Source organism: Gossypium arboreum, chromosome 3 (assembly GCF_025698485.1).
Source record: "Gossypium arboreum isolate Shixiya-1 chromosome 3, ASM2569848v2, whole genome shotgun sequence".
Lineage (NCBI taxonomy): Eukaryota > Viridiplantae > Streptophyta > Magnoliopsida > Malvales > Malvaceae > Gossypium > Gossypium arboreum.
The window spans coordinates 91,469,180-91,541,268 of record NC_069072.1 but is presented as its reverse complement, the minus strand read 5'-3'; the positions used below and the strand labels follow the sequence as shown (position 1 = coordinate 91,541,268).

The following is a 72,089-nucleotide window of genomic DNA, read 5'->3' as shown; positions in this document are numbered from 1 at the left end:
TCTTTGGTATGCCATGGAAATGGTATTTGGCCAAAGTTGTTATAGTGATAAAGCCATTGCATGCTAAGTGTGAAGCTTGATGATGATGCATGCAATGATGGATTTTCTACTCATGAGTAAGATTTTGAGTTTTCTTTGTTTTATCATGATTAAAGTTGAAAAGGAGCATGATTGTCATACTTGGCCATGATGCATTCTTGAGCATGATTCATGCTTCTTGCATGTTAGTTAAAAGTTTGTGTTTTGGATGGCTATGGACACTTTGAAAATTCGCCATGCTCATATATGCATATATATGATTGCACATTTTGTTTGGTTATGAACTAAGTGATGAATATATTGATTTAAAGAAGAAAATGTGGAAGAATGCTTGTGAAATTGCAAGCACAATTGCCTAGCACACATATAAGTGCTTGATGCTATATTATAAGTTTTGGGCCACAATGTGCAAGCATTAATTAGTAGATTGCATGCTGTTTTTGTGAGGTATTAAGTGCAAATTTTGACCTCAACATGTACATGAATATTCGCCTTGGGTAGCCCATTGAAGGCCTTAGCATTTCCTTGATGTTCAAACAAATTGTATTGAATTGCTTGATGTAGTATAAAATGTGCATGACCATTGTGTATTCAAGCTAAAGAGTGGCCATATGACCATCTAAAATCCTTGTCATATTCGCCATAAGCAAGCACAATGAGGTTTTAATAAATTGAATTTGTTTGAATTAGCTCAAGAGCCAAGAGGGCCACAATTGGACAAGGGAAGGAAAAGGTGATCGAATAGCCGAAAAAGCCGCTCGACAACATCCGAGGTAAGTCCTCAAGAAGTGACCTTACTTGAATTATGTGAGATGAAATATGGATGTGTATGATTATTGATTAGGTGTGTATGAGTATTTGAATTCCACCCGGCTAAGTCCCAAGGCGAATATGCTAATGATATTAATTGTGTTTGAGCCTTAGTAACTAAAATGAAATATGTATGTCCAATGATTATTGATGTATGTGTGCATGAGAAATTGAATGATATCCGGCTAAGCCCAAGACAATTATGCTGGAAATTATATCCGGTTAAGACCAAGGCAATTGTGCTAGTGGCTACATCCGGCTAAGACCAAGGCATTCGTGCGAAGTTATTCTATCCGGCTAAGACCAAGGCATTTGTGCACTTGATTATATCCGGTTATATTCAAGAATCTTGGGCTGGAGGTGAGTGTTGGTTGCTGAAATGAATTTAATTAGTACACTCGGACAGCCCAAAGGATAAGGTACGTTATATGTGCATTGGAAAGTCGACGTGTTTGAGCAACATTCGCTCAATCGACTAATGAATTTCAGTTATTGAATTGATTGATGCTTTGCGAACTTATATAATGATGAAGTATGAAGTAAGAATGTGTATTAATGAAATGATGCATTTGGCTATGTGAATGTATTGCTGTAAATTATAGTTCATTATATTCCTTGAGACTTACTAAGCATAAAAATGCTTACCCCGTTGCTTTGGCTCTTAGTTTTCTAGATTTCGCCGAGGCAATCGGATTTGGGATCGTTGAAGTCAAGTCATCCACACTATCAAGCCTCCATTTTGGTATAAATTTTGTTTGAACTTGAGATGGCATGTATAGGACTACCCTTGTTTGTTAAATATGTTGTAATGTACGTATGTACGGCCGTGCGAAAATGGCTCGAAAAGGGAAGTATGAACTTAGACTAATTGTGGGTTGTATGTATATATTTTGTGTCATGATGTGGCTATGGCTTGAAATGAGAATGTTGGTCATATGATCAGCCATTGGCACGTTAAAATGATCATATATGAACCTATGTATGGTAAGGCTAGTTGAATCATGGAGACCACCAAATAGGTGAGTCCTATCTTAAAACAGATGCTGCCAGCTGCAGTGGCGTGAATGTGAAAAATCACCAAAATTCATAGGAATGGAATTAGATAGTGAATAAGCTATGTAAATGAACCTTGATGAGTCTATTTTCATATGGAAGAAATGAAACGGTCATAGGAGTTACAGGTTAAGAGATATTAAAGCTATTGTGAGACAGGGCCAGAATGGTTTCTGGGTTCCCTGTCGCAACTTTAAAAATTCACTATAAATTATCCAAAAGAATTAGGAGATATATCTTATATGTACAGATTCCATTTTGAGTCTAGTTTCATTAGAAACAAACGACACCAGAATTAAAGCCCTGTACAGAGAGATATTCAAGTTATACCGCGCGAAGGTCGGAGCAGTCGATCCCTGTAACAGGGTAACTTTAACTAATAAACTGTACCAATTGGCCCGACCAAAATCCTAGAAATAAATCCATGGATGGATATATGAGTCTAAATTCAGGAAAATTTACGAAACCAGTTTCCGAGTTTTGAAACTCGAGATATGATTTTAAGGCGACAGTGACGCAGTTTTCCAGCCTGACTGGAAATGTCAAATTGGTGGGCAAAAACATGTGAACTTGGTTTGTTAACCCTCGGGTCCGACACCGGCGATGGTCTCGGGTTTTGGGGTGTTACAATTCATCCATGGAAAATTAGAAAACAGCTAAGGACTAAATTGGAAATCAAAATTTTTAAAGATGATAAATTAATTAAATAGAAATAAAAATCATTTTTATCATCTTCTTTCCCAAACCCTAGGAGAGAGAGAAGAAACTTTCATAGCCAAATTGGGTAAGTTTTCTTGTCCCGTTTTTAGTAATTTTGATATTTTTGAAATCGGGATAGCTTAATCTATCTATTAGGGGAATCAATTTGAGAAGTTATCAAAGTATGGAAATTAGGTCATGGATGAATATGCTGAAAATCTGAAATTTGTGGTAGAAAATGAAAGCTTGTTGATGGATAAACAACTTTTATAAAGCGATTTTTGATGAAAACATGATTTAGGAACTAAATTGTAAATTTCTGATAATTGAAGAAAAAATTCTAAATTTTGTAGAATATATGTTTTGTAAATTTTAAGGTGAAATTTCAGTTAGGCTTGGAATAGGGAATAAATTGCATAAATTTCATTTTTCGAGTCTAGGGACAAAATGGAAATTTATGGAAAAGTTAGGGGCAAAATGATACTTTTGCCTAGGATATAAATTGAGTCCACTTGAATATGAAATGTGATAAACTTATGTTAAATTTACTTGTTTAGATCCGGATAGACCAAATTCAGAGCTAGAACGAGGAAAAGAGGAAAATGTTGGATTAGTAGATTTTATGTACACGAACATTTGTCGAGGTAAGTTCGTATAAGTAATTTGTGCATGATTATATGTTTGAATTAAATGTTGCCTTGTGAATTGTATAAATATCATATATATATGTGTGACATTGGAATTGTATCTGACAAAGCCCGATCAATGATAATGGACGAAAAATGATAAATGATAAAAATGTTACTTTTGTGCTTGAAATGAATGTGGAATGTGTTTATTTGAATTATATGAATGTTATGGATGTATATGCTGAAAATTTGAAATTTATGGTAGAAAATGAAAGGTTGTTGATAGATAAACAACTTTTACAAAGTGATTTTTGATGAAAACATGATTTAAGGACTAAAATGTAAATTTGTGAAAATTGAAGAAACATCTAGAATTTTATAGAATATATGTGCTGTAAATTTTAAGGTGAGATTTCGGTTAGGCTTGGAATAGGGAGTAAATTGCATAAATTTTATTTTCTGAGCCTAGGGACGAAACGAGAATTTATGGAAAAGTTAGGGGCAAAATTGTAATTTTACCTAAGATGTAAATTGAGTTCACTTGAATATGAAATGTGATAAATTGATGTAAATTTTACTCGTAGAGATCCAAATAGATCAAATTCAGAGCTAGAACGAGGAAAAGAGGAAAAATATCGGATTAGTAGATTTTAAATACACAAACATTTGTCGATATAAGTTCGTGTAACTAATTTGTGTATGTTTATATGTTTGAATTAAATTTTTCGTTGTGAATTGTATAAATATAATATATATATGTGACATTGAAATTGTATCTGACAAAGCCCGATCAACGGTAATGCCCGAAAAATGATAAATGATAAAAATGTTACTTTTATGCTTGAAATGAATGTGGAATGTGTTTATTTGAATTATATGAATGTTATGGATACATGAAATAATCACATGCCCGATGATTCTTGAAAAATGTTTAAATCCCGATTGAATAAATGGAAAATCGATGGATATATGATTTCTCAAAATGAATGAGGTACTGCATTTGTCGCTGACGAGATTTAGCTCAGACGAGTAATCTTATTGACCTCATTACAGAAAGGATTTAGCCCGGACGGGTAATCCTGATATAAGTCCTCTCGAGCATATGTTATGGATTGGATTTAGCCTGGACAAGTAATCCAGATCAAGTTCTTTAGAGCATATGTCATAAAAAGGATTTAGCCTGGGCTAGTAATACTGTTGTATACATGTGTGGCTCGAGAGTGTACTCTCTGAAATAGTACTTTACGGGTACCATCGAATATGAATTGACGGATCCTGATTTGTACACCTTGAGTGTACTACCTGCATATCCATCTATATTTCAAATAAAATTCAACAGGTGACAATCCAAACATGAGAAGATATGAATAATAGAATGAGTTATTACACGTATCTGTCTGAAATATAAGAAGATGATGATACATGACAAGTGATATATGAAAGTATAAGATGATGATATTTGTATATGGAAATTATTTGATGAGAATGTTATTCCTTGATTATAGACTTGTACACCTTAAGTGTACTAGTACTCATGTGACCTTGATATTTCGAATGATATGAGTAAAGTTCTAACATGAAATAATCTGAACTCAAGATGAACTATTATGAAATTATACTTGTAATATAAAGAGATGTTTTATTCATGTTAAATGAATACATGTTGTGGATAGCATATGTGCATGGAAACTTGATTGTTGTTGAGCCTATATATGTTTTGATGTTATTATGAAATATATGACTAATAAGGGAAATGAGGATGTTTGTAGGGCTGAGGTCAAATTGATTGAATATGCCTTACATAGTTACCTCAAAATAGAATGAATGGTAAATTAAGTACCATGTTATACGAACTTACTAAGCATTTTATGCTTACTTAGTTTTATTTCCCTACTTAGTTTTATTTCCCTATTTTAGAGTAAATCGAAAGCTCGTTGGATTGGAAGCTTAGCAGAGATCACTCACACTATCCATCAGCCCATGTCGGTACAATATGGTAAAACAATTATGGTTACAACGGCATGTATAGGTTATATTGGTCATATTGGCATGTAAATGTAAATGATTATTGTAATCTAGCCGTTGGAATGGCTAGTGATGATTATGTTTTGGTACATATATATATGTATTTAAGTTTATTTTATTGAGATAACATAAGTGTTTATTATTGATTGATTGAGAAAGATTAAAATGAGTATGCTTATAAAAGGTAAGATTAAAAGCATGAGTGCATGTAACAATATATCATATCAGATGTTATAAATTGCTTGAATTCAATGATTAGATTGGTTGGTGTTTGAATGTAAGTTTGGTGCAGGAATTTGGTACGATTTTGGGTGAGAAATGAAGCTAGGAATGGCTTTATTTTGTCCACACGGTCAGACACATGAGCTTGTGTCTAGATCGTGTGTGACAAAATGCCTAGTACATAGGCGTGTGGTTAGGCCGTGTGTCCCCTGCACCTTAAATTCAAGAAAATAGAATGCTCAGAATTGAGCAGACAGGCAGAGACACAGGCATGCTACAGGCCATGTCCCAAGATCACACGGGCGTGTCCCTTGGACCACACGGGCATGTGAACCCTGCACCTAGGAAAAATTTTGAAATTTCGAGAAAAATTCTTAGAGTTTCTGATTAAGTCCAGACTCAATTCTAATGCTCGTTTTGGGCCTCGAAGGTCCATTTAAAAGACGTTATGAATAAATCTCGAGGAATGAATATTAAATATTTGAATTATCTGAAAATGTTTTGAAAGTTTTGGTAATGCTTTGTAACCCTGTTCCAGCGACGAATATGGGTTAAGGGTGTTACATTTAGTGGTATTAGAGCTACAATTTAGTCAGTTCTCGGGCTGAACGTAGCATATGTAGAGTCTAGAAATACATGCCATTATATAACTTGTGATAGTGTGATATCTCCCAACTCTAATGAAAATTGTTTCACAAATAGATAGAGATGCTTTCCAACCGAGCTAATTTCGATACTGCTAAAACTGATACTCATGTGCCTGAGTAAAAATATTACTTATGATGAAACAATACTTATAAAGGTATGAAATAAATATTTTATAATGGACATGTTAATGATACACGTTAAGTGATATATGTGTATTTATGAAAGTTAAATTTTGAGGCTTACGATCTCTACCCCCTTACCAGTATAGTTTAATACGATGAAAAATCACAAGATTTATATTGATTAAGTTCATAATTATGAGAGAAGAGTTCAAAGGCTAAATGGTTAATAATATATTCAAAATTGAGAATGGGTTAATAAGTAAAGACGGTATTAAAAGAGATATCAGATTTTTCTAAAGATTATTCTGAATATGTGATGTCATTGTTAAGGAAGAAGTTATATATGAGTAATCGACTTATCCTGTAACACCCCTAGCCCGTACCCGTCGTCGAAACAGGGTTTCAAAGCATTACACATTCAGAACATTTTTCATTAAACCACGTAATTTATCGAGATCATCCATAACGTCCCTTGATCGGGCCCTCGAGGCCCAATATGAGCATTAGAATCAAATCGGGGCTTAATTGGGACCTCTAAGAATTTTTTGTGAATTTAAAAAATTTTTCCAAGGTGCAGGGCTCACACACCGGTATGGTCCAAGGGACACGCCCTTGTGGTCCAAGAGACACGCCCTTGTGGTCCAAGGGACACGCCCGTGTTCGACCCATGTAACTCTCTGATTGCAGCACGGCTATGCCACATGCCCTGTGCTAGGCCGTGTGGTTAATTAATTCAATTCAAAAATATGTGTAGATTTTACACGGCCAAGACACACGCCTGTGTTCTAGGCCGTTTGGCACACACGGTTGAGACACACGCCCATGTCTCTGCCCGTGTGCCCAATTCTGAGCATTCTGTTTCTCAAAATTAAGGTGTAGGGGACACACGGCCTAACCACATGCCCATGTTACCAGCCGTGTGTCACACATGGTCCAGACACACGCCCGTGTGTCTGCCCGTGTGGACAAAATGAAGCCATTTCTAGCTTCATTTCTCACCCAAAATTTCATCCAAGACTTTCACTTGAAACACACAACCAATACCAACCCTTCTAAGCTTTCAAAATAGGCAATTTCATTATTTAACATAACATATCATTGCAACCACAATTATTTATAAACTTACCATGATTTAACTTAGGCAATAACAACATTTGATCACATGTACTCAACTTAACACATGTGTATATATATCATAATAGCCTACTTAGAAATATCAAAATGAACCATTACTAGCCATTCCAATGGCTAAGTTACAAAATAACATTTCAAGCCTCTATTGGCCAAGTTGTCCTATACATGCCATTATACCAAAATGATTTTACTAAGTATACCCAAAATGTTATTTGATGGTGTGACGATAATTATATATATGATCTCGCCTCGGTGAAGTGATTCGAGTCGCTTAGATGCCCGATCGTAAAATGGAGAAGTTTCATTCAATTCAAAGTTTAGTTGAATTTGGCTAAATGTAAACTTTAAACAAGAGTTTTCAAATGGTTTTTAAGTTAGGTTAAGGATGTGTTGAGAAAACTAAAGAATTAAGGTAAATTTTAAGATGGATAGTCTGGATTGAAGATAGGCTTAAGGTCAAGAAAGAACCAATACTATAGGGAGTATTGACCCGAATCTTATAGGACACTTAAGATGAACAGAAGATAGTAGAAAGGACCCTGACCCACTATCTATTAAGAGATAAGAACCAAAGGTATCAAAGGTGAACGCCACACTCGGTTTAAAAGTGATAAGTTCAAAGAAACAAGAAAGACGCCACTAGCAAGCTAGATAAGTCTACTTGAGTCTTAAACGAAATAAGAGAGTTGAATAACTCACAAATGTTATAAACATTTATAAAAGTATCAAAAGTCTGAAATACAACTCAATTAGTTCATATTTATAGCTATATTCCTAGGCTAGCCGAATAGGCATTAAAGTAACTAAATAGACATTTGAGTTCAGCTTAAATGAGCTGAAACTTCTTGGAAATTTTTTAGCAGCTTCCTTGAAGCTTCCTTCAACTTTGGAAACGCCAATGGACAACCTTTTGATGTCTTCAATGAGCTTGATTTAAATAATGTGGATGGTGAGCTGAAATGGCTGGATAAATTCGGCCAATGTGTTTTAATAGGCTTTAATTGAGCTTCTTTGATCAGCTGAATGGTTTTGAGTCCAATAAATTTAGGTTGGGGGTTTTCAACGGTTTTTAGAAGTGAAAACTTGGAGTTGAATAGCTCTTGTGTGTGAAAGTACAAAATCGAATAGCCTTGAAGTGTGAATGGAATATTCAGTTTCAAGGCTGCTTGAAGAGCTAAATGATCAGCTTGGAAAGAAGAAACAGTAGCTCATCATTTGGCCACTGGTGTCCACGAAATGATACTTAGAAGAAATAAACCATCAGCTCCTTGCATTCATGCCGTTCCATGTATGTAGCTGCACCATTAATTCAACAAATTAATTAAGTTTAAGACATGTTAAATTCGGCAGCATTAGGACACATTTAAAACATGTAGTAGCTAAGACATTTTAATACCTGTAAATTAAATTCAGCTAAAGCTAGAACATATTAAAAATATGTAATAGACTAAGACAAATTAATAACAGGTACTAACTATGACATATTAAAAACATGCATTAAATATAAAACACATTTAACACAAAATTAATAAGTTCAAATTAAGACATATTTATGAGCTGAAACTAAATTAAATAACTTAATTAAACAACTAAGTTTATTCCAGAAAGGTAAATCGCATGAACTAAAAAAATAGATATGAGCTCAATTAAGCTAAATCAAACTCATGGAGCTAAGTTTGAGCTTAGTTCAGCTTGCAAAAGATTGCAAGGTGAACTCGTAGGGCTGGTCCAAGCTCTCTCGATGCGTCCAGCCAAGGTCTCAGCCCACACTTGATCTACTAAGCCCGAGATAGCCTCTTTGAAGTGCTTGGCTCGTGCTCGGGTGATAGGACCTTAAGGTAGCTCCAAAGGGTCTTTTCTTGAGCTAGGTGTGACTCGGGGCGTGGCTGTATCATGATGCTCTAATGATCTTCCAACCTTCACGAGCTTTCGAGCACTATAAAACGGAGGAAAATAAAATGGGGTAAGCTTTACGTGCTTAGTAAGTTCGTATAACGGAATCTAAACTTACCAATCTTGCTTATTAAATCTAGGCATACAATGTTATGTTCCCATCCATTTGGCTAAATTGCCTAATCACATACACTCAATCAAACATGTTAGTCACAAACTTTCCATACACATCAAGTAAAAATAGATGAGCTCATCAAGCAATATTCTTTCAAGTCATAATATATCATCTCAAGATTTTCATTCCATGTCAAGAGTTTTATATTAGTTGAATCATTGAAATTCTGATAAAGGCTCAAATAGTACACTCGAAGTGTACGATTCATTAATCCGTCAATTCTTATCGAAGTTACCCCTTAGGTACTTAACCAAGGAACACACTTTTGAGCCACTTGTCATATAACAGGATTACTAGTGTTTGATAGCTTAATCTCCTAAGGTTTCCATAAAATTTTAGGTTGAATATATGTATTGACACTGTATTATTGTGGTTGATATTGGATCCACCCTTGGTTTTCCTCTTTTATTTGAAAAATATTATTAAGGTTGAGGTATTATTTCATTTATATTGTGGAAACGTCAGATCTATTATAGTATTATGGATATAACCTATTTGATGATTTTGACCTCGGAATAATTTAAAGCTTCGATATCCTTTTTAATTTTTGTGAAAGTTTTTTCTATGATAGCTACATCAATTATATGAATATTACAGAAAGATGTAATATTTGAATGGACTGACAAATGTTAGTAAAGTTTTGATCAATTGGAAGCCCTAATGACCTAAGCATCAATTTTGGTTCAATCTGAATCGGGTAAGGAATTTATTATCATAGTGATACATCATTGAATGGATTAGACTGTATTTTGATGAAGAAAGGTAAAGTAATTGTCTATGCTTCCAGCCAGATAAAGCTAGAGGAACACAGATTATTGAAACTGTATTATTGTGGTTGATATTGTAACACCCCGAACCCGAGACCATCGCCGGTGTCGGACACGAGGGGTTAACAAGCCAAGTTCACTTGTTTTGCCCATCCATTTGACATTTCCAGTCAGGCTGGAAAACTACGTCACTGTCGCCTTAAAAATCATATCTCGAGTTTCAAAACTCGGAAACTGGTTTTGTAAATTTTCCCTGAATTTAGACTCATATATCCATCCATGGATTTATTTCTAGAATTTTTGGTCGGGCCAATTGGTACAGTTTATTAGTTAAAGTCACCCATGTTACAGGGATCGACTGCTCTGACCTTTGCGCGGTATAACTTGAATATCTCTCTGTAAAGGGCTTTAATGCTGGTGCCGTTTGTTTCTAATGAAACTAGACTCAAAATGGAATCTGTAAATATAAGGTATGTCTCCTAATTCTTTTTGGATAATTTATAGTAAATTTTTAAATTTGCAACAGGGAACCCAGAAACCGTTCTGGCCCTGTCTCACAATAGCTTTAATATCTCTTAACATGTAACTCCTATGACCATTTCGTTTCTTCCATATGAAAATAGACTCATCAAAGTTCATTTACATAGCTTATTCACTATTTAATTCCATTCCTACGAATGTTGGTGATTTTTCACATTCACGTCACTGCAGCTGGCAGCATCTGTTTTTAAGGTAGGTCTTACCTATTTGGTAGTCTCCATGAACCAACTAGTCTTGCCATACATAGGTTCATATATGATCATTTTAACCATGCCAATGGCTGATCATATGACCAACATTCCCATTTCCAAGCCATAGCCACATCATGACACCAAATATATACATACAAACCACAATTAGTCTAAGTCGATACTTCACTTTTACGAGCCATTTTCGCATGGCCGTACATATATACATCACAACATATTCAACCAACAAGGGGTAGTCCTATACATGCCATTTCAAAGTTCAACCAAAATTTATACCAAAATAGAGGTGTGGATAGTGTGGATGACTTGACTTTATTGATCCCGAATCCGATTGCTATCGAGAAATCTATAAAACAGAGAGCCAAAGTAACGGGTAAGCATTTTTTTGTGCTTAGTAAGTCTCAAGGAATATAATCAACTCTAATTACAGCAATACATTCACATAGCCAAATGCATCATTTCATTAATACACATTCTTACTTCACACTTCATCATTATATACTTTCACAAAGTATCAATCAATTCAATAACTGAAATTCATTAGTCGATTGAGCGAATGTTGCTCAAACATGTCGACTTTCAATGCACATATAACGTACCTTATCCTTTGGGCTTTTCGAGTGTACTAATTGAATTCATTACAGCAACCAACACTCACCTCCAGCCCAAGATTCTTGAATATAACCGGATATAATCACGTGCACAAATGCCTTGGTCTTAGCCCGGATAGAATAACTCGCATACGAATGCCTTGGGTCTTAGCCGGACATAGCCACTAGCACAATTGCCTTGGTCTTAACCCGGATATAATTTCCAGCATAATTGTCTTCGGGCTTAGCCGGATATCATTCAATTTCTCATGTACACATACATCAATAATCATTGGACATACATATTTCATTTTCACATTAAAGGCTCAAACGCACATATATTCACAAGCATATTCGCCTTGGGACTTAGCCCGGTATCATTCAATTTCTCATACACACATAAATCAATAATCATACACATCCATACTTCATCTCACATAATTCAAGTAAGGTCACTTCTTGAGGACTTACCTCGGATGTTGTCGAATGGCTTTTTCGGCTATTCGATCACCTTTTCCTTCCCTTGTCCAATTGTGGCCCTCTTAGCTCTTGAGCTAATTCAAACAAATTCAATTTATTAAAACCTCATTGTGCTTGCTTATGGCGAATATGACAAGGAGTTTAAATGGTCATATGGCCACTCTTTAGCTTGAATACACAATGGTCATGCACATTTTATACTACATCAAGCAATTCAATACAATTTATTTGAGCATCAAGGAAAAGCTAAGGCCTTCAATAGGCTACCCAAGGCCGAATATTCATGTACATGTTGAGGCCAATTTTGCATAATACCTCACAAAAACAGCATGCATTTTACTAGTTAATGCTTTGCACATTGTATTAAAACTTATAATATAGCATCAAGCACTTATATGTGTGCTAGGCGAATTGTGCTTGCAATTTCACAAGCATTCTTCCACATCTTCTTCTTTAAACCAATATATTCATCACTTACTTCATAGCCAAAACATCATGTGCAAACATATATATACAATATGAGCATGGCGAATTTCAAGGTGTCCATAGCCATCCAAAATACAAATTTTAACTAACATGCAAGAAGCATGAACCATGCTCATGAATGCATCATGGCGAATATGACAATCATGCTCCATTCAACTTCAATCATGGTTAAACACAAAAGAAAACTCAAAATCTTACTCAAGAGTAGACAATCCATCATTGCATGCATCATCATCAAGCTTCACACTTAGCATGCAATGGCTTTATCACCATAACAACTTTGGCCAAATACCATTTCCATGGCATAACAAGGATTTGAGCCATGGCTAACATGCACATCAAATTAGCAACCAAACCATGCATGAAACTCCCAACACAACCTCATACATACCTTAATCTTGATGCAAACTTAGCCAAATCTCCTTCTAGGTCTCTTCTAACCCAAGCATGAAGCAAAAATCCTCCCCCTTTTCCCTTAGTATTTTCGGCCAAGAAGATGAGAAAGGATGAACAAATTTTCTTTTCTTTCTTTAGGACATTCGGCCAAAGTGTTTAGAATGGATGAACAATTTTTTTTCTTTAATGCTAGTCTTTATTTTATGACTTCCTACATACACCACTAGCAAAACATGTTGGAAACATGTTCCCTGCCCATAACCTTGTCATGGCCGGCCACTCCTCCTTAGGAAGGGGATTATTTGACATGCAACTCCACCTTTTTGTTAACATGTACTAACAAGCCATTTAAAATTAGCCTATCATATTTCACCATGTTTCACTTTGATCCCTATTTAATACTTTCTCATACAAATGGGTAAAATTAGAGAATGAAATTTCCACATATGCATGCACACACATAGTAAGCATAGAATATAACAATTAATTATTTTTATGACTCGGTTTAGTGGTCCCGAAACCACATTCGGCTAGGGTCTATTTTGGGCTGTCACAACTCTCCCCACTTAAGAAATTTTAGTCCCGAAAATCTTACCGGTAAATAGGTTTGGATATCGCTCTTTCATAGAGTTCTCGGTCTCCCAAGTAGCTTCTTCTATCCGTGCTTGAGCCATAACACTTTCACTAGCGAAACCCGCTTATTTCGCAACTCTTTCACTTCTCGTGATAGGATACTGAATCGGTTCTTCCTCATAACTCATATTAGCTTGAATTTCAATTTCGATGGACTAATCACGTGCGATGGATCGGATCTATAGCGTCGAAGCATCGAAACGTGAAAGACATCGTGAACCTTTTTGAGTTCAGGGGGCAAAATCAAGCGATATGCCACTGGACCGACTCGCTCTGATATCTCATATGGCCCAATGAACCTCGGGCTCAACTTGCCCTTACGGTAGAACACGAGTATCTTTTTCCAAGGCGATACCTTGAGAAACACTTTATCACCCACGATACCGATATCCTTACGCTTGATCCACGTCACGACTTGACGATCGGAGGCTATCTTTAGACTTTCACAGATTACTTTCACTTTCTGTTCAGCATCCCTAATCAAATCCACCCCGAAAATCTTGCTTTCACCGAGCTCAGTCCAAAACAATGGTGTACGGCATTTATGACCGTACAAGGCCTCGTAAGGTGCCATCTTAATACTTGATTGAAAATTTGTTGTTGTGGCGAATTCAATCAACGGCAAATACCGTTCCCATGAACCACTAAACTCGAGGACGTAACATCTTTACATATCCTCAAGTATCTGAATTATCCGCTCGGATTGACCATCGGTTTGGGGCTGAAAGGTGGTGCTGAAATGCAACTTGGTACCCAAAGCTTCTTGCAACTTTTTCCAAAATCGCGAGGTAAATCTGGATCTCTATCCGACACGATGGAAATAGGCACCCGTGTAATCTCACAACGAGAAACGTACAATTCGGCTAATTTGTCCATTGAAAAATCCGTACGTACGGGGACAAAGTGGGCCGACTTAGTCAATCGATCTACCACGACCCAAACCGCATCCTTCTTACTTGCTGACAATGGCAGTCCGGATACAAAGTCCATTGTGACTCGATCCCATTTCCACTCGGGTATCGTGATTGGTGAAGTAATCTGAAGGCACTGATGTTCCGCTTTCACTTGTTGACATATTAAACATCTCGAAACAAAGTCGGAGATGTCTCGCTTCATACCATGCCACCAAAGCCGACGTTTCAAATCATTGTACATCTTCGTACTCCCCGGGTGGATTGCCATTCGGCTACAATGGGCTTCATTCAAATTATCGAAATGAGTTCAATTCTTTGGAACACACAGACGACTTTTGAACCTCAAACAATCGTCATCATCGATTTGAAACTCTGAATCCTTATTCGGAACACACTCAGCCCGTTTTGCAGCCAACTCGTCGTCGACTTTCCGAGCTTCTCGAATTTGATGTGTCAATAATGGTTTGGCTTTCAATTCAGCCACTAACACACTGTCGGATCGAACAGACAAGTGAACATTCATCGCTCGTAAAGTGAATAATGATTTACGACTCAAGGCATCCGCAACCACATTCGCCTTTCCCGGGTGATAGTCAATGACCAGCTCATAATCCTTTAACAGCTCGAGCCAACATCTTTGTCGCAGATTTAAGTCTCTTTGGGTCATCAAATATTTGAGACTTTTGTGATCCGAGTACATGGCACCTTTCACCAAATAAGTAATGTCGCCAAATCTTTAAGGCGAATCGATGGCGACCAATTCGAGATCATGGGTGGGATAATTTTTCTCATGTGGCTTTAATTGCCTCGGCGCGCAGGCCACAACTCGACCTTCTTGCATCAATACACAACCTAACCAAGTAGGGAGGCGTCGCTATAGATGACAAACTCTTTGCGGACTCGGGTTGCACTAGAATTGGGGCTTCACCAAATAAGTTTTCAGTTGATCGAAACTTTTTGACATTTCTCCGTCCATTCGAACTTAACATCCTTTTGGAGTAGCCGTCATCGGCGTGGCTATCGTTGAGAAACCTTTACAAATCATCGGTAATAACCTAAGCCCCAAAAGCTCAGAACCTCGATAATATTTCTGGAGGCTTCCAATTAAGTATGGCTGAAATTTTATTGAATCGACTCGAATACCGATCTGAATACCACATGACCCAAGCTAACCTCTCTTAACCGAACTCACACTTGCTTGAACTTAGCATATAATTGCTTATCCGTAAAATTTGCAAGACTAACCGCAGTGTTCACATGTTCGGTCTCATTTCTTGAATAGACCAAGATGTCATCAATGAACACGACTACGAATCGATCCAAATATGGTCGAAGATCCGATTCATTAAATCCATAAATACTGCAGGGCATTAGTGAGCCCAAACGGCATCACTAGGAACTCATAGTGACCATATCTCGCTCAAGGCGGTCTTGGAGTACGTCCAATCTCGGATTCGCAATTGATAATAGCCCGATCTCAAATCTATTTTCGAGAACACCGAGGCTCCTTCAGTTGATCGAACAAGTCATCGATACGTGGTAACGGATATTTGTTCTTTATCGTCGCTTTATTAAGTCGACGATAGTCGATCTGCAACCGCATGGTTCCATCCTTCTTTTCACGAACAATCTTGGCGCACCCAAGGCGAGAAACTCGGGCGAGCAAAACCTCTATCCACCAATTCTTGCAACTGAGCTTTCAACTCCTTTAATTCCGTTGGTGCCATACGATACGGAGCTATCGAAATTGGAGTGGTACGGTACTAATTCGATGCCAAATTCTATTTCTCGAGCAGTGGTAAACCCGCAATTCTTGAGGAAAACATCCGGGTATTCACAAACCACGCACGCATTCGGTTTCTTTTACGATTCCTTGTCATCGAGCACGTACACAAGGTACGCTTCGCACCTTTTCTTACATATTTACGGGCCAACATCACCGATATTACGGTGGCAACCCTTTAAGTCCGTAGACTCAACCCGAATTATCTTGTTATTCGCGCTCCTCAAATCGATAGTCTTGCTCTTGCAATTTACAACCGCATCGTGCATGGTCAACCAATCCAAACCAAGAATAACGTCGAACTCATCGAGCGGCAAAAGCATCAAGTCCGCGGAAAACAAGAACCTCGGAACACTAGGGGACTTTTCTTGCACTTTGTTGACAAGCACGTAATGACCCAAGGGTTTGACACGAATTACAAACTCGATGAGACTCGATAGGCAAAGTCTTCTTGGATGCTAAGGTTTCACATATATATGAATGAGTAGAACCGGGGTCAATCAAAGCAATCACATTTGTATTAAAAAGAGTGAAAGTACCGGTAATGACATCCGGAGAGGCAGCATCCTCGGCGTGCGGCGTATGGCATAAGTCCTAGCAGAGACACGAGCCTCGATCCGATGGTAGCATCTCTAGATCCTCTCGACCGCCAACGACATTGCCCATATTTCTAGGTGGCCTACCTCGGCGATGGTAGCACCGGGTTTCCACTCGACTTACATTCTGTTCATGCATCCTCGGGCAATCCTTCATAAAGTGGTCGGCCGATCCACACTTATAGCAGGGCGATCACGAAACCAACAGCTCCCGAATGCCATTTGCCACAATGTAGACACTCGCCCTCTCTCGGCGATCATTTCCACCAGGCGATCGAAGTGACTCGTGTGGTCACGGGGTCGATCGCGTCCTCGTCTAGAAAAGCCCGAACGCCTCTAGACCGGCTCACATCATCTCGAAATCTCTCGATGCTGTTGAAGAGACTTTCCGAGGACCTCTTCGAATTCTCCGGTTCCCACATCAACTTTTGTTTCTCCTTTCTAAGCTCTTGACTTTACAAGCTCGCTCAACAAGTACTCTGAACTCTCGTATTTCGAGAATGCCAACGAACATCCTTATATCATCATTTAGCCCATCCTCGAGCGTTTACACATAATAGCTTCGACGAAATGCATTCTCGGCGTGTCGGCTAAGCCTCACAAATTTTCGTTCGTGATCGATGGCGACATAGAACCTTGCTTAAATCAAGAAATTCCCTTCGCTTTTGGTCGATGAATCTCTGACTGATATATTTTTTTCGGAACTCGGTTTGAAAGAATTCCCAAGTCACTTGCTCTCTAGGTACCACAGAAGTCAGAGTACTCCACCAATAGTAGGCGGACTCACGTAGCAAGGAGATGGTACACTTTAAGCACTCATCGATTGTACAGGATAGCTCATCGAGCACCGGATAGTGTTATCCAACCAAAATTCAGCTCGCTTCGCATCATCATCATCCGTAGCCTTAAATTCAGTGGCCCCATGTTTTGAATCCTATCATTTGGGGCTTACTTGACCTTATTTGGTCGATCACGGAGGTATTGTAGGTCTTGGGGTTGCATTTGTCGGGAATGGGGTTGTGGAACAGTAGTGTTAGTTCGAATGTATTGATTAAACCATTCGTTCATCACACTATAAAGGCTTGCCTAGCCTCATCATTCGGATTGCTGGCCATAGGTTGAGAGTCCGCGGTGCTGTCCCTTCTTGCGGAGCAGGCGCCACACTCTCCACATCATCAGCTATCGCTCGGTTGGGATCGGGATCCATTGCTATAAACAAACACAAAGTCAAATTGTCAGAAATCACCACACTATCGATTCATCATTTAATGGCATGTATAGCTAGACCCCAAACACATCACGGTAGTCCTAGAATCGACTAAACCGTGGCTCTGATACCAATAAAATTGTAACACCCCGAACCCGAGACCATCGCCGGTGTCGGACACGAGGGGTTAACAAGCCAAGTTCACATGTTTTGCCACCAATTTGACATTTCCAGTCAGGCTGGAAAACTGCGTCACCGTCGCCTTAAAAATCATATCTCGAGTTTCAAAACTCAGAAACTGGTTTCATAAATTTTCCCTGAATTTAGACTCATATATCCATCCATGGATTTATTTCTAGAATTTTTGGTTGGGCCAATTGGTACAGTTTATTAGTTAAAGTCGCCCATGTTACAGGGATTGACTGCTCTGACCTTCATGTGCTATAACTTGAATATCTCTCTGTACAGGGATTTAATACTGGTTTCGTTTGTTTCTAATGAAACTAGACTCAAAATGGAATCTGTACATATAAGGCATGACTCCTAATTCTTTCTGGATAATTTATAGTAAATTTTTAAAGTTGCAACAGGGGACCCAGAAACCGTTCTGGCCCTGTCTCACAATAGCTTTCATATCTCATAACCTGTAACTCCTATGACCATTTCGTTTCTTCCATATGAAAATAGACTCATCAAGGTTCATTTACATAGCTTATTCACTATTTAATACCATTCCTACAAATTTTGGTGATTTTTCACATTCACGTCACTGCAGCTGGCAGCTTCTGTTTTTAAGGTAGGTCTTACCTATTTTGTAGTCTCCATGAACCAACTAGTCTTGCCATACATAGGTTCATATATGATCATTTTAACCATACAGATGGCTGATCATGTGACCAACATTCCCATTTCAATCCATAATCACATCATGACACCATATATATACATACAAACCAAAAATAGTCTAAGTTCATGCTTCCTTTTACGAGCCATTTTCGCATGGCCGTATACATATACATCACCACATTTTTAAACCAACAAGGGGTAGTCCTATACATGCCATTTCAAAGTTCAACCAAAAATTTATACCAAAATAGAGCGTTGATAGTGTGGATGACTTCGACTTTATTGATCCCGAATCCGATTGCTATCGAGCGAAATCTATAAAACAGAGCCAAAGTAATGGGGGTAAGCATTTTTATGCTTAGTAAGTCTCAAGGAATATAATCAACTCTAATTACAGCAATACATTCACATAGCCAAATGCATCATTTCATTAATACACATTCTTACTTCACACTTCATCATTATATACTTTCACAAAGTATCAATCAATTCAATAACTGAAATTCATTAGTCGATTGAGCAAATGTTGCTCCAACATATCGACTTTCCAATGCACATATAAACGTACCTTATGCTTTGGGCTTTTCGAGTGTACTAATTGAATTTATTACAGCAACCAACACTCACCTCCAGCCCAAGATTCTTGAATATAACGGATATAACCATGTGCACAAATGCCTTGGTCTTAGCCCGATAGAATGACTTCGCACGAATGCCTTGGTCTTAGCCGGATGTAGCCACTAGCACAATTGCCTTGGGTCTTAACCGGATATAATTTCAACATAATTGTCTTTGGGGCTTAGCCGGATATCATTCAATTTCTCATGCACACATACATCAATAATCATTGGACATACATATTTCATTTTCGTTACTAAGGCTCAAACACAATTATAATCACTAGCATAATTGCCTTCGGGACTTAGCCCGGGTGTCATTCGAATACTCATACACACATAAATCAATAATCAATACATCCGGGACTAGTTCCGGGCTAAGTCTCGAAGGCATTTGTGCGAGTTATTACATCCAGGCTAAGTCCCGAAGGCATTTGTGCGAGTTATTACATCCGGGCTAAGTCCCGAAGGCATTTGTGCGAGCTACTATATCCGGGCTAAGTCCCGAAGGCATTGGTGCGAGTTACTATATCCGAGCTATGTCCCGAAGGCATTGAGCGAGTAGCTATATCCGGTTAAATCCCGAAGGTACTTGGCTTGGGAATGAGCGACCTTGCTGTAATAGTTTCAATTAATATGCTCGTAAAATCCCAGCAATGAGGTATGTCTCGTATATGCATTGATTTAGTTGATCCCTTACAAATAGTATCCGCTCAGTCGATAAATGAGCTACCGGCCTTTGGCTAAGTTGATCTTTTGTGTATGAATATAAGGGTTGGTAATGTGAAGTAAGTATGATATTGAGAATTTGTTCATATGAAATTATCCGTTTAGCCATATGAGTGTTACACTTTAGTTGTGTCAAATTTTATGGCTCAAAACTTACTAAGCATTAAATGCTTACTCCGTTTCTTTGAATCTCTTTTATAGATTTTGGTTCGTCACTATCGGACTCGGGATTGTCAAGTCGAAGTCGTCCACACTATCAAACCCCTTTGGTACACTTTTGGTTGAACTTTGAAATGGCATGTATAGGACTACCCTTTTGTTGTGGGTCATGTACCCTTCGGTTTTGTATAAATTTGGATAGCCATGCGAAAATGGCTTATATATATTTTTGAGCATAATGTTATAATCATTTTGTATGTATATGGTTATTGAGAGGTGTGGATATGCTTGCCAATGATTGGCCATTGGAATGGTTAATCACGATCATACTTTGTGCTATATATGCTAAAGGGTTAGTTGAATCATGGAAACTGTGTAATAGGTAAAGTCTACCCTAAAGGCAGATGCTGACAGCAGCAGTGGTGTGAATTTGAAAGATCACTAAAAATAGTAGGAATGGATTTAAATAGTGAATAAATTATGTAATCGAACCTTGATGAATCTACTTTCATATGGAAGAAACGAAACGGTCATATGAGTCAGATTTTAAGAGATATTTAAGTTTTCGTGGAACAGGGCCAGAGCAATTTCTGGATCCCCTTATCTGACTTTGGAAATTCATTATAAATTAACCAGAGATAATTAGAAGTGATTCCATATATGTATAGATTCCTTTTCGAGTCTAGTTTCTATAGAAACAAACGGAATCAGTATTGAAGCCCTGTACAGGGAGATATCCAAGTCGTAATGCATGAAGGTCAGAATAGTCGAACCACAAACAGGAGACTTTAACTAATAAACTGTACTAATTAGCTTGACCAAAAATTCTAGAAAAAAATTTGTGGATGTATATATGAGTCTAGTTTTAGGGAAAATTACGAAACTGATTTTCGAGTTTTGGAACTCAAGATATGATTTTTAAGGTGACAGTGACGCAGTTAGTCACCGTCTGGAAATTTTAAAATGGATTTGTGAAAATAAGTGAATTTAGTCTGTGAACCCCTCGTGTCCGACTCGTGAACGGTCTCGGAGTGCGGGTGTTACAATTAAATTGGTATCAGAGCTACGGTTTAGTCGATTCTAGGACTACTGTAATATGTTTGGGTCTAGCTATACATGCCATTATGTGATTATTTGATAGTGTGGTGATTTCTAACATTTGCAAATGTGTTTACTTATAGTAATGGATCCCGATCTCGACCTAGCGGTAGTGATGATCTTGAGAGGGTAGCGCTGCTCACACAAGGGAAGGCCATGACTCTCAACCTATTGCTAGTAATCCGAATGATGAAGCTAGACAAGCTTTTTATAGCGTGATGAATGATTTGTTCAACCAATACATTCAAACTAATACTACTGTTCCACAACCTCCATTCCCGACAAACACAACCCCAAGACTCACGATACCTCCGTGAGTGACCAAATAAGGTCAAATAAGCCCCAGCTGATGTAATCCAAAAGCAAGGGCTACTGAATTTAAAGCTACGGACAGTGATGATGCCGAGCAAGCTGAATTTTGGTTGGACAACACTATTCGGGTACTCGACGAGCTATCTTGCACACCCGATGAGTGCCTAAAGTGTACTATCTCCTTGCTACGTGATTCTGCCTACTATTGGTGGAATACGTTGACTTCTGTTGTGCCCAGAGAGCAAGTAACTTGGGAGTTTTTCCAAACCGAGTTTCGAAAGAAGTATATTAGTCAGAGATTCATTGACCAAAAACGGAAGGAATTTCTTGAACTCAAACAAGGTTCCATGTCGGTTACCGACTATGAACGAAAATTTGTGAGGCTTAGCCGACACTGTGAGAATGCATTTCTTGAAGTGATGTGTAAGCGTTTCAAGATGGATGAATGATGATATAAAGTCAGTATGTTGGCATTTTAGAAATCCGAGAATTTGTGGTACTTGTCGAGCGAGCTTGCAAAGCCGAGGAGCTCGATGAGGAGAAAAGGAAAGCCAATGTGGGAGCAAAGGAGTTTCAGAAGAGATCTTCAGAAAGCCCTTTCAACAGTCATCGAAGAAATTTAGAGATGACTTAGGCCGGTCTAGGGACACTTGGATTTTCTAGACGAGACCGTGATCGACCCCCTGTGAGTGCACGAGTCACTTCGGTCGCCAGTGTTGGGAATGACCGTCGAGACAGAACAGAGTGTCAGTATTGTGGTAAATGGCACTCGGGGAGTTGTAGATTCCATGACCGCTCCTGTTACAAGTGCGGATCAGTTGACCACTTCATTAAAGATTGCCCGAGGTTGTCTGAACAGAATGTAAATCGAGTGGGAAGCCGGGTGCTACCACTGCTCGAGGTAGACCGTCTAGAAATACAGGAAATGCTAGTGGTGGTCGAGAGGATCTAGAGATGCTACGACCAGATCTGAGGCTTGTGCTCTGCTAGGGCTTATGCTATCTGGCACGCGAGGATGCTTCCTCGCCGATGTTATTACCGGTACTTTTACTCTCTTTGATACTAATGTGATTGCTTTGATTGACCCCGGTTCTACTCATTCTTATATATGTGAAACCTTAGCATCCAAGAAGACTTTACCTATTGAGTCTCTTGAGTTCGTAATTCGGTGTCAAATCCTTGGGTCATTACGTGCTTGTCGACAAAGTGTGTAAGAAATGTCCCCTAGTAATTGAGGTTCTGCTTTTCCGACGGACTTGATGCTTTTGCCGCTTGATGAATTTGATGTTATCCTCGGTTTAGATTGGTTGACCGTGCATGATGCGGTTGTGAATTGCAAAAGCAAGACTATTGATTTGAGGTGCGCAAACAACGAGATAATCCGAGTTGAGTCTACGGACTTAAAGGGTTGCCACCGTAATATCATCAATGTTGGCCCGAAATATGTAAGAAAGGGTGCGAAGCATACCTTGCGTATGTACTTGATGACAAAGAGTTAGAAAAGAAACCCGAATCATGTTGGGTGGTTCGTGAATACCGGATGTTTTCCCGAGGAATTACCGGTTTACCACTGTTCGGAGGTAGAGTTTGGTATTGAACTTGTACATGGGACTATGCCAATTTCGATAGCTCCGTATCGTATGGCACCAACCGAGTTAAAAGAGTTGAAAGCTCAGTTGCAAGAATTGACGGATAGAGGTTTCGCTCGACCAAGTTTCTCACCTTGGGGTGCACCAATATTGTTTGTGAAAAAGAAGGACGGAACCATGAGGTTGTGCATCGACTATCGTCAGCTTAATAAGGTGACAATAAAGAATAAATATCCGATGCCACGTATTGACGATTTGTTTGATCAACTAAAGGGAGCCTCAGTGTTTTCAAAGATAGATTTGAGATCGGGTTATTACCGATTCTAATTCGAGATTCGGATATACCCAAAACTGCTTTCAGAACGAGATACGGTCACCATGAGTTCTTAGTGATGCCGTTTGGGCTCGCTAATGCCCCGCGGTATTTATGGATTTGATGAATCGGATCTTCAGACCGTATTTGGATCAGTTTGTAGTCGTGTTTATCGATGATATTTTGGTTTATTCGAGAAATGAAACCGATCATCTTTGAACACACGGGATTAGTGTTGCAAATTTTACGGATAAGCGGTTATATGCTAAGTTCGATGAAGTGTGAGTTCGGTTAAGAGAGGTTAGCTTCTTGGGTCATGTGGTATCCGCATCGTATTCGAGTTGACCCGAGCAAAATTTCAGCCATACTTAACTGGAAGCCTCAGAAATATTAATGAGGTACGGAGCTTTTAGGACTTGCTTACTTACCGACGGTTTGTGAAAGGTTTCTCGATGATAGCCACACCAATGACGAAACTACTTCAGAAGGATGTTAAGTTTGAATGGACAGAAAAGTGTCAGAAAAGTTTCGAACAATTGAAAACTCACTTGACGGAAGCTCTAGTACTAGTGCAGCCCGAATCAAGCAAAGAGTTCGTCATTTATAGTGATGCATCCCTACTTGGGTTGGGTTGCGTATTGATGCAAGAAGGTCGAGTTGTGGCCTATGCGTCGAGACAATTAAAGCCACATGAGAAAAATTATCCGACCCATGATCTCGAACTAGCTGCCATCGTATTCGCTTTGAAAATATGGCGACACTACTTATTTGGTGAGAAGTGCCATGTATATTCGGATCACAAAAATCTCAAATATTTGATGACTCAAAGAGACTTGAATCTGCGACAAAGACGTTGGCTCGAGTTGTTAAAAGATTATGAGCTTGTCATTGACTATCACCCGGAAAGGCTAATGTGGTTGCGGATGCCTTAAGTCGTAAATCACCGCTTTTGCTTTATGACGATGAATGTACACTTGTGCATTCTATCCGACAATGTGTTAGTGGCGTAATTAAAGGCCAAACCATTATTGATTCATCAAATTCGTGAAGCCCGAAAGTCGATGATGAATTGGTCGCAAAACGGCGGAATGTGTTCGGAATATGGAATCAGAGTTTCAAATTGATGATGACGATTGTTTGAGGTTCAGAAGTCGGTTGTGTGTTCCAAGAAATTTAGGACTCATTTCGATGATTCTGAACGAAGCTCATTGTAGCCGAATGTCAATTCACCCGGGGAGTACGAAAATGTACAACGATCTGAGACGTCAGTTTTGGTGGCATGGTATGAAATGAGACATTTCCGATTTTGTTTCGAAGTGTTTAATATGTCAGCAAGTGAAGGTGGAACATCAAGTGCCTACGGGTTTACTTCAGCCGATCATGATACCTGAATGGAAATGGGATCGAGTCACGATGGATTTTGTATCTGGGTTGCCATTGTCAGCAAGTAAGAAAGATGCGATTTGGGTTGTTGTTGATAGACTGACTAAGTCGGCTCACTTTATCCCCGTACGCACGGATTTTTCAATGGATAAACTAGCTGAATTGTATGTTTCTCAGATTGTGAGATTACACGGGGTACCTACTTCTATTGTGTCGGATAGAGATCCGAGATTCACCTCATGATTTTGGAAGAAATTGCGGAAGCTTTGGGTACCAAGTTGCATTTTATCACCGCTTTTCACCCCAAACCGATGGTCAATCCGGCGGATAATTGAGATCTCGAGGATATGTTGAGATGTTGCATCCTCGAGTTTAGTGGTTCATGGGGCGGTATTTACCTTTGATTGAATTCGCTTACAACAACAGTTTTCAATCAAGTATTAAGATGGCACCTTACGAGGCTTTGTGCGATCGTAAATGCCGTACACCATTGTTTTGGACCGAGCTCGATGAAAGTAAAATTTTCGAGTTGATTTGATTAAAGATGCTAAATGAAAGTAAAAGTAATCCGTGAAAGTCTCAAGGCGACCACAGATCGTCGAAAATCGTATGCGGATTTGAAACGAAAAGACATTGAATATCGGTGGGAGATAAAGTGTTTCTTAAAGTTTCGCCTTGGAAAAAGATACTCGATTTGGTCAGAAGGGCAAGTTGAGTCCGAGATTCATTGGGCGTCTGAAATCTCCGAACAAGTTGGTCGATTTATGTATAGATTGATTTTGCCCTCGAACTTGAAAAGATTCACGACGTCTTTCATGTTTCGATGCTTGACGTTATAGATCCGATCCATCACACGTAATTAATCCATCAGAGGTTGAAATTCAATCCAACATGAGTTATGAAGAAGAGCCGATTCGTATCCTAGCTCGTGAAGTGAAAGAGTTACGAAACAAAAAGGTTCCTTTAGTAAAAGTGTTATGGCTCAAACACGGGATAGAAGAAGCTACTTGGGAACCCGAAAACTCTATGAAAGAGCGATACCCAAACCTATTTACCGGTAAGATTTTCGGGGACGAAAATTTCTTAAGTGGGGGAGAGTTGTGACAGCCCTAAAGTGACCCTAGTCGGAAAGCGGTTTCGAGATCGCTAAACCGAGTCACCAAATTATTTGAATATGATATTTATTGTCTAAAATATGTGGTTATGAATGTGTGAAAGTTTTAAGCTTCGATTTAGTAAATTGCATGTGAATTTAGTCAATAGGACTTATGTGTGACACTTTTGAAATGTGATAGGTTAATCTATAAGGATCTATTAGTGCATGTAATCAAAGGGGTGGACTTGCATGTCAATTTCCCCCATTTAATTACTAGTGGCCGGCCATGACAAAGGGTGATGGGCAAAACATGTCATAAACATGTTATGTTAGTGATTTATGTTAGGAAAAATAAAATAAGGAGTATGGGTAATAAAATAATAATGAAAAGGGAGGAGTGATGAAAAAAAAATTGTCTCATCCATGTTTCCCCCCCCCCATTGCCGTAAATTGAAGAAAGAAAACAAAAAAAAAAGTGTTCATTCTTGAACATCTTTGACCGAATAGAGGAAAGAAAGGAAGGGAAAGAGCTTGGAGAAAATCGACTATGGTGGTTTGCTAGACTAAGGTATGTTTGATGTTGTCCATGAGATTCATGCATGTTTTTAGTTGTTAGTTTGAGTTTTACCTAGCCCATGGTTTAAATCTTTGCTATAAGATGGAGATGATATTCGGCCATGGGTGTTGTCTTCTTGGTTGATGTTTGATGTTGTGGTGACAAGGCATGAAGATGAGTTAAGTTTCGGCTAAGGTGGATTTGTGTTGATGTCATTTGCATGCTAAGTGTGAAGCTTTGTAATGATACATGTGATGGCGATTGATGACTCTTGGATTTTCTTTTTGGCATTTTTGAGTTAGACATTAAGTTCTTTGTGTAACCCATGACCAAAATTGAATGGTATGGTGTCTTGATGCATTCGCCATGGTAGAAAGTAGATGTGAAATGGTAGTAAGGTGAAGTGCAAAATGTTAGTATTTGATTACTAGTGTATATATGCGTATTCACGAGTTTTGAACTTGAAATAAGATGATATATAATCAATACAAGTAACCATACTTGTAGGAAGTATTAAGCATATAATCGGCCTCAACATAGACATGCATATTCGGCCATAGGAAGAAGATTAGTGTTGCATGTATTCGGTTAGAGGCAAGCATATTGATGCTTTTATCTTGGCTTAGACAATCGGCTAAAAGGAAGTGTGGGTTAATATGTTGAGTTGATTCATGATTTCATATGTATGTGACTTTAATGTCTAATGTATATATATATGGGCTAAGTACCTTGAGTTCCTCTTTTCGATGCTCAAATGATTAAATCAATTTATTTGTTAAATTAAGCTCAAGAGCAAAGGGGAACAAAATCCGATAAAGGGAAGGAAAAAGTGGTCGAATAGCCATCGAAATCGTTCGACAACATCCGAGGTAAGTTTTCGAGCAATGAGACTTAGTTTATGATTTGATTAAGTCATGATGTATGAGCATAACAAATATACGGTGATATGATGATTCTACTTGAATTATATGATGAGTTAATTAGTCTATACGTATGATGGGTAGCCGTATGTGCATAGAGATCGTGTCATAAAGCAAACTAAACTATGCTGTTTGTATGTGGCTAGTGAGCCGAAAATGGGAGTGCTTAATACGTGACTTGTGTTTGAACTCTAATTATGAAAATGAGATATAAACGTGTCATGATTTATTGATATGTGCATGAATATTCGGATGATAACCGGGCTAAGTCCCGAAGGCATTTGCGCTGGTGACTAGTTCCGGGCTAAGTCCCGAAGGCATTTGTGTGAGTTATTACATCCGGGCTAAGTCCCGAAGGCATTTGTGCGAGTTATTACATCTGGGCTAAGTCCCGAAGGCATTTGTGCGAGCTACTATATCCGAGCTAAGTCCCGAAGGCATTGGTGCGAGTTACTATATCCGGGCTATGTCCCGAAGGCATTGAGCGAGTAGCTATATCCGGTTAAATCCCGAAGGTACTTGGCTTGGGAATGAGTGACCTTGCTGTAATAGTTTCAATTAATATGCTCATAAAATCCCAGCAATGAGGTATGTCTCGTATATGCATTGATTTAGTTGATACCTTACAAATAGTATTCGCTCAGTCGATAAATGAGCTACCGGCCTTTGGCTAAGTTGATCTTTTGTGTATGAATATAAGGGTTGGTAATGTGAAGTAAGTATGATATTGAGAATTTGTGCATATGAAATTATCCGTTTAGCCATATGAATGTTACACTTTAGTTGTGTCAAATTTTATGGCTCAAAACTTACTAAGCATTAAATGCTTACTCCGTTCTTTGAATCTCTGTTTATAGATTTTGGTTCGTCACCATCGGACTCAGGATTGTCGAAGTCGAAGTCGTCCACACTATCAAACCCCCTTTTGGTACACTTTTGGTTGAACTTTGAAATGGCATGTATAGGACTACCCTTTTTGTTGTGGGTTATGTACCCTTCGGTTTTGTATAAATTTGGATAGCCATGCGAAAATAGCTTATATATATTTTTGAGCATAATGTTATAATCATTTTGTATGTATATGGTTATTGAGAGGTGTGGATATGCTTGGCAATGATTGGCCATTGGAATGGTTAATCACGATCATACTTTGTGCTATATATGCTAAAGGGTTAGTTGAATCATGGAAACTGTGTAATAGGTAAAGTCTACCCTAAAGGCAGATGCTGACAGCAGCAGTGGTGTGAATTTGAAAGATCACTAAAAATAGTAGGAATGGATTTAAATAGTGAATAAATTATGTAATCGAACCTTGATGAATCTACTTTCATATGGAAGAAACGAAACGGTCATATGAGTCGGATTTTAAGAGATATTTAAGTTTTCGTGGAACAGGGCCAGAGCGATTTCTGGATCTCCTGATCTGAATTTGAAAATTCATTATAAATTAACCAGAGATAATTAGAAGTTATTCCATATATGTATAGATTCCTTTTCGAGTCTAGTTTCTATAGAAACAAACGGCATCAGTATTGAAGCTCTGTACAGGGAGATATCCAAGTCATAATGCATGAAGGTCAGAATAGTCAAACCCTGTAATATGGGAGACTTTAACTAATAAACTGTACTAATTGGCTTGACCAAAAATTCTAGAAAAAATTTTTTGGACGGATATATTAGTCTAGTTTCAGGGAAAAATTTCGAAACTGATTTTTGAGTTTTGGAACTCAAGATATGATTTTTAAGGTGACAGTGACGCAGTTAGTTAGCTGTCTGGAAATTTTTAAAATGGACTGTGAAAATAAGTGAATTTAGTCTGTGAACCCCTCGTGTCCGACTCCGGTAACGGTCTCGGGTACGGGGTGTTACAGTGTATGTTTATATGTTTGAACAAAATCTTGCATTGTGAATTGTATAAATATCATATTTATATATATATATATATATATGTGATATTGAAATTCTATCTGACAATGCCCGATCAACGACAATGCTTGAAAAATGATAAATGATAAAAATGTTACTTTTATTCTTGAAATGAATTTGGAATGTGTTTGTTTGAATTATATGAATGTTATGGATGTATGAAATAATCACATGCCCGATAATGCTTGAAAAATGTTTAAATCCCAATTGAATAAATGGAAAATCGATAGACATGTGATTTTTCGAAATGAAGGAGGTCCTGCATTTGTTGCTGACGAGATTTAGCTCGGACAAGTAATCCTATTGACCTCATTACAGAAAGGATTTACCCCGGATGGGTAATCCTAATATAAATCCTCTCGAGCATATGATATGGATTGGATTTAGCACGGACGGGTAATCCATATCAAGTTCCTTAGAGCATATGTCATAAAAAGGATTTAGCCTGGACTGGTAATCCTACTGTATACATGTGTGGCTCGAAAGTGTACTCTCTGAAATAGTACATTATGGGTACCATCGAATATGAATTGACAGATCCTGATTTTTACACCTTGAGTGTTCCACCTGTGTATCAATCAATATTTCAAATAAAATTCAATGAGTGACAATCCAGACATGAGGAGATATGAATAATAAAATGAGTTATTACACATATTCATCTAAAATACAAGAAAATGATGATACATGACAAGTGATATTTGAAAGTATGAGATGATGATATTTGTATATGGAAATTATTTGATGAGAATGTTCATCCTTGATTATAGACTTGTACACCTTCAGTGTACCTGTAACACCACTTACCCGTATTCGACACCGGGATAGTGTCCGAGGCGTTACCAGATTCAAACACAAACAAACGTACAAAACCGGGCCATAAAATTTAGCCTAAATTAAAACCATTCATAAACATACATATCGTCCCTTATATGGGCCCACAAGGCCTAAAACTTACATTAGGTGTGGTTCGAGACTAAACCGAAAACTTTCGGAACTTTTATGACACTTAGAAAAAAATATGTTTTGGAGGGTCATACGCCTGTGTGGGTAGGTCCTGTGGTCACACACTCCCGTGTGGTTTGGGACACGCCCGTGTCCTCAACCCGTTTAACTCTTTATTTATGACATCATCAACTAAATAGGGTCACACGGCCAAGTCACACGCCTGTGTGCTTAGGCCGTGTGGTGAATTTAATTCCAAAAATCAGGTGTAGACTTCACACTGCCTAAGCACACACCTATGTCCTGAGGCCGTGTCCTACACACGGTTGAGACACACAGCTGTGTCTCTAACCATGTGTTTACTACAGGGCATTATGTTTTACCTAACTAGGGTGCAGGGGACATACGGCCGGATAACACGTTCGTGGGGCAAACCGTGTGTGACACACGCCCATGTGCCTACCCATGTGGACAAGTTTGAGGCTATTTCCCAAGCCTTTTGTCACTCTCAATAACACATGCTCACTTACACATCTCAATGACATCCTACATGGCATAAATGAGCACTTATACATTCATAAACATGGCTCATGCATATCAACTTCTTATCAATTTATACTTGCTTAAGACTTCATATTTTATTCAGACCAAGCTTACCAAAATCACATGCAATATGAAACATCAATTTACTTCCATTTCGTACATTCGTGCCTTAGTGTTATTATGTCATTTACTCACATTTCTATCATCAAACATCCATGCCAAATGAATTTAACCACATCATGAGTGCATGCATATATGAATACGATTACATCCCCATAATTAATATGGGCAATATCTCATGGCCATAAACAAAATGAATCATCAAATTATTATAAGCCAACACATTTGGCTAAACCAATATGACATATAACAAAAAGATTAAGTCCCTATACATGCCATACTCAAAATACTTGAATTCACTATACCCAAAAGATTAGTTTGATAGTGTGAATCGAGCTCCGACGTCCTTCGATCCCTAAGCTAGCTTGGAAATACTATAAGAAAGTTGAAAAGAAAGGGAAGTAAGCATAAAACTTAGTAACTTTGCATGTAAATAATTAACAACATTAACCATGCATTATTATACACATAACACAATCATATTTATCACAATGTGATCAAGTATCATAGGTACATTTTAAGTCATGCCATTTACATAATGTACAATAAAACTCATGATCATAATTCATTCTTTCACTTCTTCCAAAGTCTTATCGATTCATAATCTCAATGTTTAGGAGCTTTGTGTATGTACCTGTACCCTTTTAACATGATCATACCTTGTCATCTCTTTGATATAATCGTTGTATTACCCGTTGAACCACTTGGAATACTAAAGGATACTCGAGAACTCTCATGCACATGGTAGGATGCCAATGCCATATCCCGAATATGGTCTTACATGGGATCACATATCGATGCCAATGCCATGTCCTAGACATGGTCTTACATGGGATCTAGATCGATGCCAATGCCATGTCCCAGACATGATCTTACATAGGATCATAGATCGTTTCCAATAGCCCAACTATGGTCTTATACAAAATTACATATTGATGCCAAAGCCATGTCCCAGGCATGGTCTTACATGGGATCGCACATAACCCTAATGTCATCACATTTGTATTCTAACTATTCCTAAGGTTCAACGGGGTTTTGAGTTATCAAACTTCATCGAATCATCATCGAGTCATCATTAATTAAATCCACAAAAACAATTATACAAATCATGCAATATTAAAGCATTAAATAAATAACAATGTAACATTGCATTATTTAAAAACACACGAACTTACCTCGGTACCAAAATATGGCTAACTATTCGATTTAGTCCATAACCTTGTTCTTTCCTCAATTTAGGTCCGAACTCCATTTTCTTGATATATAATGGCAAATTTCACTTATTTAATTATCGCATTGTTCAAATCAGACCATAAATCATACTTTGGAAATATTACAATTTTACCCCCAAACTTTCACATATTTACAAATTAGCCCTTAGGCTCGTAAAATGAAATGTGTTCATTTTCTTTGTTACCCAAGCCTAGCCGAGCTTATAACATGCTCATAGCAACCCACATTTCTCATTAAAACATACATCTTGCTACTCATTTTGCATCTTTTACAAATAGGTCCTTTTCATGTATTTCCATCAAAAATCACTTAGTAAAAAAAGTTAAGCACATATCAAACTTTTATATTCCTCCATTAAACATCAAAATACATGCATGAAACACATGGGTAAGTTTTTGAACATGAACCCTGGCTCAAAATAATGGTAGAAATAGCTAGATCGGCTGATGACAACTTCAAAAATGTAAAGAACATTAAAAACGGGGCTAGGATTGACTTACAATCAAGCTTGGAAAGTGAAGAAACCCTAGCCATAGAGAGCTTCAAAGGTTCAGCCCTAGCTTGATGAAGATGACCAAATTTTGCTTCAATTTTCCCTTTTTATTCTTTTATTAACCAAATGACCAAAATGCCCTTTAATGCCTTTTAAATTTTCTTAACTATGTCCATTTTTGTCCATAAAAATAGAAATTGGGAAATTTGCTATTTAAGGACCTCTAATTAATTATCCATGGCAATTTCATGCTCAAAGCCTCTAGAACTCACATTTTGCAACTTTTGCAATCTAGTCTTAAATGTCAAATTGGACACTTTATCAATAGAATTTCTTCATGAAATTTTCACACAAGCATGCAATCATATCATAGACCTCATAAGAATCATAAAATAATTGTTTCTACTTCGAATTTGTGGTCTCGAAACCACTGTTCCTATTAGGTCCTAATTCGGGATGTTACAACTCTCCCCCCTTAGGGATTTTTTTCCCTAAAAATCTTACCGGTGAAAAGGTTCGGGTATTGGTTTCTCATGTTTTCCTCGGTCTCCCATGTAGCCATGTCTTTGCCATAATACTTTCACAAAGCCAATACTTTTGTTCCTCAATTGTTTAACTTCCCAAGCCAAAATCTTAACCGGCTTTTCGCCATAAGTCATATCCGATCGAATCTTAACCTCTGTTGGTGAAATCACATGTGAAGGATCAGATCGGTATCATCGTAACACAGACACATGGAATACATCATGAATTCTTTCCAACTCAGATGGCAAAGCCAACCGATACGCTGCCGATATTCTTTCAATAATCTCGTACGGTCCAATAAAGCATGGACTTAATTTTCCTTTTTGGCCAAACCTCAAAACTTTCTTACACAGAGATACTTTCAAGAATACCTTATCACCGACTTGAAACTCAATCTCTTTCCGTTTCAAATCTGCATAGGATTTCTGTCTATCCGAAGCAGCTTTCAAACAGTCACGTATTATCTTTACTTTTTCTTCGGTTTATCTGATTCTCTCTAAGTTCGGCCTAATACAAGGGTGTTAGACACTTACGCCCATATAATGCCTCATACAGTGCCATTTTCAAACTCGTCTGAAAACTATTGTTGTAAGCAAATTCTACCAATGGTAAGTACTTTTCCCAACTACCTTGGAACTCAAGAACACAGCACCATAACATATCTTCAAGAATCTGAATTACCCTTTCAGATTCACCGTCAGTTTACAGATGGAAAGCGGTATTGAAATTCAACTTTGTACCTAATGTCTCTTGCAACTTTTTCCAAAACCGCTAAGTGAACCTCAGATCTCTATTCGATATAATCGACAAAGGTACTCCGTTCAATCTCACTATTTCAGAAATATACAACTTGGCTAACTTATCAAGTGAATGGTCGGTACAAACCAATATAAAGTGATCCGACTTTGTCAATCGATCTACAACAACCCATATAGCATCCTTCTTTCTCGGTGTCAAAGGCAAACCCATCACAAAATCCATAGTAATACAGTCCCACTTCCACTCAAGAACTATCACAAGCTGAAGTAAGCTTGAAGGTACTTGGTGTTCGGCTTTTACTTGCTGACAAATTAGACATCTCGAAACAAACTTGAAAATATCTCTTTTCATACTCGGCCATCAATACAATTTCTTCAAGTTATTGTACATTTTTGTACTACCTGGATGTATAGACAAACAACCACTATGGGCCCCATGCAAAATCTTCTGAAGCAACTCGGTATTCTTAGGAATACAAATCCCATCTCAGAACATTAAGCAACCATCAAAACTAATCTAAAAATCTAATTCCATACCCAATTCACATTGGACTCTTTTGGCTTTCAAATCACCGTCATTTTTTTTAGCTTCATAAATCTCTTAAAGAAATATTAGTCTAGCTCTTTACTCAGCTAGAATCAAACCATCATCTAATAAGGCCAACTGAGTGTTCATAGCCCTAAGGCCAACTGAGTGTTCATAGCCCTCAAAGCAAATAAAGACTTCCTACTCAAAGCATCGGTGACTATGTTCGCCTTTCTCGGGTGGTAGTCAATCACTAACTCGTAATCTTTTAACAACCCCAACCATCTCCTTTGTTGTAGGTTCAAATCTTTTTGAGTCATCATGTACTTTAGACTTTTATGGTCAGTGAATACTCGACATTTCTCACCATACAAATGGTGTCTCCAAATCTTCAACGCAAACACAATGGCGACTAGCTCTAAATCATGGGTTGGATAGTTTTTCTCATGCGGTTTAAATTGCCTGCAGGCATAACCTATCACCTTGCCTTCTTGCATAAGTATAGAACACAATCCATTCAAGTATGCGTCACTATAAACTAAAAACACTTTTCCCAGTTTAGGTTGTACTAAAATCAGCGTCTCAGTCAACAATGCCTTTAGTTTCTCAAAACTCTGTTGGCATTTTTCCGTCCATTCGAACTTGACATCTTTCTGTAAAAATTTTGTCATCAGGGTAGCAATCATGGAAAATCCTTTAACAAATTGTTTGTAATAATCAGCTTAGCCTAGAAAGATTCTAACCTCTAAAACATTCCTTGGTGGTTTTCATTCAACAATAGCCGATATCCTACTCGAGTCAACTCTAATACCATCACCCGAAACAATGTGCCCTAAAAATCTGAATTCTCGAAGCCAAATTTTACTTTTCCTAAACTTAGTATAATACTGCTTGTCTCTCAAAGTTTGCAAAACCATTCTCAAGTGCTCGGCATGCTCAGTCTCATCATGAGAATAAATTAGTATATCGTCAATTAAAACAACCACAAATTTATCTAGGTATGGTAGGAAAATACAGTTCATTAAGTCCATAAATACTGCGAGAGCATTCCTTAAACCAAATGGCATAACCAGAAATTCATAGTGACCATACCTCGTCCGAAAAGTAGTTTTCGGCACATCCGAGTCTTTAACTCTCAAATAGTAGTAACCGGACCTCAAGTTTATCTTTGAAAATACTATGACTCCCTTCAATTGGTCAAACAAGTCATCGTTTCTTGGCAAGGGATACTTATTCTTTATAGTTACCTTATTGAGCTATCGGTAGTCAATGCACAATCTCATTGAACTATCTTTCTTTTTCACAAATAGCACCGGTGCGCCCTACGGAGAATAAGTAGGTCTCGCAAAACCTTTATCCATTAATTCTTGTAAGTGAACTTTCAAATCCTTTAATTCTGTCGGAGCCATCCTATACGGAGCAATCGAAATAGGTGCAGTACAGGGAATTAACTCAATACCAAACTCAACTTCCCTAATCGGAGGCAATCTGGGCAACTCTTCCGGAAACACATCCAGATACTCACATACTACTGGCACTAATTCAATTTTCAACTAAGACTCTTTTGTATTCAGCACAAAGGTAAGATAAGCTTCATAAACCCAGGAGTATTTAGCCTTGCAAGGTGGTCCTTGCTGATTCACACCGGATTCCACGTGTCCCATACGGATCAGTCGACCAGGTCTACGAATCTATTCTAACTATCAACAAATTCCTAGGATTTTAGGCGGGATGGGGATTGTAATTCTTTCTACTTCTTGGGGTATAATGACAGACCGGGAGGCTTGACTAGAAGGAATCGGTGGAGAAATTTTATGTTATATATGGTATGAACCAGAATAGAAGGGCTTGCCCCACCCATGAGTAAATATTTCGTAGTAGCCTCATTAGACCGTACATCTTTCTTGGTATATCTAGATAATAGGTAGGAGCATAAACTGAAACATTCTGGAGCTACAAAGATATCATGCGAAAGTTGACCAACTTCTCGTGGGCCTTCTACCTTCATGCGGCATTGCTCCGTCAGGCTTTCGCCCATTACGGAAAATTCCCAACTGTTGCCTCCCGTAGGAGTCTGGGCCGTGTCTCAGTCCTAGTGTGGCTGATCATCCTCTCAGACCAGCTACTGATCATCGCCCGGGACTCAAACCCGGAACTAGTCGGATGGAGTAGATAATTTCCTTGTTTCAATTAAATAAATTGAAATTAAAAGAAAAAAATCCCTCCCCAAACCGTGCTTGCATTTTTCATTGTACACGGCTTTCTCTATGTATCCATCTAAGGGGGGTACGAAATAACCATAACGGATGCCTTGGATAGACATCAAGTGGTTGATATTATCCCCCTAGGACCAGAACTTCTTGTTTCAGAGGGTGAATCTATCAAACTCGATCAACCATTAACAATTAATCCTAATGTGGGTGGATTTGGTCAGGGGGATGCAGAAATAGTGCGGGATAAATGGCCGATACTACTGGAAGGATTCCTCTTTGGATAATAGGTACGGTAACTGGTATTCCTGTGATCGGTTTAATAGGTATTTTCTTTTATGGTTCATATTCTAGATTGGGTTCATCCTTGTAATATGGAATAATGGATAATGGGATGAACTAAGTTATAGGCATGAAAGTGTAAGAACTCAACGGGGCCCGCCTCGTGAAACATAATCAACTTGAACTCGGGACAGCTATTCGAAATTATAGATTCAGAATAGGACCCGTATGCTTATGGATCACCATTCCAAGTAAATAAGAGGGAAGAGAGTTTTTATCATTACAACATGGATAAACAAAATTTTTTTGATACACTGAGGGATATCCCCATCCATAATTATCTAGGAAAAGGCGATATCCTAGATGCTATGGGGAATTTTTCACACAGAAAGTTTTTTAATTGGAGAATTCTTGATTTTTGTCTTAGAAATAAGGTCGATATTGAGTCCTGGGTCGATACCAGTACCAAGAGTAAGAAAAATAGTAAGATAAGCTTCATAATCTTTTCTTATACATTTCTGAGCAGTCATAGAAGAAATCACTACAAGTAAGTTATCCGATTCATCTGGCTCAACCCAAAGAATATCACCACTTTAATTCAATGACTTTCCTTCCACAGTTTACCACTACATCATGCATGGTTAACCAATCCATACCAAGTATTATACCAAATTCAACAAACGGAAAAAGCATAAAATTAGCCGAGAAACAATAACCTTTAATCATTAAAGGGCAATTCCTACATACTTTGTCAACTAACACATGCTTGCCCAGAGGGTTTGACACTTTTATCACAAATTCTGTAGACTCAACAGGCATATTCATGCTAGACACCAATTTCACACAAATAAACGAATAGGTAGATCCCAGATCAATCAAAGCAACAACATGAGTATCATAGAGAGAAAAAAGTACCTGTAATCACATCAGGAGATGAAGCCTCTACGTGACCGCGAATGCCATATTTCCTCACAACTGCTCTACCCTTGGGTCTCACAACTGGATCTCTAGGTGCACTCTTACGACTCGCTCCATTTCTCATATTTCTCTGTGGTCTCCCTCTAGAAATAGCATTACTCGATCTTGCACTCTGGAATCTCTCTTTATCAACCATTTCAGGGCATTCTCTATTGAAATGATCTTGGGAACCACACTTAAAACAAGTTCCATCATTAGCTCGACACTCGCCAAGGTGACATCTACCACAATGTGAGCACTCTGGTCTATTCGGTTAGGCATTACCAACACTAGCAATTGAAGTAGTTTGAGCTTTTGAAACTGAGTACTTTTTACCCTTATTTCTATTTGGGTACCCAACTAAAGCACTTGATCGAGAATTAAAGTCCCTTGGTTTCTTAGATGAGGACTGCAGTGACTTACTCATCTGTCTCTTCTTCAAATCTCGAGACTCAAACTCAGCCTTTCGTTTCTGTTTGGCCAATTCTTTGGCCTTGCAAGCGTTCTCAACTAGTTGAATAAACTCATTTAATTCTAGGATGCCAGCCAGCAATAAGATGTCTCATTTAATCCATCCTCAAACATCTTATACACGATGGCCTCAGTCGATACACACTTCCGGGCATCCTTATTGAGTCTTACGAACTCACGCCCATACTTTGTTTCAAACATTCGGCCCTATTTTAACTAAAGAAACTCCTTCACTTCTGATCGATAAACCTCTGACTAATGTACTTCTTATGAAACTCTTCTTGGAAAAATTTCCAATTAACTCTCTCCCTTGGTGCAATCGGCACAAGGGTGTTCCACCACTAATAAGCTGAGTCTCTTGGGAGTGATACAACACACTTCATGCATTCCTCAAGTGTGCATGATAATTCATCAAATACCCTGATGGTATTCTCGAGCCAAAACTCTGCCTTTTCAGGACCATCATCTATACTAGCTTGAAACAATTCGGCTCCTTGCTTTCAAATTTTATCCACTAGAGGTCTATTCAGTCTCATAAAATCCATACCTGGGGGTGCTACAGGAATAGACTGAGGAATAGCTGAGGGTGAAGGGAGTTGAGCGTTCGGGTTCGTTCGAACAAACTTCGTATACCAGGCATTCATTATATGAAGAAAGGATTCCATAGCCTCTTCTCCTCCTCCCTGACTCATGGTCACGGGTCTACTCTCAACTGGCGCTGCCCCTTGAGCGGGAAATGGCACATTACTTTCTACATCATCAGCTTCAGCTCGGTTGGGATCCATTACTATATGATAACACAATTTAAAAAGTCAGGAATCGTCACACTATCTTAATTCATTTATGACATGTATAGCTAGACTCATGCACACGCTACGTTAGTCTAAGAATTGACTAAACCATGGCTCTAATACCACTAAATGTAACACCCCTTACCCATATTCGACACCGGGACAGGGTTTGAGGTGTTACCAGACTCAAACATAAACAAACATACAAAACTGAGCCATAAAATTTTGCCCAAATTAAAACCATTCATAAACATACATATCGTCCCTTATATGGACCCACGAGGCCCAAAACATACATTGGGTGTAGTTTGGGGACTAAACCAAGAACTTTCAAAACTTTTCCATCATTTAGAAAAATTTCTTGTTTTGGAGGGTCACACGCCTGTGTGGCTTGGGAAATGCCCGTGTCCTCAGCCTGTTTAACTCTCTATTTATGACATCATCAACTAAATAGGGTCACACGGCCAAGTCACATGCTCGTGTGCTTAGGCCGTGCAACGAATTTAATTCCAAAAATCAAGTGCAGACTTTACACGGCCTAGGCACACGCCCATGTCTTGAGGCTGTGTCCTTCACACGGCTGAGACATACGGCCGTGTCTCTGCTCGTGTGTTTACTACTGGGCATTATGTTTTACCTAATTAGGGTGCAACAGACACACGACTGGATCACAAGTCCGTAGGGCAGACCGTGTGTCATACACAGTCTAGACACACGCCCGTGTGCCTACCCGTGTGGACAACTTTGAGGCTATTTTCCAAGCCTTTTTTCACCCTCAATAACACATGCTCACTTACACATCTCAATGACATCCTATATGGCATAAATTAGCACTTATACATTCATAAACATGACTCATGCATATCAACTTCTTATCAGTTTATACTTGCTTAAGACTTCATATTTTATTTAGACCAAGCTTACCAAATCACATGCAATATGAAACATCAATTTACTTCCATTTTATACATTCATGCATTAGTGTTATTATGCCATTTACTTACATTTCCATTACCAAACATCCATGCCAAATGAATTTAACCACATCATGAGTGACCTTAGCACATGCATGCATATATGAATAGGATTACATCCCCATAATTAATATGGGCCATATCTCATGGCCATATACAAAATGAATCATCAAATCATTATAAGCCAACACATTTGGCTAAACCAATATGACATATAATAAAAAGACTAAGTCCCTATACATGCCATACTCAAAATACTTGAATTCACTATACCCAAAAGACTAGTTTGATAGTGTGAATTGAGCTCCGACGTCCTTCGATCCCCGAGCTAGCTTGGCGATACTATAAGAAAATGGAAAAGAAAGGGAAGTAAGCATAAAGCTTAGTAACTTTGCATGTAAATAATTAACAACATTAACCATGCATTATTATACACATAACACAATAATATTTACCATAATGTGATCAAGTATCATAGGTACATTTTAAGTCATACCATTTACATAATGTACAATAAAACTCATGATCATAATTCATTCCTTCACTTCTTCCAAAGTCTCATCGATTCATAATCTCAATGTTTAGGAGCTTTGTATACGTACCTGTACCCTTTTAACATGATCATACCTTATCATCTCTTTGAAATAATCGTTGGATTACCCGTTGAACCACTTGGAATACTAAAGGATACTCAGGAACTCTTATACACATGGATGGAAGCCAATGCCATATCCTGAATATGGTCTTACATGGGATCACATATTGATACCAATGCCATGTCCCAGACATGGTCTTACATGGGATCGTAGATCGATGCCAATAACTCAACTATGGTCTTATACGAAATTACATATCGATGCCAAAGCCATGTCCCAGATATGGTCTTACATGGGATCGTACATAACCTTAATGTCATGACATTTGTATCCTAACTATTTCTAAGGTTCAACCAGGGTTTTGAGTTATCAAACTTCGTCAAATCGTCATCGAGTCATCATTAATTAAATCCACAAAAACAATTATACAATTCATGCAATATTAAAGCATTAAATACATAATAATGTAACGTTGCATTATTTACACACGAACTTACCTCGGTACCAAAATATGGCTAACTATTCGATTTAGTCCACAACCTTGTTCTTTCTTCAGTTTAGTTCCGGACTCTGTTTTCCTTGATCTATAATGGAAAATTTCACTTATTTAATTATTACATTGTTCAAATCAGTTGATAAATCATTACATTGTTCAAATCAGTCCATAAATCATACTTTGGTAAAATTATAATTTTGCCCCCAAACTTTTATATATTTATAAATTAGCCCCTAGGCTCGTAAAATGAAATGTGTTCATTTTCTTTGTTACCCAAGCCTAGCCAAGCTTATAACATGCTCATAGCAGCCCATTTCTCATTAAAACATACATCTTACTACTCATTTTGTATCTTTTACAAATAGGTCCTTTTCATGCATTTCCATCAAAAATCACTTAGTAAAATATGTTAAACGCACATCAAACTTTTATATTCCTCCATTAAACATCAAAATACATGCATGATACACGTGGGAAAGTTTTTAAACATTAACCCTAGCTCAAAATAATGGTAGAAATAGCTAGATCGGTTAGTGACAACTTCAAAAATGTAAAGAACATTAAAAACGGGGATAAGATTGACTTACAATCAAGTTTGGAAAGTGAAGAAACCCTAGCTACAGAGAGCTTCAAATTTTTGGCCCTAGTTTGAAGAAGATGAGAAAATTTTGCTTCATTTTTCCCTTTTTATTCTTTTTTTAACCAAATGACCAAAATGCCCTTTAATGCGTTTCTTTTAAATTTTCCTATGTCTATTTTTGTCCATAAAAATAGAAATTGGGAAATTTACTATTTAAGGTCCTCTAATTAATAATCCATGGCAATGCCATGCTCAAGGCCTCTAGAACTCACATTTTGCAACTTTTGCAATTTAGTCCTAAATGTCAAATTGGACACTTTATCAATAGAATTTCTTCATGAAATTTTCACACAAGCATGCAATCATATCATAGACCTCATAAGAATCATAAAATAATTATTTCTACTTCAGATTTATCGTCTCGAAACCACTGTTCCGTCTAGGCCCTAATTCAAGATGTTGTAGTACTACTACTCGTGTGACCTTGATATTTCAAATGATATGAGTAAAGTTCGGACATGAAATAATCTAAACTTGAGATGACCTATTTTGAAATTATACTTGTAATATAAAGAGATGATTTATACATGTTAAATGAATACATGTTGTGGAAAGCATATGTGCATGGAAACTTGATTGCTGTTGAACCTATATATGTTTTGATGTTATTATGGAATATATGAATAACAAGGGCAATGATGATGTGTGTAGGGCTTGAGGTCAAATTGATTGAATATGCCTTACATAGTTACCTTAAAATAGAATGAATGGTAAGTTAAGTACCATGTTATACGAACTTACTAAGCATTTTATTCTTACTTAGTCCCTGTTTTAGAGTAAATTAGAAGCTCATTGGATTGGAAGCTTAGCGGAGATCACTCTCACTATCCATCGGCCTAAGTCGGTACAATATGGTAAAAAAATTATGGTTACAATGGCATGTATAGGTTATATTGCCCATATTGGCATGTAAATGTAAATGATTATTGTAATCTAGCCGTTGGAATAGGTAGTGATAATTATGTTTTGGTACATATATATATATATATATGTATTTAAGTTTATTTTATGGAGATAACATAAGTTTTTATTATTTAGTGATTGAGAAAGGTTAAAATGATTATGCTTATAAAAGGTAAGATTAAAAGCATGAGTGCATGTAACAATATATCATATTAGATGTTATAAATTGCTTGAATTCAATGCTTGGATTTGTTGTTTGTATGTAAGTTTGGTGCAGGAAATTGGTATGATTTTGGTACAGAAATGAAGCTAGGAATGGCTTTATTTTATCCACAGGGGTAGACACACGGGCGTGTGTCTAGACCATGTGTGACACACGGCCTGGTAAATGGGTGGGTGGTTAGGCCATGTGTCCCATTGTAACACCCTGAACCCGAGACCATCGCCGGTGTCGGACACGAGGGGTTAACAAGCCAAGTTCACATGTTTTGCCACCAATTTGACATTTCCAGTCAGGCTGGAAAACTGCATCACCGTCGCCTTAAAAATCATATCTCGAGTTTCAAAACTTGGAAACTGGTTTCGTAAATTTTTCCTGAATTTAGACTCATATATCCATCCATGGATTTATTTCTAGAATTTTTGGTTGGGCCAATTGGTACAGTTTATTAGTTAAAGTCGCCCATGTTACAGGGATTGACTGCTCTGACCTTCGCGCGCTATAACTTGAATATCTCTCTGTACAGGGCTTTAATACTGGTTTCGTTTGTTTCTAATGAAACTAGACTCAAAATGGAATCTGTACATATAAGGCATTACTCCTAATTCTTTCTGGATAATTTATAGTAAATTTTTAAAGTTGCGACAGGGGACCCAGAAACCGTTCTGGCCCTGTCTCACAATAGCTTTCATATCTCTTAACCTGTAACTCCTATGACCATTTCGTTTCTTCCATATGAAAATAGACTCATCAAGGTTCATTTACATAGCTTATTCACTATTTAATACCATTCCTACAAATTTTGGTGATTTTTCACATTCACGTCACTGCAGCTGGCAGCTTCTGTTTTAAGGTAGGTCTTACCTATTTTGTAGTCTCCATGAACCAACTAGTCTTGCCATACATAGGTTCATATATGATCATTTTAACCATACAGATGGCTGATCATGTGACCAACATTCCCATTTCCAATCCATAATCACATCATGACACCATATATATACATACAAACCAAAAATAGTCTAAGTTCATGCTTCCTTTTACGAGCCATTTTCGCATGGCCGTATACATATACATCACCACATTTTTAAACCAACAAGGGTAGTCCTATACATGCCATTTCAAAGTTCAACCAAAATTTATACCAAAATAGAGGCGTTGATAGTGTGGATGACTTGACTTTATTGATCCCGAATCCGATTGCTATCGAGCGAAATCTATAAAACAGAGCCAAAGTAACGGGGTAAGCATTTTTATGCTTAGTAAGTCTCAAGGAATATAATCAACTCTAATTACAGCAATACATTCACATAGCCAAATGCATCATTTCATTAATACACATTCTTACTTCACACTTCATCATTATATACTTTCACAAAGTATCAATCAATTCAATAACTGAAATTCATTAGTCGATTGAGCGAATGTTGCTCCAACATATCGACTTTCCAATGCACATATAAACGTACCTTATTCTTTGGGCTTTTCGAGTGTACTAATTGAATTTATTACAGCAACCAACACTCACCTCCAGCCCAAGATTCTTCGGAATATAACCGGATATAACCATGTGCACAAATGCCTTGGTCTTAGCCGGATAGAATGACTTCATACGAATGCCTTGGTCTTAGCCGGATGTAGCCACTAGCACAATTGCCTTCGGGTCTTAACCCGGATATAATTTCCAGCATAATTGTCTTCGGGGCTTAGCCCGGATATCATTCAATTTCTCATGCACACATACATCAATAATCATTGGACATACATATTTCATTTTCGTTACTAAGGCTCAAACACAATTATAATCACTAGCATAATCGCCTTCGGGACTTAGCCCGGGTGTCATTCGAATACTCATACACACATAAATCAATAATCAATACATCCATATTTCATTCCACATAATTCAAGTAAGGTCACTTCTTGAGGACTTACCTCGGATGTTGTCGAACGGCTTTTACGGCTATTCGATCACTTTCTCCTTCCCCTTGTCCAATTGTGGCCCTCTAAGCTCTTGAGCTAATTCAAACAAATTCAATTTATTAAAACCTCATTGTGCTAGCTTATGGCCGAATATGACAAGGAGTTTAAATGGTCATATGGCCACCCTTTAGCTTGAATACACAATGGTCATGCACATTTTATACTACATCAAGCAATTCAATACAATTTATTCGAGCATCAAGGAAAAGCTAAGGCCTTCAATAGGCTACCCAAGGCCGAATATTCATGTACATGTTGAGGCCAATTATGCACTTAATACCTCACAAAAACAGCATGCATTTTACTAGTTAATGCTTTGCATATTGTAGCTCAAAACTTATAATATAGCATCAAGCACTCATATGTGTGCTAGGCCGAATGTGCTTGCAATTTCACAATTATTCTTCAACATCTTCTTCTTTAAACAAACATATTCATCACTTCCTTCATAACCAAAACATCATGTGGAAACATATATATACATATATGAGCATGGCAATTTCAAGGTGTCCATAGCCATCCAAAACACAAATTTTAACTAACATGCAAGAAGCATGAATCATGCTCATGAATGCATCATGGCCGAATATGACAATCATGCCCCTTTTCAACTTCAATCATGGTTAAACAAAAGAAAACTCAAAATCTTACTCAAGAGTAGACAATCCATCATTGCATGCATCATCATCAAGCTTCACACTTAGCATGCAATGGCTTTATCACCATAACAACTTTGGCCAAATACCATTTCCATGGCATAACAAGGATTTGAGCCATGGCTAACATGCACATCAAGTTAGCAACCAAAACATGCATGAAACTCCTAACACAACCTCATACATACCTTAATCTTGATGCAAATTTAGCCAAATCTCCTTCTAGATCTCTTCTAAACCAAGCATGAAGCAAAAATCCTCCCCCTTTTTCCTTAGTATTTTCGGCCAAGAAGTGAAAATAGATGAACAAATTTTTTTCTTTTCTTTCTTTAGGATATTCGGCCAAGGGCTATGGAGAAAGATGAACACTTTTTTTTTTTTCCATACTCTTATTTTATTATTTCTAACATCCACCACTAGCAAAACATGTTTAAGACATGTTTTCTTTTGCCCATATTCATCACCATGGTCGGCCACTTCCTCTCTTTGGGTAAATTGACATGCAAAACCATTCTTTTGCATGCATGTACTATTAGACCTTTGAAGATTGGCCTATCACCTTTCAACAATGTTTCATATAAGTCCATCTAAATAAATTCACATGGAAATGATCAAATTAATGCATGCAACTTTCACACATGCATTTGCTAACATCATAAACATAGAATATAACTTCTAATTACTTATAAGACTCGGTTTAACGGTCCCGACACCACTTCCCGACTAGGGTCAAATTAGGGACGTCACACCCATGCACCTTAAATTTGAGAAAATAGAATGCTCAGAATTAAGCACATGGGCAAAGAAACAGGCATGTGTTTCAACTGTGTGTGCTACACGGCCTAGTACACGGTCGTGTGGCATGACCGTGTGCACAAGTCAAAGAGTTACACCGGGTCAAACACAGCCTGTAGCACGGACTTGTCCCAGGGTCACACGGGCATGTCATTTGGACCACATGGGCGTGTGAGCCCCGCACCTTGGAAATATTTTGAAATTTCATGAAAAATTCTTAGAGTTTTCGATTAAGTCCCTACTTGATTCTAATGCTCGTTTTGGGCCTCGAGGTTCCATTTAAGGGATGTTATGAATAAATCTCAAGGAATGAATATTAAATGTTTGAATTATCTAAAAATGTTTTGAAAGTTTCGGTAATTCTCTGTAACCCTATTATGGTGACGGATACGAGTTAGTGGTGTTACATAGTCGAGAAAAAGGGAAAGTTGCTAAATAGTCCTTGAATTTTTACTGTTTCTGCAATTTAGCCCCAGTAAGTTCGTATGGTTTAGTTTAGTATAATTTGAAATATTATATTGATTGTGAATTGTGGTTGTTGAATATTTTAAGTATGGTTGAATTGTTATAAACTATTGTGAGTTGAGAAAATAATTACCTTGAACATTGTTAACATGCTGATATTTTTTTAACCCTGATGAACATAGGACAGGGTACAATTGGCATGTCAATAGGTTATATTGCGCGCTGTACGAGATTGACTTGTGATGAGATGATGATTCCTGACTTGTTATTATCCACTAAATATATTAGAGTTCAACATTTGTTACGGGCTATCATGTTATATTTACAGTGATTCTAGTGTGTTATCGGGGGCAGATGTAAAACCTATGGGCTTGGCACTTGGTGCCTAGGCATGTTTTCAGAGGGATATTAGCCTACGGGATGGGCACTTGGTGCGCCAGTGTGTTTTCAGTTGGTTTGGGTCGTTTCAGCTTTTTGGCATGTTTTGGGTGGATAACTGCATATCCATATCCGTTTATATCCTTCATTGAGCAAATTGTAAAAGGAATGTCATTCTAATGAAGTATATGATGTTTACTTGAATTTCCAATGTTAAATCATGACTTAAAGTTGAATTACCTTATATAGTTGAATATAGCATGTAAAACTTGTATATAAACTCGTTGAATGGTTGTGGTTGACAGGGTAAATATTTAGTATCAATGTTTAATGTTATGTTCTGTTTGTACGGTAAGTTTTATTGTTTCAACCGATGAAATTACTAAGCTTTATTGAAACTTACTTGTGTTATTGTTTTTCCTGTTTCTTTATAGATAGCGTTTTATGGAATCGGGCAATCGAATCAACTTAAAGATCATACTATTTAGATATCTTTCGGTAGATTTTGACATGTTTACTTTTGGGTTCTATGGCATGTAATAGGTGTGTTCTGTTTATGTCAGGAATACTTACTACTAGTAATAAACCTATGCTAGGATGATGTTGTTTAGACTTAATTTTTGCTTACTTGTATATATGTCTTTGGTTTTGGCTTGTAAAAGTCCATATATATATGTTTTGTCATTTTGTTTATGCTACTTGTGAGTAAATAGGTTATGATAGAATTGAATCGTGAATGGAATGGTTGAATTGGTAAGTTTGGCATATATTTAAAGTAAGTACTTTTGAACTTTGAATATGAATTGGTTGATGTATGAAATATGGTGTCATTGAGAGCATATTGGTTAGGTACTTAGGTTGCATATTTTTGTATATTTTAAGCTTATTTTGATGTGTTTTAAAGGCATGTTAATGTTTGATTTTGGTTTGGCTTAGAGCCTAAGAAATTGTTGTTTGTTTGCCTTGTTTTTGAATCTAATTTAGGTGCACACAGTCGTATGCCACCATGGTCACACCACATGACCATATGGACTATTTAATTTTGGTGCAGGTTTATCACACACGATCACAGGTTTTGATGTGTTTTAAAGGCCTGTTAATGGTTGATTTTGGTTTGGCTTAGAGCCTAAGAAATTGGTGTTGGTTTGCCTTATTTTGGAAGCTAATTTAGGTGCACATAGTCGTGTGCACCCACGATCACACCACATGGCCATATGGACTATTTAATTTTGGTGCAGGTTTATCACACACAGTCACAAGTTGTTACACGGTCTATAGTCACGACCGTGTGACCTTATTACAAATCTTATACTGTCTAGCACACGGTGTACGACATGACCATGTGACCTTATTTCGATTTACACGCGGGTTGTAACACAACCATGTGACCCAAATTTTGAATTGTACAGGGTTTGGCCACACAGTCTTGTAACCCCCTGTTTCCAAAAATTTCAAAAATTTCTATGTTTTTCTATTTTTTTTTCAAAAAAGCCTTAGATTGTTTCTAAACTATTTTTAAGTCCCATAAGCTCGATTTAGAGCTTATAAGTATATATATGCTATGCTTAAAATATGGAGTGAATATTAGCATTTAAGCGATTTTGTGATGTCATTTGATTGAATGTGTGCTGTAATACTTGTAACCTTAATCCGATAACGAAGATGGGTTACTAGTGTTACACTGTATGTTGCCTTTATGGTGTAGTTTGCTTGCCCCTAATGACGTACTCTGGTAAGTCTATGCTAAGGATATGATCTGTCTGAATTTTTAGTGTGAAAAGTTTTGTGATACAATTGAATAAGTCTTAAAGTAAGTTTCTTGAAAATAAGTATGATTTAGTACGTTTAAAGAGGGTATCTATCGTGGTTATCTGTAAGATTATTATAATGGCATATTCGACGTAAGGCTTCGTCAGTTTGAATTATTTGTGCTATTAAGGTGGAAATCTGAGTTATCTAGCATTTATTATATGTGATTAGTATCATGTCTGGTTACGAGACATGTAACAAAGATGTCTGGAAATTCTTTTGAATAATTTGAAGTGTCTCTCATCAGTATGAGTATATATTGGGTTGGGTTAGAGAATAGTTCAACTTAAGGTTTGATTTAACAATATCAAATGGGAATCTGCCAAAAGTATGAACAATAAGTAGTATCCACCAAGAATGATAACTGCGAATAACTATTTAAAATTTATTTGAAGAGAAAAGAAAAAGGCAATATCATCAGTTAAGCAGTTGGACGAATGATGATAAATTAAGAATTATAAGTGGTGTATAAGTATGTGATTATATAATTGACAATGTGAAGGTATCCACCAAAGACATAAACGAGGAAATTCAAATATACAATACCAAGAATTCAACATAATAAGTTTAAAAGGTATGCTGTGTCACATCTCACTAAGTTCCTCTGACTTAAGAAATGTTATGTTTATATTTCAAGTGTTACTATTTAAGTATGTTTGCTGGGAGGGACAAGCCAGGAGTATGCCAAAGAAGTGATAAATAGGGAAGCTATGCATAAAGAGGACCTGACAAATGGCGTATTGTAGGATTATGTCATATGAGTATATTTTATTAAACTTATGTAATGTAATAAATTATTATAGATATGATGTATTATGTTTAAATACATATCCTTGTTTCTTTAATGATAAAATTTTGTTAAGAATTATGTATTAACACCCAATATTTGGACCTAGAGAATCGATTCAAGTTAAGGGCGTTACAAGTTGGTATCAGAGCCTGATTCAGTTGGTCCTCAAGTAGTTAAATTTAGGAAGGAGCCTTATATGCATAGTACACCAAACTTGGCTTAGTTTTTCAAGTATGTTAAACTTTTGTTTGTGTGAAACATGTTCTATTATGATTAAAACATTCTGATAAGAATGATAATAGAGGAACAAAAAGATACATTTATTAATAAACTAGGGAATATATTACACAAAAGATAGAAAAAGAATTACAAGGTAAAACAAAAGAAATTCTTAATTCCTTCCTTCGGCGGGTTGGTCTATTGGCTAAATTGGGATATCTTCTGTTGGAGGATGACCTTTAGGATTTTGCTCTACACCTGCTAAGTCCTCTCCATTATCTTCAACTTCAGGCAAGGTAGGAATGAAAAACCCAACTCACTGTTTCCACTCTCTCTGAAAGGTTTCCTAGTCTTCGCCCTTAGGGTGGTAAACATTAAAGTTTAGTGACTCAGCAGAGATGTCACTAAGATAATTAAATTCTACTCAACTAAAATCAAGAGGACTTGTAGCCACTTGGGCGTGTAGAATCAAATTGGACCTCTATTCTGGCAAAGCGTCATTAAAGTTCTTTATGGTGTCCTCCTAGAATCTTCTAAAAGTTTCATCGCTGGAATGGCATAGACCTTCCTACTCTGATTTGTGACGAACTTCCTAAGATTTGAGCTTCTCCTTTAAAGAATATTATTTACACTTCAGCTGACTGATCTCCTCTTTTAACTGTTCACACTCTGTTTGTGCTTTTTTGTGTTTTCCCTTTAAAGCCATAACTCGAGAATCAAGTCTACCAATCAAGTTGTTTGATTCTTGATGAACTCGGCATAATTCAGCCATAGAGTCCTCACCGGTTTTCACAACCTTTTCCAAGCTTGTAATTTTAGTATTGTACTGATCATTAGTGTCTTGGAAGGCCTGACTCTAAAGCCAATGCTCTACAGATAAGGCTTGTGAAGTCTTTTCTATGAGAGATACAGAAGATTAATCATGATTGGAAGAAACATAAGAGGTAAAAGCCCCCTTCAACTATTGAGGCACTAATTTTTTTTTGTTATTGGAAAATTCAACTCAGTGAGACTATAACACTCCTTACCTGGCCCGGTCGCCAGACCCGAGTAAAAAGATGCTACAGAAACATTCAACAATCGATAACCACTTTACTAAACACTACATACTTATTGATATTTGATATTTTATGCAATCAAACATATTAATTTTTTAAAAACTCTAAAAGTACCTAATTGTAAAATCCAAGCTTGAAATAGGATTTATTTAAAATAAATCTAAAGATTAAAGTTTAAATTCAAAATCCGTATTTGGTATCCATACCAAATCGATACCTTTTTGAAAAACGATACCAAAATTGAATATTGTTTTCTTTACAAAACAATGTTATCGATACTTATTTTAAGGTATCGACATTTTATGAAAAAAGTATCGATACTCAAATAAAAATTGATACCATTTTGGCATTTTGTTTGTTTTAAAACTGTTCATATGGTCAAGTCTTGATACCAAATGCCAAAGTATCAATACCTAAATTCAAAATGGTAAAATCACATCTTTGAAAGTTCATTCCATACCAATTTTTTTTAATCACACAAGAGACATTATTGTTATCTATTCAAACACATAAAAATCTAACCAATGGGCCCTCGTTGACACCACAATTTAATATTCAAATCAAAATCAAATTCACACCAAACTAAATACTTTCAAGTTCCCAATTACCTATAAGATCTAATGCCAAGTCTATCATTTTCATTCAATCCACTTGCATCCAAAAATATCATACCACGACTATTTCATTCAGACTCATGCGAAATAACCAAATCAAGTTCATAAGAGACATATACTTACCAAAACCAAACGCACACATACAAGAAATTTTAAACAACTTTACATCTAGTTAAAATATAACATATAAGGTAAGTATCCAAACATATACCAACACAACCATTACATGCCATATAATCCAAAAGTAAACATCCAAAAACTACCAAAAGATATTTGGATAGTATAACTTCTTTAAGTTGATTCGATCGCCCGATTTTCCACAAAACTTAATCTAAAAAGAAATAGAAGAAATAACACGAGTAAGCTTTACTAAAGCTTAGTAAGTTTAATTATTAAAACGATAAAATTTTCGTATAAACACATAAATCAAAAGAAATAGTTAATTAACTATAATCCTGTCAAACAAAACATTCAATAGGTGAGTCTTTACAGCTATACACACAATAAATAAACTTTATAACTAAACTGGATTATTCAGTATCAATTCAATTTAAAATCTACCCGATGAACAAAAAAATGAATTCGGATACGCGGTTAACCATCCAGAATACACCAGAATGTTTGAATGAGCTTAACCAACCAAGAACACACCTGTGCACCAAATGCCTAGCTCGAATGTTAAAATCCCTCTGAAACACACCTAGGCATAAAGCGTCATGCCCGAAGGTTTTACATACGCCTCTGGTAACACACCAAAATGACTATAAATATAACTCGATAGTCTACAAAAAAATGTTGCACTTCGGTATATTTAGTGAACAATAACAAAATAGTAACCATCATCTCAGAACAATCAAACCCGTATCGCGCTCATTAAAAACCTAATGGCATGCCAATTGTATCCTCTCCTACATTAATTGATTCAATATAATATCAAGTAACATTATATAAATCAATTATTTTCCAAACTTATATCAACTTACTTCAATTCAATTATGCCTAAATATTCAACATCTCAGTTCATAAATAATAAAATATTTAATTTAATACGAAACTACACCGTACGAACTTACTTGGACTAAACTGCAAAGACAGCGAAGGTTCAGGGACTACTTAGCAACTTTTTCTTTTCCTCAGTTATCTACTTGTTTTTTATCTATAAAATAGTTTATTTCAATTATTAGCTTCAATTTCACATATTATTCAATTTAGTGCAAATGCTTTCCTATTTTTAAATTTTCACATTTGCCCCAAACTTTTACACTTAATTCAATTTAGTATTCAATATTAAAATGAGTCTATTTTCACAATCAGACCCTAAAATCATATGCCGAAACCATTTACATTGTAACACCCTTTACCCACGTTCGTCGCCGGAATATGGTACGAGGCGTCACCGGACTCAAACACATGCATACAAACATTTCCAGGTCATAAAATTTTGTTCAAATTTAAAACTTTTCAATTTCTATCTTAAAGTTCCTTATATGGGCCTACGAAGCCCAAAACATACATTGGAGGTGGTTAGGGACTAAACCGAGAACTTTTGAAACTTTTGAGACACTAAGAAAATTTTCATATTTTGGAGAGTCACGCGCTCATGTGGGCAGGCCGTGTGGTCACACACGCCCATGTGGCTCAGGACACGCCCATGTCCCCCACCAGTGTAACTCTCAATTTATGACGTCATCACCCATTTAGGGTCACACGACCATGTCACACGTCATGTGCTTGGCCGTGCGGCCATCCGTATGGATGATAGATAGGCTATTTACCAAGCCTTTTTCCATCCAAAACACTTGCACATCCATACTAAGTTTATCAACACACAACATGGCATTTTTAGGCATCCCAATAACCATACCATGGCATTCACACATGATAAATGCCAAATTATACATATTTTTACCCCAAATAGTTAGCATATTTATGGATGTTTATTACTAGATTTGTGGATTTTGGTGCTCTTAATCCGGTTATTTCATGTTTTGTACTCAGGAGAGCACCAAGAGTCAAAAGGAGCCAAAAACGAGAAAAAAAAAGACAAAACAGGCCAAATCGAGAAGATGACACGGCCTAAGCCTTGCCACACGGGCAGCTCACATGCCCGTGTCTTTCGAGGGTGTCGACCAAGGCTGTCACGATTCACACGGCCTAGCCATTGACCCACATGGCCGTGTGCAATTTAACGGATCGAACACGGCCTGGCAATCACGTCACACGGCCATGGCACACGGGCGTGTCCCTTTTTCAAGAAGTTGTATTTTACACGGAAAAGGATACTTAGGGAGGAAGAAAACCAATCCAAAGCCTATATAAACACACTAAGTATGACTTAGAAAAGGGCCTCCCTCTAGAATTTTTCTGGAGTACAAAACCACACGCTGAGAATTACTTGAAGGAAGCCAGACGATCCATCCCAAAAGCCGGAGCTAATCCAAGACTGAAGATCTCTCTCAGAATTCCTTCAGTGGTTTTAGAGTTTTCTTTATGTTTTGTTATTTTCATACTTTTGAGATGTACTCTTATTTTATTATGAACTAAACCCCTTAGATACCTAAGGGGGTTGAAACCTATGATAGATCTTGTTATTATTATCTAAACTATATGATAAATACTTGATTTGTTCTTAATTATGTGTTTTTAATGCTTGAGTTAATATTCTGGGTATTGATTCATGATTTGATGTGCTTATGCAGAGGAGCAAAAGTCCCTGTCTAAAAGTAGATTTGGCATAATTAATCAGAGTTGATCGAACGCCTAGAAATAAGGTTACGAGATTTTGCCGGATTAGGGTGAAACCTAATATAGGAGTCCATAGATTGATTTACTACTTCCCTAGGGGTTTTAATTAAGAAAGAGATTTCAATTAATTCAACTGAGGGTTAGACGTTATTAGTATCGAAAGAGATAATAATATAGGTTAGGGAGTCTCACGGATCAAGTCAAGTGAATAAATCGTCTGGTTCAGAGTCAGATAACAAGTGAAATCTAGATGGATTCCTCCTTGGGTGTCGTCTTTATCAATTAATTTTCTTCAAGTCTTTTTCCAAATTTTCTCTTTGCTTTAGTTTAATTAGTTAATTAGTTTAGTTAATTAGTTTAATAAACAACCCCTCTTTATTTCTAGGTTAAATAATAAAAAGATAGTTATTACTAGTACTTTTCGTTCCCTTGGGTACGATATCTCGATCTTGCCATTACTATACTATTGTTTGATAGGTGCGCTTGCCTTTTTGTCGTGATAATAGCTAGTTTAGGTTTGATCTTCATTATAAATATTTATTACTTGTTACGAATCACGCGATCAAGTTTTTTACGCCGTTGCCGAGGAACTAAAATATTAGGAACACTCAATTTTTATTACTTTAGCCATTTATTTTTCTTGAAATTTAATTTAATTTTTTATTATTTATTAATTTACTCTTTCTTTCTCTTGGTAGGTTTTCATAGTTTATGACTAGAAGAAACCCGTCGGGACCATTACTTTTTGATGAAGAAATCGATCGCACAGTTTGCAAAAACCAAAGAGAAATAAGGCACAGCTTAAGATACACGGAAAACGAGCAAGAAGACGATACTCAACCCCCAATCGAAGAAATGGCTAAAAACCAAGGCAATCAGCTACCTCCTACAATTGCGGCCAATCAAAATCCTGCTCCACGTAATATGTATGACTATGCTAAACCTTCTTTAACAGGAACTGAATCTAGTATAGTTAGACCTGCTATTGCTGCAAATAATTTCAAACTGAAACCTAACACCATTTAGATGGTACAGCAGTTTGTTCAGTTTGATGGTTTGCAGGATGAGGATCCCAACACTCACTTGGCGAATTTTCTGGAGTTTTGCGACACTTTCAAAATTAATGGTGTTTTTGATGATGCCATTCGCCTTCTGTTGTTCCCTTTTTCACTAAGAAACAAAGCTAAACAGTGGTTGAACTCGTTACCACGAGGGTCAATCACTACTTGGGAACAAATGACCGAAAAATTTCTACTAAAATATTTTCTGCCGGCTAAAATGACTAAGTTACGTAATGATATTTCTTCTTTTGTGCAGATGGGCTTACAAACACTTTACGATGCATGGGAGAGATACAAGGATCTATTGCGAAGGTGCCCTCACCATGGGTTACCTCTATGGCTGCAAGTTCAAACATTTTACAATGGTGTGAATCCCTCAACAAGACAGATGATTGACGCAGCTGCTGGAGGAACCATCAACAACAAAACACCTGAAGAGGCTTATGAATTCATTGAAGAAATGTCACTAAATAATTATTAGTGGCAAGTCATGAGGACTAAGCCAACAAAAACAGCCAGCGTTTATAACGTCGACTCAGTTACTATGCTATCAAATTAGGTAGAACTTCTCAATAAAAAGATTGATGGTTTATTTGGTTCTCCGCAAGTACATCCAGTAATGAGATGTGACTCAAGTAGAGGAGCTGTGCATACAGAATATCAATCCTTCAATCCTACAACCGAAGAGGAATAAGTCAACTATATGGGTAACAATAACTTTAGATCTCAAAATAACCCATACAGTAATACTTATAATGCAGGTTGGAGGAACCACCCAAATTTCTCCTGGGGCGGTCCAGGAAATCAAAAGCCACAAAATCCTCAGGGTTTTCAACAACCACCGTATCAACAAGAGAAGAAACCGAACCTTGAAGATATGCTCTCTAAATTCATCTTGGTATCAGAAACCCGTTTCAAAAATACCGAGATAGCACTTAAGAATCAAAAAACATCGATCTAAGGTCTCGAAACTCAGATAGGCCAGCTATCCAAACTAATCTCCGAACGACCACTAGGAGCTTACCAAGTAATACTGAACCTAATCCAAGGGAACACCTCAACGCAATTTGTACTCAAGATAAGGAAGGATTCATTGCGCCTGAGTCAGAATTGATGCAAGAAACTGAGGTGAGCAAAGGTAAAAGTGAGGTAAGTCATAACAAAATGGTGAATGAAGAATATAAACCTTGTGTCCCATATCCTAATGTGACAAGGAAAGACCGGTCAGACGAACAAATCGGTAAATTCCTTAAACTTTTGAAAAAATTACATATTAACTTACTGTTTATTGAAGCTCTGTCGTAGATGCCGAATGCAATAAATTTTTTAAAAGAGCTTTTAGTAAATAAGCGGAAGTTGGACGAAGCGTCGCATGTGGAGCTAAACGCAGTCTGGTCATCTATTCTACAAAATAAGCTACCCCACAAATTGAGAGATCCAGGGAGTTTTACAATTCCTTGCTTAATTGGTAGTTTAGATATAAGTCATGCATTAGCTGATTTAGGGGCTAGTATTAACGTCATGCCTTACAAAATGTTTAAGCAACTAGGTCTTGGGAAACCTAAACAAACTAGGATGAGCATTCAATTGGCAGATAAAACTATAAGATTTCCTAGGGGTATTATTGAAGATGTACTAGTGAAAGTAGATAAGTTCATATTCCCCGTTGATTTCGTTGTTCTAGACATAGAGGAGGATAATAACACCCCTTTGATTTTAGGGAGGCCCTTTTTAGCAACTAATAAAACAATTATTGATGTTGGCACAGGTGAGCTCACGCTTCGCATAGGAGACGAAACACTCACCCTTCAAGCTCGCAATTTTGACAACACATTGGAAATTGAAGGTGATCGTCTAAACCATTCTATTTAAACTGACCACATGACACAACCCACTTTGCAGGAAATAAGTCTGAAGGAAATACATGATCCACTCTCAAAAAATAGTAAAGGATCTATTCATAAAGAACGAAGGCTGCAAATAGAGGAGCTAGATGAATGGCGAGTACATAAACCAAGAACACACGATAAACCGAAATTACGCCAGAAGGAGTTTGATACCTCTCCGAATCAAGTTAAGGTTGGTGATGAGGTCTTATTAGATGCTGCAGATCCCCATATTGTCACTACCACACCGAATGAGGAGATCCCTCTTATTATACTCAGTATTTTTCCATTCGGTACAGTAGAAGTAAGTCATCCCAAGTTTGTCTCTTTTAAGGTAAACAACACCCGATTAAAACCTTATTTTGTCAAGACTGATAACAGGAATGAGGAGTACGAACTCCTTGAACCACCATGATTTTTCAACCGGAGAGGTAAGTTGAGCTCAGACTATAAATAAGCACTTTTCGGGAGGCAACCCGAGCACTAACATATTTTGATTTCTTTATTTTTAATTTCTAACACTTTGAATCATTAACTTTATCTTTGAATTGCAAAGTTTTTCAGCACACACGGCCAGGCACACGAGCGTGCCTAAAGCTGTAGACAAGCAAGGGAAGACACACGGCCGTGCGATACGACCGTGTGGAAGTAGGACATGATTTCCCTAAAACACGGGATGCGATAAATCCCCATAGGAATGCAACATGGTTGTGGGTGAACTTGATATGTGAACACGGGCGTGGGAATGGAAAAACACGGGCCTGCCAAGGGCAAGGCTCAATTCTGTTTCTTCGACACGGGCGTGAAACACGCCCGTGCCGTTAAGCCATGGACAACAATACACGGGCGTGGTACCCTAACACATAGGCGTGGGAAAAGCGAACAAAGCTAGGCACGACCGAGCGACATGGCCGTCTGCCACACACGCCCAAGACACACGGGCGTGGGATAGTAGCCGGGCACGACCTAAATCATAAAATTCAAAAAACACGGGCTCACCTTCAGAGTACACGGGCGTGGCCCTAGGCCGTGTGGCCCTCCCCTATATAAGCAAACCACTGTTCATCTTCTTCCCCCTTTCAAAACCCTAGCCGAAATGTCCTCTTCTCCACTCCCTAATACCTATTCTGGCCACCATTCCCCAGATTCTCACTTCCCCAACCCCCAAACCATCCTAAAATCCACCCCCTGCATTAATCCTCACTTTCCCCTCTCTTTTCGCTCTATTTTTCCTCCACACGGCTGTACCCCCATGCCACACACCCGTGCTCGCCACCAACACGCCCGTGCGCCAGCCTACAGTAGCTTTTGGTTCACTTTCTCACCCTTGTTTTTCCAATCTGTGTTGCTACATTGGTATTCTTTATGCCTGACATAGATATTGTTACTGTTACCAATTTGTTCTGAATAATTTAGGAATTTGCTTTAGTATTTTCTATATTTGAACTGTTAAAGCTACTAAATAGCATATACTAGTTTTAAGATTCTTGCTTAACTGCTGATGCATCTTTGATTCCAGTAAATGTTTCTGAATAGTCATATAAATTTTTCACCTCTCGTTTGATATCGTTAAATGTTAACACATCTTGGAACTACTGTCATAAGATTATATCAATGCTCATACATTTTTAGATACATTATGTCATCATCGAGAGGCAAGAAGGTCGCGGTCCCATCCTCAAAAAGACGTAGCGGACCGGGTTCTTCCTCGGTACGTGCTACAGCTAAACTTCGACACCCGTTCATTGAGTTTCAGCAAGCTTCGTAGGAGGAGCTATTTTAGATACTACGCATGCGACCCCTCACTACAGAACATTGCATCAATTGGGCTACCGTGGAGCAAGTCCAGCTAGCTGATGCCATTCGTGCCCTCTTGTCCACAGACCCATGGGAACGGTTCTTTGCTATTACTAAACCCACTTATTTAGAGCTAACTTTAGAATTATGCTCTACTTTTCATCTACAGGTGGTGATGACAAACAACGATGACCCCGGCACCATTCAATTCTAATTAGGCGGTCTAGTTCATGCAATGAGTGTCCCAGAGTTTGGAGTCGCTCTGGGACTTTACACCGATGAGTTTATAGAGGGGGAGGACATGAATGCACTATCACGCAACATCCACATTTCTCCCTCCTTGTGCTTGAAGGCTTTGGCACCACTCTCTTCCACCTACGACCCCAGCCGCTCGAAGGCCTCAGCTCTCGCCCTTTCCCTACGCTATCTCCATGCCATATTGGCACACACCTTGACCAGAAGGAGAGAGAGCACCGGTGTCGTCAACACCCACGACGCCTACTATTTATGGTGCATAGTGAATGCACACGTGACTGACTTGGCATACTTCATGACTTTCGCCATTCGCCATTAGACCGAGTGACATCAAAACGAAGTAATCTCAATCGGCCCCTACATGACGCGCCTCGCTAGACACTTCAGCCTCCTCGACACCGTGGCCCAGTCATCAGCGCTTACACTGATAGGTCAGATGTCCCCACAGGGCATCCAACTATGTTACACATGAGGATGATCGAGCGCCAATGTGGGAACGATCCTCCTTAGTACCGTCTCACTCATGCCATTGATGAGGAGGATCTTGAGGACATTCCTGATGATGTCCCCCCACAGCACGAGGAGCCTTCTACCACGCCACCTAGGGAGCGACCAGTTCATGCGGCTGCTTCATTGGCACACCTATCCGTCCTACTCGCTCACTTCGAGCAGTATTGCACCACACAGTTCGAGATGATTCACGAGCGAGATCGGCGACATGATAGACAGATGGAAGACATGCAGGCCATGATGCAGCAGCTGTGCCAGCACTTTCACATTGCCGCTCCAGCGCCACCACATGAGGGCCCCACTGATGAGGATCATTGAATCCTCCTATCTTTTTATTTTTATTTTTATTTTTTATTTTCATTTCAATTTTATTATTTTCTTTTGAAAGACATATCTATATTAGTAAATTTTACTTTCTTCATTTTTTTGGTATTTCTAACAAGTAATCCCACTACGCTCTCTTCCACACCACTCTTAATAAGCTCTTCATGATTCTACAGACTTCCAAGCAAAACTACTAGAAATATCTTACGGAATGAGGAAACAAATAGGGAACAATACCTCACGAGTGCCATGTTCAATGACCCAATTTTTTCATCTAGCAACAAACAGTGGCATCTACCACTTTCCCCAAACACTCCAGCCTCAGAATCAAGCTCCGCATCCAGAAATCAGGGAGTTTCACCTCTTTCCCTCTTATGATTTTCTTTATTTTAAATATTCTATCTTTGTATATTGAGGAAAATGTACATCTTAAGTGTGGGGGGTGAACATGAACATGCTGCCTAACTTTTTGCATTATTCTCAAATCCCTGAATTTGGACTTGTGCTTAAATGATTTTCTCATAATATTAATCGAATGAATTTTGATTGATCTATAATTATTATTGATATGTTATGAATTAGACCATGGGAATTATGTATGATTATTTGATTATAGGACATTAGAGAATCGAGCATGATAAGTTGATATTTTGAGAACTAAAATTTTTTGATTATTTTCCTAAATTGAGGTATTATCTTGAAATCTTAAGTATACAGGAATGACATCAAAAACCCAAATTTTTGGTGAGATTTTTTAGCCTTTTGAGCATATAGCTTTCTTTCTTGCGCACTTCTTTTGTAGTTTGAGTATGTCAACATTGAACTGTTATTCTAGAACATGCTTCAATTATACATGTCGAGATCACACGTATGATTTGATATACTGAGATGATAAAGGCACTTAGGATTTAACCCAATTACTCCATAAAAGGCCGTCCCACATAATTAAACCCTTAGTGAACCCCCTTGAGCCTACTAACCATTTTTATTGAGTAACCCTCATCATTAACCCATTAACCCATTATTGTTGAAATCCTCTTACTTAATTTACTTTTTTTATCGAGATTAAATTTAATATTGTTACCTCACTATGTTCACCATTTTTTGTTACTGAATCATAAAGTATGATTTCTATATTGTATAAACTTGATTTGTTCCTAAAAAAAAAAACTCGGTATTATTATTGTAATCCTCAGCAAGCTAAAGTTGTCATGAAAAAAAAAAGAGCTCATGTAATATAGTTCTAGATATTTGTTTGTGATTCAGTAATTAAGTTTTTGATAGTGGGGTAATATATTGAAATTATCTCGATTCTAACCTTTTTCTTTTCAGCTTGTATCCATACTCGTAAACTAAACCCCGTTACAACCATGCAAAAACCTTTTGATTTGCGTATCTGTAACACCCCAAACCCGAGACCATCGCCGGTGTCAGACCCGAGGGTTAACAAACCAAGTTCACATGTTTTTGCCCACCAATTTGGCATTTCCAGTCAGGCTGGAAAACTGCGTCACTGTCGCCTTAAAAATCATATCTCGAGTTTCAAAACTCGGAAACTGGTTTCGTAAATTTTCCCTGAATTTAGACTCATATATACATCCATGGATTTATTTCTAGGATTTTGGTCGGGCCAATTGGTACAGTTTATTAGTTAAAGTTACCCAAGTTACAGGGATCGACTGCTCTGACCTTCGCGCGGTATAACTTGAATATCTCTCTGCACAGGGCTTTAATGCTGGTGTCGTTTGTTTCTAATGAAACTAGACTCAAAATGGAATCTGTACATATAAGGTATATCTCCTAATTCTTTTTGGATAATTTATAGTGAATTTTAAAGTTGCGACAGGGAACCCAGAAACCATTCTGGCCCTGTCTCACAATAGCTTTAATATCTCTTAACCTGTAACTCCTATGACCGTTTCGTTTCTTCCATATGAAAATAGACTCATCAAGGTTCATTTACATAGCTTATTCACTATTTGATTCCATTCCTATGAATTATGGTGATTTTTCACATTCACGCCACTGCAGCTGGCAGCATCTGTTTTAAGGTAGGACTTACCTATTTGGTAGTCTCCATGATTCAACTAATCTTGCCATACATAGGTTCATATATGATCATTTTAACCATGCCAATGGCTGATCATATGACCAACATTCCCATTTCCAAACCATAGCCACATCATGACCCCAAATATATATACATACAACCCACAATAAGTCTAAGTTCATGCTCCCTTTTGAGCCATTTTCGCATGGCCATACATACTTACATTACAACGTATTTAACAAACAAGAGGTAGTCCTATACATGCCATCTCAAGTTCAACCAAAATTTATACCAAAATGGAGGCTTGATAGTGTGGATGACTTCGACTTCAACGATCCCAAATCCGATTGCCTCGGCGAAATCTAGAAAACTAAGAGCCAAAGCAACGGGTAAGCATTTTTATGCTTAGTAAGTCTCAAGGAATATAATGAACTATAATTTACAGCAATACATTCACATAGCCAAATGCATCATTTCATTAATACACATTCTTACTTCATACTTCATCATTGTATAAGTTCGCAAAGCATCAATCAATTCAATAACTGAAATTCATTAGTCGATTGAGCGAATGTTGCTCAAACACGTCGACTTTCCAATGCACATATAACGTACCTTATCCTTTGGGCTGTCCGAGTGTACTAATTAAATTCATTTCAGCAACCAACACTCACCTCCAGCCCAAGATTCTTCGAATATAACCGGATATAATCACGTGCACAAATGCCTTGGTCTTAGCCGGATAGAATAACTTCATACGAATGCCTTGGGCCTTAGCCGGATATAACCACTAGCACAATTGCCTTGGGTCTTAACCCGGATATAATTTCCAGCATAATTGTCTTGGGCTTAGCCCGATATCATTCAATTTCTCATGCACACATACATCAATAATCATTGGACATACATATTTCATTTTCGTTACTAAGGCTCAAACACAATTAATATCATTAGCATATTCGCCTTGGGACTTAGCCCGGTGGAATTCAAATACTCATACACACATAATAAATAATCATACACATCCATATTTCATCTCACATAATTCAAGTAAGGTCACTTCTTGAGGACTTACCTCGGATGTTGTCGAACGGCTTTTTCGGCTATTCGATCACCTTTTCCTTCCCTTGTCCAATTGTGGCCCTCTTAGCTCTTGAGCTAATTCAAACAAATTCAATTTATTAAAACCTCATTGTGCTTGCTTATGGCGAATATGACAAGGATTTTAAATGGTCATATGGCCACTCTTTAGCTTGAATACACAATGGTCATGCACATTTTATACTACATCAAGCAATTCAATACAATTTATTTGAGCATCAAGGAAATGCTAAGGCCTTCAATAGGCTACCCAAGGCCGAATATTCATGTACATGTTGAGGTCAATTTTGCACTTAATACCTCACAAAAACAGCATGCAATCTACTAATTTATGCTTTGCACATTGTGGCCCAAAACTTATAATATAGCATCAAGCACTTATATGTGTGCTAGGCAATTGTGCTTGCAATTTCACAAGCATTCTTCCACATTTTCTTCTTTAAATCAATATATTCATCACTTAGTTCATAACCAAACATAATGTGCAATCATATATATGCATATATGAGCATGGCGAATTTTCAAGGTGTCCATAGCCATCCAAAACACAAACTTTTAACTAACATGCAAGAAGCATGAATCAAGCTCAAGAATGCATCATGGCCAAGTATGACAATCATGCTCCTTTTCAACTTTAATCATGATAAAACAAAGAGAAACTCAAAATCTTACTCATGAGTAGAAAATCCATCATTGCATGCATCATCATCAAGCTTCACACTTAGCATGCAATGGCTTTATCACTATAACAACTTTGGCCAAATACCATTTCCATGGCATACCAAAGATTTGAGCCATGGCTAACATGCACATCAAGTTAGCAACCAAAACATGCATGAAACTCCCAACACAACCTCATACATACCTTAATCTTGATGCAAATTTAGCCAAATCACCTTCTAGATCTCTTCTAAACAAAGGAAATGAAGCAAAATCCCTTCTTCCTCTTAGTATTTTCGGCCAAAAAGGAGAGAGCAAGCATGAACAAATTTTTTTTTTGTTTCTCTCTTCTTGGTTGCACTGACAATGGGGTATGCCACTCTCTCACACACATTTTTTTTCATTCTTTTCTTACCCATGCTTATTTGTTTACTATTTCTCCCTAATGCCCAACAAAACATGTTTCATGACATGTTTGACCCATATTTCTTTGTCATGGCGGCCATTACTTGTAGAAAGGGGAATTTGACATGCAAGTCCATTATTTTGCATGCATGCTTTAATTAGTCATCACCTATTTCCCTATCGTACTTTCAAAGTTCACTACTAAGTCCTTTCTTATAAATTAGCACCTAATTAATAAAAATCGAGACACGAAATATTTACGCATACCAATTCCACATACAATAAGTACGGAATATAACACTTAATTATTCTTGTGACTCGGTTTCGTGGTCCCGAAACCACTCTCCGACTAGGGTCACATTCGGGGTGTCACAACTCTCCCCCACTCAAGAGATTTTCGTCCCCGAAAAGCTTACCGGTAAATAGGTTCGGATATCGCTCTCTCATAGAGTTCTCGGTCTCCCAAGTAGCTTCTTCTATCCCGTGCTTGAGCCATAACACTTTCACTAGCGGAACCCGCTTGTTTCGCAACTCTTTCACTTCTCGTGATAGGATACGAATTGGTTCTTCCTCATAACTCATATTAGCTTGAATTTCAATTTTTGATGGACTAATCACGTGCGATGGATCGGATCTATAACGTCGAAGCATCGAAACGTGGAAGACATCGTGAACCTTTTTGAGTTCAGGGGGCAAAATCAAACGATATGCCACTGGACCGACTCGCTCTAATATCTCATATGGCCCAATGAACCTCAGCTCAACTTGCCCTTACGGTAGAACACGAGTATTTTTTCCAAGGCGATACCTTGAGGAACACTTTATCACCCACGATACTCGATATCCTTACGCTTCATATCCGCGTCATTTACTTCCTCGACGATCGAAGGCTATCTTCAAACTTTCACGGATTACTTTCACTTTCTGCATTGGCATCCCTAATCAAATCCACCGAAAATCTTGCTTTCACCAAGCTCGGTCCAAAACAATGGTGTACGGCATTTACGCCCATACAAAGCCTCGTAGGTGCCATCTTAATACTCGATTGAAAGTCGTTGTTGTGGCGAATTCAATCAACGGCAAATACCGTTCCCATGAACCACTAAACTCGAGGACGCAACATCTTAACATATCTTCAAGTATCTGAATTACCCGCTCGGATTGACCATCGGTTTGGGGGTGAAAGGCGGTCTGAAATGCAACTTGGTACCCAAAGCTTCTTGCAACTTTTTCCAAAACCGCGAGGTAAATCTCGGATCTCTATCCGACACGATAGAAATAGGCACCCGTGTAATTTCACAATCGAGAAGCGTACAATTCCGCTAATTTGTCCATTGAAAAATCCGTGCGTCACGGGACAAAGTGGGCCGACTTAGTCAATCGATCTACCACGACCCAAACCGCATCCTTCTTACTTGCGACAATGGCGGTCCGGATACAAAGTCCATTGTGACTCGATCCCATTTCCACTCGGGTATCGTGATTGGTGAAGTAATCCTCAAGGCACTGATGTTCCGCTTTCACTTGTTGACATATTAAACATCTTGAAACAAAGTCGGAGATGTCTCGCTTCATACCATGCCACCAAAATCGACGTTTCAAATCATTGTACATCTTCGTACTCCCCGGGTGGATTGCCATTCGGCTACAATGGGCTTCATTCAGAATTATCGAAATGAGTTCAATTCTTTGGGACACAGACGACTTTTGAACCTCAAACAATCGTCATCGTCGATTTGAAACTCCGAGTCCTTGTTCGAACACACGCAGCCCGTTTTGCAACCAACTCGTCATCGACTTTCGAGCTTCTCGAATTTGGTGTGTCAATAATGGTTTGGCTTTCATTTCAGCCACTAACACACCGTCGGATCGGATAGACAAGTGCACATTCATCGCTCGTAAAGTGAATAATGATTTACGACTCAAGGCATCCGCAACTACATTCGCCTTTCCCGTGATAGTCAATGATCAGCTCATAATCCTTTAACACTCGAGCCAACGTCTTTGTCGCAGATTTAAGTCTCGTTGGGTCATCAAATACTTGAGACTTTTGTGATCCGAGTATACATGGCACCTTTCACCAAATAAGTAATGTCGCCAAATCTTTAAAGGCGAATACGATGGCGGCCAATTCGAGATCATGAGTCGGATAATTTTTCTCATGTGGCTTTAATTGCCTCGACGATAGGCCACAACTCGACCTTCTTGCATTAATACGCAACCTAACCCAAGTAGAGAGCGTCGCTATAGATGACAAACTCCTTGGGACTCGGGTTGCACTAGAATTGGGGCTTCACCAAATAAGTTTTCAGTTGATCGAAGCTTTTTGGCATTTCTCCGTCCATTCGAACTTAACATCCTTTTGGAGTAAGCCGTCATCGGCGTGGCTATCGTTGAGAAGCCTTTACAAATCGTCGGTAGTAACCTAAAGCCCCAAAAAGCTTGAACCTCGGTAATATTTCTCGAGGCTTCCAATTTAGTATGGCTGAAATTTTATTCGGTCGACTCGAATACCCGTCATGAGATACCACATGACCCAAGAAGCTTACCTCTCTTAACCGAACTCACACTTGTGAACTTAGCATATAATTGCTTGTCCGTAAAATTTGCAAAGACTAACCGCAGTGTTCAAAGATGTTCGGTCTCATTTCTTGAATAGACCAAGATGTCATCAATGAACACGACTACTGAATCGATCCAAATATGGTCTAAAGATTCGATTCATTAAATCCATAAATACCGCAGGGCATTAGTGAGCCCAAACGGCATCACCAGAACTCATAGTGACCATATCTCGCTCAAGGCGGTCTTGGGCACGCCTCAATCTCGGATTCGCAATTGATAGTAGCCCGATCTCAAATCTATTTTCGAGAACACCGAGGCTCCCTTCGATTGATCGAACAAGTCATCAATACGTGGCAACGGATATTTGTTCTTTATCGTCGCTTTGTTGTCGACGATAGTCGATGCATAGTCGCATGGTTCCATCCTTCTTCTTCACGAACAACACCGGCGCACCCAAGGCGAAAAACTCAAGCGAGCAAAACCTCTATCCACCAATTCTTGCAACCGAAGTTTTCAACTCCTTCAATTCCGTTGGTGCCATACGATCACGAGCTATCGAAATTGGGGTGGTACCGGTACCAATTCGATGCCAAATTCTATTTCTCGAGCAGTGGTAAACCCGCAATTCTTGAGGAAAACATCCGGTATTCACAAACCACGCACAGATTCGGGTTTCTTCTCGATTCCTTGTCATCGAGTACGTCGCAAGGTACGCTTCGCACCCTTTTCTTACATATTTACGGGCCAACATCGGCGATATTACGGTGGCAACCCTTTAAGTCCGTGGACTCAACCCAATTATTTCATTATTCGCGCACCTCAAATCGATAGTCTTGCTCTTGCAATTTACAACCGCATCGTGCATGGTCAACCAATCCAAACCAAGAATAACATCGAACTCATCGAATGGCAAAAGCATTAAGTCCGCGGAAAACAAGAACCTCGGAACACTAGGGGACTTTTCTTGCACACTTTGTTAACAAGCACGTAATGACCCAAGGGGTTTGACACCGAATTACAAACTCGATGAGACTCAATGGGCAAAGTCTTCTTGGATGCTAAGGTTTCACATATATAAGAATGAGTAGAACCAGGGGTCAATCAAAGCAATTACATTTGTATTGAAAAGAGTGAAAGTACCGTAATAACATCCGGAGAGGCGGCATCCTCGGCGTGCGGCGTATGGCATAAGTCCTAGCAGAGCACGAGCCTCGGATCGATGGTAGCATCTCTAGATCCTCTCGACCGCCATGACATTGCCCATATTTCTAGGTGGCCTACCTCGGCGATGGTAGCACCGGGTTTGCACTCGACTTGCATTCTGTTCATGCATCCTCGGGCAATCCTTCATAAAATGGTCGGCCGATCCACACTTATAGCGAGAGCGATCACGAAACCAACAGCTCCCGAATGCCATTTGCCACAATGTGGACACTCCGTCCTCTCTCGGCGATCATTTCCGCCACACCGCAATCGAGGTGACTCGTGTGGTCACAGGGGTCGATCGCGTCCTCGTCTAGAAAATCCCAAACGCCTCTAGACCGGCTCGCATCATCTCGAAATCTCTTCGATGCTTGTTGAAGAGACTTTCCGAGGACCTCTTCGAATTCTCCAATCCCCACATCAGCTTTTTGTTTCTCCTTTCTAAGCTCTTGGCTTTACAAGCTCGCTCAACAAGTACTACGAACTCTCGTATCTCGAGAATGCCAACAAACATCCTTATATCATCATTCAGCCCATCCTCGGCGTTTGCACATAATAGCTTGGACGAAATGCATTCTCGCAGCGTCTGGCTAAGCCTCACAAACTTTCGTTCAGAGTCGATAGCGGACATAGAACCTTGCTTAAGATCAAGGAACTCCCTCCGCTTTTGGTCGATGAATCTCGATGATATACTTTTTTCGAACTCGGTTAGAAAGAATTCCCAAGTCACTTGCTCTCTAGGCACCACAAGTCGAGTACTCCACCAATAGTAGGCGGACTCGCGTAGCAAGGAGATGGTACACTTTAAGCACTCATCGGTGTACAGGATAGCTCATCAAGCACCGGATAGTGTTATCTAACCATAATTCAGCTCGCTTCGGCATCATCATCATCCGTAGCCTTAAATTCAGTGGCCCCATGTTTTCGAATCCTATCGATTGGGGCTTACCCGACCTTATTGGGTCACCACGGAGGTATTGTAGGTGCGGGGTTGCATTAAATCGGGAATGGAGGTGGTGGAACAGTAGTGTTGGTTCGAATGTATTGATTAAACCATTCGTTCATCACACTATAAAAGGCTTGCTTAGCCTCGTCATTAGGATTGCTGGCCATAGGTTGAGAGTCCGCCGCATGCTGTCCCTTGCGCGGAGCAGCGCCACACTCTCCACATCGTCACTATCGCTTCGGTTGGGATCGGATCCATTGCTATAAACAAACATGAAGTCAAATTGTCGAATTCATCACACTATCGATTCATCATTTAATGGCATGTATAGCTAGACCCCAAACACATCACGGTTTAGTCGATCATAACCCACAGGTCCTAGAATCGACTAAACCGTGGCTCTGATACCAATAAAATTGTAACACCCCAAACCCGAGACCATCGCCGGTGTCGGACCCGAGGGTTAACAAACCAAGTTCACATGTTTTTGCCCACCAATTTGGCATTTCCAGTCAGGCTGGAAAACTGCGTCACTGTCGCCTTAAAAATCATATCTCGAGTTTCAAAACTCGGAAACTGGTTTCGTAAATTTTCCCTGAATTTAGACTCATATATACATCCATGGATTTATTTCTAGGATTTTGGTCGGGCCAATTGGTACAGTTTATTAGTTAAAGTTACCCAAGTTACAGGGATCGACTGCTCTGACCTTCGCGCGGTATAACTTGAATATCTCTCTGCACAGGGCTTTAATGCTGGTGTCGTTTGTTTCTAATGAAACTAGACTCAAAATGGAATCTTTACATATAAGGTATATCTCCTAATTCTTTTGGATAATTTATAGTGAATTTTAAAGTTACGACAGGGAACCCAGAAACCATTCTGGCCCTGTCTCACAATAGCTTTAATATCTCTTAACCTGTAACTCCTATGACCGTTTCGTTTCTTCCATATGAAAATAGACTCATCAAGGTTCATTTACATAGCTTATTCACTATTTGATTCCATTCCTATGAATTATGGTGATTTTTCACATTCACGCCACTGCAGCTGGCAGCATCTGTTTTAAGGTAGGACTTACCTATTTGGTAGTCTCCATGATTCAACTAATCTTGCCATACATAGGTTCATATATGATCATTTTAACCATGCCAATGGCTGATCATATGACCAACATTCCCATTTCCAAACCATAGCCACATCATGACCCCAAATATATATACATACAACCCACAATAAGTCTAAGTTCATGCTCCCTTTTCGAGCCATTTTCGCATGGCCATACATACTTACATTACAACGTATTTAACAAACAAGAGGTAGTCCTATACATGCCATCTCAAGTTCAACCAAAATTTATACCAAAATGGAGGCTTGATAGTGTGGATGACTTCGACTTCAACGATCCCAAATCCGATTGCCTCGAGCGAAATCTAGAAAACTAAGAGCCAAAGCAACGGGTAAGCATTTTTATGCTTAGTAAGTCTCAAGGAATATAATGAACTATAATTTACAGCAATACATTCACATAGCCAAATGCATCATTTCATTAATACACATTCTTACTTCATACTTCATCATTGTATAAGTTCGCAAAGCATCAATCAATTCAATAACTGAAATTCATTAGTCGATTGAGCGAATGTTGCTCAAACACGTCGACTTTCCAATGCACATATAACGTACCTTATCCTTTGGGCTGTCCGAGTGTACTAATTAAATTCATTTCAGCAACCAACACTCACCTCCAGCCCAAGATTCTTCGAATATAACCGGATATAATCACGTGCACAAATGCCTTGGTCTTAGCCCGATAGAATAACTTCATACGAATGCCTTGGGCCTTAGCCCGGATATAACCACTAGCACAATTGCCTTCGGTCTTAACCGGATATAATTTCCAGCATAATTGTCTTGGGCTTAGCCCGGATATCATTCAATTTCTCATGCACACATACATCAATAATCATTGGACATACATATTTCATTTTCGTTACTAAGGCTCAAACACAATTAATATCATTAGCATATTCGCCGGGACTTAGCCCGTGGAATTCAAATACTCATACACACATAATCAATAATCATACACATCCATATTTCATCTCACATAATTCAAGTAAGGTCACTTCTTGAGGACTTACCTCGGATGTTGTCGAACGGCTTTTTCGGCTATTCGATCACCTTTTCCTTCCCTTGTCCAATTGTGGCCCTCTTAGCTCTTGAGCTAATTCAAACAAATTCAATTTATTAAAACCTCATTGTGCTTGCTTATGGCGAATATGACAAGGATTTTAAATGGTCATATGGCCACTCTTTAGCTTGAATACACAATGGTCATGCACATTTTATACTACATCAAGCAATTCAATACAATTTATTTGAGCATCAAGGAAATGCTAAGGCCTTCAATAGGCTACCCAAGGCCGAATATTCATGTACATGTTGAGGTCAATTTTGCACTTAATACCTCACAAAAACAGCATGCAATCTACTAATTTATGCTTTGCACATTGTGGCCCAAAACTTATAATATA

The 72,089-nt window shown here is 38.2% G+C and overlaps 1 non-coding gene across 1 annotated transcript; it reads right to left on the bottom strand.

The window, feature by feature from the left end:
- Positions 1-56,073: 56,073 nt before the first annotated feature.
- On the bottom strand, positions 56,074-56,180 carry LOC128290806 (small nucleolar RNA R71). Its single transcript, XR_008280592.1, has one exon. It is a non-coding gene; the product is annotated as a small nucleolar RNA R71 (small nucleolar RNA).
- Positions 56,181-72,089: the final 15,909 nt, after the last annotated feature.